Here is a 60,948-nt window from a genome sequence, read left to right as displayed (position 1 = left end):
GCTCTGGCGCATGGCGACATGCCGCGACGACGCCTGCCAGCCGCGTAGCTGCCGCTGCCACCGGCACGTCCGGCGCACCACTCTGAGCCTCACGCACACAACCCATGAAGCGAGGCCCAAGGTCACGCCTGTCAGGTCCAGCGCAACATCATGACCGGAGGGGACGATCCCCCGCAGTTCGCTCAAGCCGGACAGAACATCGCCGCTGCCGTGATGCTTCTACGCAGCCTCCCTGAGCCAGCTGACCCTAAGGAGCAGGCCATCCACCGAAACCTTCGGGCGCTGGTGGAAACCGCTGCTGTACAACAGGCGAAGAGCTCCGCTTGCGCCAATGGCACGCGGTCTCTTGCCCCACGGGAGCGATGGGGGCGTAGCAGCCGAATCATTCGGTTTAGTCTCCCCCACAGCCATGTCGTGTTGTGCATAGCACCGCGGCAGCACCTCAGCCTGCTTCTGCAACAGCACCAACGTCACAATGCCGGCCTGTGTAGGAACGAGTTGGGCCAAACTACAACGCGCGTAGCATCATTCACACACGATGCCTGGCACAGCACGAAGCAGACGTCGACCACATGGCGGTGAAATCGGTTGACGCGGAGAGCGACCCCTCCGATGAGGAGTGCGAAGATGCGCATCCCAGGCACGCCCACTGTCAGAACAACCGAAACAACGCCAGAAGCCCTAGCTCGGACAGACCGGGACCACAGGCCTTTCGACGGAACATCCAGAAGGCGCCTTTCCCACAGTGTTTCCGGCCACCTAACATCGTCAAGTACACCGGGGAGACGAACCCCATCGTGTGGCTTGAAGACTACCGGCTCGCCTGTCGAGCCGGTGGCACCAATGATGACCTCTTCATCATCCAGTACCTCCTCATCTGCCTCCAAACCAGGAGTTGGTATGCCAAGAAATGCGAATGTATTTTTTGTTCCATTACTTTCATGTTGACTAAGGTCTTGGCCATGGAAAGCATTACCTCCAAGCCAGCCAAGTTAGGAGAAGAGAGGTCAATGACAGTCATGAAACCTTGCAAAGGGGTCAGCTGAAATCATGCGCTTGCTCAGACCACATATGTTCATGGTACTTACGCCGACCAGAAGAAGACACAAAATCAAACTGTGCACCCATTGAAGCTCTATTTTCGATCTGGAGCAGTGCATGCTGTCTTTCAATCCAAGCTTCATTGCCATCTATATCATATAATTCAAGCACCATTGATTGGCACTGTTCGCTTTAGAAACTGAAGGAACATAAAAATGGTGACAACCTAGAATTGGAACAAGCACGATGCAATAATAGTGAAAAAAAGAATGGAGCATTCTATTACAGAGTATGTTTAGTCACCTTGCTGTACGGCCCACACGCCATCTTGATGTACAGGCTCTCCAAGCAGGGAAAGCATCTCATGAAGTCAATGACCACATCCAAACTAAGATTGATATGTGTTAAAGCTAAAACCTTCACACTAGGCACTGGCATCATCGAATTAACAACACGTGATCCCTGTGTTAAGCATGAAATGAAACTCTTAAGGGCAAAGTGAAGTGCATCCCCTCATGAATGTTAAAGTGAAAGGATGCGGAGGAACCTGAAAAATTATGGGGCCAAACTCCAGTCTGTGCTTATCTTCCCAAGGGAGTTGCCCCAAAACATACAATTTTGGCGCCCAGATTACTGAGATGACCATATCGGAGTGTACCGGCCCTGGTAGCGATTTGTTTAGACGGCGGGGGGGTTCTTAGGGGGGCGTAGTATACCTGCCCTTGTCCCAACAGAAGTAATCTTTCTAGACAGGGGGCGTCCTGGATGATGAGTTGTTGCACCTTGACCGCTCTTTCCCAACGATATTGCACTCTGATCGCAATGCTTCTGACGGTGCGGGACATGATTCGGATGCGAGAGCAGCCGCTGATGCCAGTTAGCATCAAGCTCTGCAAGACAGGGCAGGCAGCGAGTAGGAAATGCGGAGAGCTCTCCGAGATGGTGACATCCAAAAGGCTCAACTGCTTGAGAACGGGAAGGTGGAGCGCGCTGGCGTCGTCCCCGTCCGGGAAAACGCAGCCGCCGAAGCTGGCGACCCGAAGGGTGGACGCGAAGCGGCGAGGCGGACGCGGTTGCTTAAAGCCGAGGTAGAACTCGAGCTCCTGGAGGCTGTTCAGGCCGGGGGACCGGAGCCAGGCGTCCAGGGTCGCCTCCAGGGTCGCGGAGCAGTCCTTGACGGCCCGCCGAGGGATGGAGAAGCGGCGGCCGGGGCCCGGGTGCGAGGAGAGGATGCGGGAGATCTCGACGGCGCGGATGCCCTGGAGGATCGAGCGGCCGTGGAAGTCGAGGTTGAGAGGAGCGGAGCGCCAGATGGGGCGCCAGCGGGAGGAGAGGATCTGCGTGCGGGCGCCATCCTCGGTGGGGAGGAGGGAGACGATTTCGCCGAGGACGCCGTCGGGGAGGACGCTGATGCGGTCGAGGCGGTCCTCCTCTTCCTCTCCTTCCAGCCTCCTCCTCCTGGCCCTGGTATCCATCGCCATGGCGGCGGCGGCGGCGCGGCGACCGGCGGGGATTGGGGAATCGGAAAGGAGACTCGAGCTGGGCTGGGCTGTGTGGGCTGCGACTCCCAACGAGTGGCCAGCCCAATAGTCAAACACTAGTCGACTGGGAGAGCAATGGTTTTTTCAACTTCACCCCTCCGCCAATACCATTTTCACAAATAAATCCTGCAGATAACAAAACGTTATAATACTTCAAGCCCACACTTTTTTTCCTTTGAACGTAAGACTGGCATGAGATTGCCAGATTTGGGATTAGAATTTATGATCAATTCATTGGTTTTGGGTTATCTTCTGACGGATTTAGTGACTGACAGTCCATCAGGAGATTATCCAAGTGGTAGATTTGTAGATGAGGGATCATGAGACCAAGAACTCGAACGATAACACAGGAGCGTAAGGTTTAGACAGGTTCGGGCCTTCGGAGAGTAATACCCTACGTCACATGTTCTGGTGGATTGTATTGCTGGTATGGTATGCGGAGAGTTGAGATGCCCTCGGGAGGTGTCCCTAGCCACCTTATATAGGCTGACGACCCAGGGTTACAATCGGATAGGATCTATTCCTAGTCGGTTGTTACATGGAAAGCAATTTGAGTCGGTTTACAAACGAGTATCTCATGATATCCGAGCAAAATCCTCCGAACTTGTGCTCCACGTATCTTTATGCCTTGACCTGCACGGTGTGGTTGGGCGGGCCTGCCTGTCAGGACCGTCCAGTATCCTGATTGGTGGGACCCATAGGTACCCTTATCCCTCATCTTCTATAAAATCAATTCATTTCTAAATCTAAGTTAAAAGCTTTTGAGTCTCAGTTATCACGGACAATATCACCTGAAAACTTGAGTCTCAATTGGAAGTTCTGAAAGTCACTTTAAAGATTTTGAATATTGTTTGAAAAATCTGAAAATCCGTTTGAATATGGAGGATATGAATGTTCTTAGACGTTATTGGAAACTTGGAGCAAGCAAAGATGTGGGCATCCAAGCAGTGGCGGCATTGCCTGGAGAGCTTGAAGACTTCAGAGTTTGTAACTACGGATTTCTCTCTTTTTTTCAACCGGTACAAATTATGCGTAGCTGTGTTGGTTCAAAAAGGGATGATCCACTAGCTTAGTTCATAGGTTATTTGATTTCCAACATACCTCCTTAGTTCATAAGGCTGAGTATAAAAAGTGGAAAAAGCAAAACAAATGGATATGTCATTCAAACAGAAATGGTTTCCAATCTTTACGACGCAAACATTGGGATCTCACACACCATTTTCACCTTGTGAAAATGAAAGCTTATACTGTGAAATTAAATGTAATTAATTAAGAAACAAAGCATAAAGGACAACTAGATTAATGTATTACTAAGGAAATTTTTTAGGATGCACTAGCATGCATTTCCATTACATCGCCAATAAAGAGCCCTAAAAGGATCGAGCAGTAATTGAAGTGACAACAGGGTGCATACAGCACCTTAGTGAAGTCCTTGTACATGTAAAATTTAAAGCATATTTCTGACTGAGAGCAGCTTCGGAAAAGCTGATAGCACTCCTTGACGCCCAGTTGAATAGCCACTTCATGACTGGGCGCCTTAGTCTTCGGGTGCGTACAACGCCTTAATTTGTAAAATTTAAAACATGTTTCTGACTGAGAGCAGCTCCGGAAGAGCTGGTAGCACTCCTTGCATTGACCATGCTTTCAATGACACAATCAACAGATGTTATTGTCATCCTTTTAAGCACTTTTGGCTAGTTGAATAGCCGCTTCACGAAAGAAATTTCATGTTCAGATCCCCTCAATTCACAGATTCGTACTTCTTCGAGGTGATTCAGCAAGAGCTCCTCAGTTTTCCAGTTTAGTGGCTGATCACAAATGCAACCTGATGAGCATGCAGTTCCTGCCTGAAACAAGGAACATATCTTAGTAATAAAATTAACTGACATTGCTTGATCACATTAAAAGAGGAAATAAACTTTAAAATTATCATATTGCCTACATGTTTTGACATAATGAATTGCCGAATCATGTTTGTTCTGTGGTACACACACAACGTTAGGGAACTCGCCGGTAGCGCTCCCGCCACCGTCATTGTGCTTGTCCTCCACCAACGAGTTACTGGCGGTTGGGGCCTGTTGGAATTGGAGTGACAGCATTTCACGTTAGGGAAAGCTATAAGTGCATACGAGTGTGTTTGGAGGTGATATCATACCTTGGTGTCTTCTTGAAGATCTATGCTCAGACCGGCTGAGCTTTCTCTTATGATGTTACGATTTGAGATTCATGTCCAGACATACTAAGAATTCTTCTTCAGCCAATATTAGGATTTGGAGGTTGGGAGATCTAGATTTCAAGTTGGTGGGGGCAAGCTTTGAGGAATAGTCATGGGCGCTGGTCGGATTGGTAGGTCTTTCGAGGGGCACTGATGCCTGTCTTGTGATTGAACTGGATTAGTGCCCTCATCATGGAACCATTTTTGGTGTTCTTCACTTGGGCAATGGCAGGAAGTATTCATTTGCCATCTGGTACATACTTTTCTGCAGTATTTTTGCATATGCGCAATGGGGAAATTTAATTTACCATTTCCTGCTATGCACATAAGGATTAACTCGATGATAGGCTTCGAATCAGTGGCGGAGGGAGCGAGGGGCGGAGGGGGCCTGGCACGCCCAACATCTGGTGCCCCCATAATACCTCCTCCATTAGCTAGATAATCTCTATAGTTAGTCAGTGCTATGCTTGTTTATTCTCCCTTTGCATTCAACTCAACGACATTTATTTTATGTAGGATTATTCTTCCTTTTATCTTCTCATTTCATATCCTTTGTCTTTATTATTAGCGTGATTCTTTTTTATCCTAGAATTAGATTGACTGGTGGAGGTTAGACGCCAAGGTATAATTAAATTTTGTTCCCATATTCTGATTTTTGGCCTTCTTTTGTATTTAGAATAAACATTTTTGGTTATTATCTACGCTCGCATATATATTTCATCACCTGTCGGCTTAAATACCCCCCACCTCTTCACCGCGCAACAACCACCACCTCTTCACCCAGCGGCGTTCCATTCTTTGCGTCGGCTACATCAATGCTTTTCCCCTGCCGCCTCTGCCCTCCTTCCCTCTGGTGATTTATCTTCCACGTGCTACTCATCACAACTTTCTTCTCCTCCACTGCTTCGAGCTACTCCTTCGCCGTTACCAATGTCTACGCCCCCTCCGATCATCGGGACACCCCAGCCTTCCTGCACGACGATCTCCACGAACTCGCCACCCATGTACATGGGAACTGGACGCTTCCCGGTGATTTCAATCTCACGAGAGGGCGAGAGGAAAACAGCAACGGCACCGAACACACCTCGCTCTGCACCGCCTTCAACGACACCATAGATCTTCTCGGTCTGATCGACCTTCCCCTTCTAGACCGTCTTTTCGCTAGCTTGCTCGTTTGGACCGTGTCTTCTTCAATGTTCAGATGCGCAGCACCTTCCCCAACTCCACACTCGGCTCCCTACCGAAACCCACATCTGACCATACCCCCATCCAGCTCCCCATATGTCCACCTCCATACCCAAGCGGAACATGTATCGCTTTGAAAACGCCTGGTTGAAAAACCCCGACTTCCTCCCTTCAGGCCTTGCAAATTGGGCTCCTGACTCGCGGCGGCGACCCTTGCGCACTCGCTGAAGGCAGTCAGGTATGCGTCCAAGGTTTGGTCTCGGCGTAAGCGATCCCCACCCTCTCTCTCTTCTAACTGCAAATTTGCCATTTACTTACTGGACATGCTCGAGGAATACCGATGCCTCTCCGATCCGCAGGACAACAGGTTCTACGCCGGGCTTGCCAAGACCGCCTTGCGCTCTTCCTGCGCGAACGGGCGGCTTACTGGAAACAACGGGGGAAACACCGAGCTATGCGCGAAGGGGACGCGAACACCAAATTCTTCCATGCGCAAGCCACACAACGCATGTGCAGAAACAACATCCGATCGCTGTTGGTCGACGGGGAGCTGCTGTGTTCTCATCAGGAGAAGACGGCTGCGCTGACAGGGCACCTGCGCACCCTGCTCGGTGTGCGCACGGCAAACCAGTGCGCTGTGAACTTGGCAGTGCTGTCTTCGGGCATGGATCGCGTCGATGGCTCCGTTCTGACGGCCCCGTTCACTGAGCAGGAAGCCAGAGCCGCCATCCGTTCCATGAACAAGTCCAGCTCACCAGGACCTGACGGATTTGGCCCATCCTTCTACGCGGCGGCGTGGCAAACCGTCGCGCCAGCGATCATGGGCTTGGCTCGGGCGTTCCAGCACGGATCTGAGCGCATTAACAGGGCCTACGTTGTCATGATCCCCAAAGCATGCAGCAGCAGAAACTCCGTGCGACTATCGACCAATTTGCCTGCAGAATTGCTCCTTGAAAATTGTCTCCAAAATGCTCACCACTCGGCTGCAAGAACAAATACCGAAGCTGGTTGATCAAGATAAAACAGGTTTCATCCGGGGGCGCTTGATATCTGAAAACTTCATTTATGCAACCGAGCTGGTTCAATGTTGCCATCAGCGAAAGCTACCGACAATAGTGCTGAAACTAGACTTTGCAAAAGCGTTTGATTCAGTCAATTGGCACAGTCTCAGTGCCGTCATGGAAGCGAGAGGTTTCCCCCCAACCTGGAATTGCTGTATTACTTCGCTGCTTGAGAGCTCCAAACTGGCTATTCTGGTTAATGGCGTAGCCGGCCCCTGGTTCCACTGTGAGCGAGGGCTGCGACAGGGAGATCCTCTATCCCCCTATCTCTTTCTCCTGGTTGCTGATGTGTTACAACAAATGATCAAGCAGGATCGACGGATCAGGCACCCCGCAGCTGCTACTCTACCGTGCCCGGTACTCCAGTACGCAGACGACACCCTTCTCCTTCTACATGCAGATCAAACTGGGGTTTCTACTCTGAAACATGCGCTAGATCAGTTCTCGGAATTCACCGGCCTGCACATCAACTTCCACAAAAGTACCATGGTGCCTATGCATGTGAATCAAGCAACAGCAAATGCCCCTACAACAGATCATGGGGTGTCAGCTTGGCTCCTTCCCTCAGGTGTACTTAGGCTTGCCACTGTCCCATGAGAAGCTCAACCTCTCTGCATTTAGCCCCCTTATTGCAAGGACTGATCGTCTGCTTAGTGGGTGGCGAGCCAGTCTACTGAATCCTATGGGGCGAGCGGTTTTGATCACTAGCGTCATGGATAGTCAGCTCACCTATGCAATGTCAGTACTCCTCTTCCCACCTGGTGTGCGGGATGCATTGGATCGGCGACGAAGAAGTTTTCTCTGGTCGGGTACCGATGAAGTAAATGGCGCTCAGTGCTTAATTGCTTGGGAACGCGCTTGTCAACCCAAGGAGCAGGGAGGGCTGGGCATCAAAGGTTTGAGCACCAAAAACACAGGTGGAGCTAGTGTCGCTGACGGGAGATGTCACTGGAACGCACTGGACAGCGCTATCCAGTCTGCTACCTCTATACCGCACCCTCACCAGTTCAGAGGTACACAACGGAATGGCCACTCACTTCTGGCAAGATCAGTGGCTGTCAGTTGGTCGACTAGCTGATCTATATCCACATCTTTACACCCACGCCACTACACAAGACGTGTCTGTCGCTCGGATTATCAGTGATGGAGTGAGCCGGCACTTAGTCCTGGAAAAGGCCCCTTGATGAAATGAATCAGGTGGGGCACTCCCCCCCGTTGACCCTCAAAAAAAAAATCCTGGCTCCGCCCCTTCTTCAGATATATTCTTACACTTAATTTTATGTTTTCAGGGCAACATGATCTGTCGGCTTTGCCTATGGTATAGGAACCATAGCGGCTTCCTCAAGCGTTATAGTTCCAATGGTTTCTCACTCCATAAACAATATTATCGGATGTTTACTTTGGCGCTTTACCAAGAACTCACAAAATAAGAATATATAACATCCCTGTAAGATCTTTCATTAGGTTTAGGCTTTTTAGTCCTTACTAGTTACTAGTTCTGTTGTAAGTATTAGTGTCCACTATTGCTTCATTAATGTATTTTCAGTAGGTGTACATTATAGTAATTTACTAATTTTTCAACTTCTCGTTTTCGTATGACCATATGGAAAATGAAGTTAAAGACGACTACTTCCTATGGAAAATGAAATGTGGATTCATGGTCCACAGAATATAAGTTGCAATGAGCTTGAAACTATTTTTACCTAATGGTTACAGCCATGGTAGCTCTGAGATTGTCAAATTCAGAGCTGTTGCTTCCAGATAACAAACAGAAATAACTAGCAAAGAAATTTTCTTTTCCAGTGCTATTCCATATACCAGATAATTCTTTACTTCATTGTTAATTAGAAGATGAGAAAGTGCCATGAAATCAAGCGCTGCTTCATCGTTGTGGGGAACAAATAAATGAAAACATGTATATTGTTCATGCCGCGTTCTTCATGGAGTTCAAATTATCCACAGCACCTTTCACAAACTGGTGGCGATCTTTGAATGTTGCAGTAGCAGCAGGCCATACTGCAGTTGTTGTTGCAACCTGACAATGTTACCCAGAGCTGTAAATTATGCTTATACCATAATAACATTTTAAATCAGTCTTAAGGCTGTGACAAAGCAATCTATACAGGGCACTATTGGCTACAAATGCCAAAAGATCATCAATAGCTGAAAAATATTCTGAAAGAAAAATAGTTAAAAAGCTTTATGAGCAGCAGAAGGCATCCTAAAAGCATCAAGAGGATGTGTGCATGTGTAGAGCCTGAGAAAAAGAAAGTGGCAGGAATTTGGAGTTATCATCAGCAGCAGGTTACCGTGTACGATGATGCTGCGTCGAGATTTTCGGACATTATTTGAGCTTGTAATTGGTGAAGGTGGTGCTAGTGAAACAACCACCAGGGTTAGCAGAAGGATAGAGATGATGGCTACCATCATGGTGTTGATAGTCATCTTCAGCTTGGCAGCTGGTGAATATCATCATCCGGTTTGAGATGATGGCTCTATATTGCACCTGACAGAAGCTGAGTTTGTTGGATGTTCTTTTCAGCAGGTCAGGGTTAGGAGGGACAGAGGAAGGGAATGCAGCCACTAATCCATGTCCTTTCTGTGAACCATTATCAACATTTGTTAAAGTTGAATATTCCAGGTCGATTGTGTTGGTAGATCAAGCAAGCCAGAGTAATTTCCAGCGGTATTTTCTTCTTAATATAATGATATGCAGCTCTCTTGCGTATTCTAAAAGAAAGTAATTTCCAGTGGATTGTCTTGCAGTGTTAACTATGACAGCAATTGTGCAGGTTGTAGGCGTGTGCCAACGGATTGGAGGTGCAAATGTTTTAATCTGCTGCTGTAACAAATATTGTGCACAGAGTTATGCAAGATTGCAGTCATGGCTTTTCCTTTGAAACTGCCTATTCGCCGACCTTTTCTGAACTGCAGTTTTGTGTTGTGAACTTGTTTGGAAGCTTTTCACATTTGTTCGGAAAATAAACCGGGATTCAATTCGGCAAGCGAAAAAAGAAATCTCATCTTTCAGAAAAGTCTGCAGGCACAAAACTCACTTAATGAAACCTTGTTACCTTATGACACTGATTCACTGACAATTTAGGATCAGTCCTTGATTCATTTTCAAGCTGGAACAACTTAAGTAGCTGTGATGTATGCAAAATGTAGCCGTGTTTCCAATTCGGTGTGGGATCAATAAAAGCAGAGAATGCCTCTTTTCTAAAAAAAATGTTATCATAAAAACTAAATTCAGTTGAAAAGTGTAAAATCCTAGAATTTACAAATTTAATTGTAGTATCCAAATTTACGAGTTGCAAATTCTGAAACACAAAAGTTAGAAGCACAGCGGGGGGCCGTGTTTGTTCTTTCGGCCCAAAAGCATAAAGCTCGCAAACTACCACCGATGCCCAAAAGGCCCCAATCCCCTACCGGCTTAAAGAGCTTACATTGGGCCCATACCTTGAAGCCAACAGCCCACGGCCCACGTCGCGCCCCCCTCTTCTCCCCTCTCCCTCCCCTCCATCAGCGCCTCAGCCCCTCGCCGCCGCCGCACCTCCGCTGCTCGCCGCGCCTGCTCCAATCCAAGGCCCCGAACGCGAACCCTCTCCGCCGTGTGCCGCTCGCCCGGCCTCGAAGCTCGAACCTTGGAGGGGCCAGGGCGGCAGCAACCCTCTGCGCCAACCTTCGCCGCCGCCGCCGCCATACTCACCGCAGGATGGGGAAGCGCAAGCCCATGCCTTCCGCCGCCTCTCGAGGTACGAAGCACTGCCCCCAAACAATGCGGCGCCACCTTCCTTCACTCCATTCGAGTTGTCTTGACGTGCTTCCCCTCGTGTTGCTGTTGCTGACTTGCTGTATTCGCAGGAGCCAAGAGCCGGCCAAAGAGGCCAAGGTCCGGGAAGCAGGGAGCTGAGTTGCGGGAGGAGAATCCCCAACTGTCAGATCACGACGATGGTCTGGTTCTCTTCTACTCGATTTTGGATTCTTTATTTACGGTGTCTCCTATTAATGCCGGCAAATTGTTTCTCCTATTAATGCTGGCAAATTGTATCTTAATTGTCTCGTTACTTCACATTCAACTCCTCTTTCTATGGCTGTCATTAGTCCAGTAGCTTACATCTAGTAGCAAGAGCATAAGTTGCTAGTTTGCTTCACTGAGAATTTTACCATGGGGTAATCCAACTGATGAGAGAGTTAAACTCAAATTTATTTGCATAATGTTGTGCAATTGCACCTTTGGGCTTTCCCCCCCCAATTTCTCCCACATTTTCTTGCAGCAGAATAGTGCTTGTTTTTGTCCTTCCTACTGAACTTGAGCTTGTGCAGCAGAAACCATAGATACTGAATCTATAGCAGCGGAGGCTATTCAACATGAGAAAAAATCCAATAGGAGCGTTCAAAGCATAGCGCAGAGTGATGAAGATGACACAGAAGATGAGCACGACTCTTCTAGTGGTGATGCACCGGGGGATATGATAAACAAGGGAAATGATTGTTCTGAAGAAACAGAGACTTCATGGTTAGTGCTGCAGATATGAGGCTTTTTTTCATATAATTTGTTAGCTACCTATCACCTTTGTGGAGTATTATGCTTCCATGTTTGCATTCAGAATGTTAACTTAATGTCATCTGTTTACTTTATTTCTTTAGCCATTTTGATCTGAAGAGTTATCTTTTTAGACCAATCTGAGGAGGTTAGTCCTCGTGATTTTTTTCATCGAGTTAGAATTGAACTGGCAATTTTCCTTTGAAATTCCATCTATGATTATAAGTAAGCAGAAGTGACAAATTCGTATCCTTTCTATTTGTTGTCCATTTCCTGTTCTTGCATGCTCTCGTTTTTCAAAGCTGTCTCCCTTTATCTATTTTGCAGTTCATTTGATCGTCATGTAAGCCGCATCATAACAAATGAAGAAGTCAAGGAATTGATAAAGCATAACTCTAAATTTAAATGGGAAATGCCTGCTGTGGACATTCCAAGGTCCAAATGGGTTGGAACAGGTGAAAAAATGCAGGTACAGTTTCGGTTATCCTTGTGTCATGTATTTTGAATTTGACATGTCAGTCATCTGAATTTGGATGGTATGGTTAAGTCTTTCAGTCTGGAGATATGCTTTAGTATGTTTCAAGTATCAATGCTATATTGCCCTTGAGTAATAACTATGCCTAATGCTGTTCGAGAAAAATAACAATGCCTAATTGCAGTGCCCATTATAGTGGCTATAGGGTCGTTAAATATTATACCACTTCCATCAGGTTTTCATGTTTGAAGGCTAAATTGAATCACACATCATACAAAATTACAGGCGAACATGATCTTTTCAGCCCTGAAATCTGCTTACTGAACTTATCTGAATTTGTAGCTGAACTTTCAAGTGTGTTTTTGGTACCTGCTAATGTTTTTTATTCAGAAGTGAGTGAGTTACTAAGATAATATATTTATATTTTGTGTTCTTTATAGACTTTCTCAACTGTCCATCACTCATCTCACAATTTGGAGTTGGGGAACTGGGAATCAATGTTTGGGGGAGGAAACATTGATAGTTGTTTTGGGGAGCAACGCTTGTTTCTGTGACTTTTTAATATTTTTATGGTACATATATTGTGAAGTTACGCAAATTTTGTTAAGCACAAGACCCACTAAATTATTGCTCATGTACTTTTTTGTTTGTGTATGCTTCTTTGACTCACTTACCTAAATGTCCAAATAATCAAATATCTTTGTGATCAGTTATCTTACTGATTATGCATGACAAGTTCTGGGATGATTAATTTTAAGGAGAACCTCGATGCTTTGTTCTTTTAGGAAGCTTGTGATGATCATCTTCATGATGTCAAAGGAAAGTTGAGTAACCATTGGAAACATACGCTTGCAGATCATTTAAATTCTCGAATGGGCTTCTTCTCTCTCTGTAAGTTTTCTTTTTTGCAATAAACATCATCTCTTCCTTCTCTGCCTTGATCACAGCTGCGAAGGTCATGGTTCTTTCTTGTCTTTTATACATAGGGCCTGTTTGGGAGAGCTCCAACTCCTATAATATCCCAGAATACAGAGCTGTAGCTTAAAATGAATTGTTTTTAGCTTCTGTTCTTTGTCTTAAATGGGAACAATATAGCTCACTGAAACACGAACCCTCAGTCTACCCCCAGCTCCAGCTCCACGACTTTGTGGAGCTGGAGTTCTCGTGGACAGGCCATTATGGCTGCTGAGTTGGCTCTAAAGCAAATATATTATTTAATACCACTGGAACAGTTATCTTGGCCTAGAGCGAATAAAGGTTCCAGTTATCAGAATTTGTGATAGAGCATAGCAATATTAGAATAATAAAATGTTTGCCTAAGTTATTCTAAATCCTAAAGAGTGAAGTCTTTTCATGGTGTATGCCTATTCAATCCTTTGTCTAATCATATTCGAGGAAAAGAAGGGTTACTGATACAGTTTTAGCATCTTCAGTCAATTCCCAACCCTACTTTCTCCGATACAGTAATGAAAGGACCAAATTAGGGCTGTACCTTGTTAAATTTTCTCACCTGTATGATGTATGGTATACTTTCTATTATCCTTATGTTAGATATAATTTTATTCTTAATGGATTACTGCAGGTAATAGTTATCGTGACATAATGCATTGTAATAAGAAGCCATTTTATCAGAAAAGTAATGGTGTGGATTCCAGTATTATGGACGCATATCTTATGCATGCTGTAAGTTTTACTATCTTTTTCTGGTCATGTTATTCTAATATTATTCTTGAACCTCTTATGGTCCTGGCTAATCTGCAAAGCGTACTACTTTTGCAGTTGAATCATGTTCATAGAACACGAGATGTTGTCATTAGAAATGACGCAAAGCTTAGAAATGATGCTGACAGAGATATTTCGGATGATAACACATACCTTGATCAGGGTTTTACACGCCCAAAGGTATATCACATCAAGAATGTTGAAATATTAAGCATTAACTGAGATTGCATTACTAGATTTTTTAGTTGTTTTGTGCAATGCTGCATTTATTTATTTTCTTTGTGATGTGTACTGGCGAGAAGAAAAAGTCATCAGTATGCAAGGTGGATAGGTTTATAACAAAACTTTAGTTGTCTTGATAGTTGATTTCTACACTTTTACTCACAATTTATGATGAATTATGTTTTGTATGTGACTCCTATTGTGTTAATGATAAACCATGGCATGTCACACTTCTTAAGATTCAGTTGACCTTTCTGTTCATTCCCTGAATTTTCAAATAGCACTTTTGTTCGCAGAAAAACTTAGTGCCTTTTTGCCCTAAAAAAAAACTTAGTGCCTTTTTCCATTTTAGTGTGCACGTCACAGTTACCCAGTGCAGTCTCAATAACTATACCCTTTGAGAATCTTTCCGCACCAAGGAAGCACTACAGGATGGGGCATCTTTTAATAGAGCATTTCTTAACAAATTGGTTTAAACAAATAATATGGTCTTAAACTCCAAGCAATAGTGGTAAATAAATTATTAATTGATAATGTTTTATTGGATCAGTTGTCAGTTGACTTGACTTGAGGTTATCAGGTCATGTGTCTCATGGTGTGCAGCTGCTGCACAGTGCATGGTCTCGAGGTGAAGCCTCTGTTAGATGTCCTCCAAAAAGTAGTCCACAACATGCTTAGCAATATCTTTGGTTGACTTTGAGCGTATCTAAGTAAATAGTATCTAACTGGACACTACATGTTATAGAAATTTATTATCCATAGATAATTGCGGGAATGTAATCGTACTCCAGTATAAAATAAATATCATTTTGGATGTGAAGATTTTGATTACGAATTACATTTTTTGTATTGATTTGGGGTATTTTAAAATTGATACAGGTATATTTTTCTCAAAAGTTTCATAACAACATACATTTGGTACAATAAATATAATTACAACAAACATTAGTAGTCAAAGTTGTGTTTTGGGGATCATGTCGATGTCCAAAATGGCATTTATTTATGACTGGACCAAGTCCTATTTTCTCATGCAATTGTCAATGTAAGTAAACTTGGCTGGCATGCTATCGCTTTGATGGGGGTCAAAGTTGTGTTTGGGGATCATGTCGATGTCCAAAATGGCATTTATTTATGACTGGACAAAGTCCTATTTTCTCATGCAATTGTCAATAAGTAAACTTGGCTGGCATTATATCACTTTGATGGGGGTCATATAGCATGTCATTTCCTGTACCATAAATCCAGTCTTAAGTTACATTCATATTTATCTTAATTTATTTTGTCTAAATACATATTTAGGTTCTTTTCTTGTTACCACTCAAAAGTTTTGCACGGCGCATTGTGAAGAGATTGATCCAGCTTTCCCCGTTGCAACAAAAGGTAGAATTTCATTTTTCTTGTATTTATATGGAATTATTTGGGTTCTGATTTCTTCAAGATATGAAGCAAATTTATAAAATGAATTCTAACCGGCCCTATACATGCATTTGATCCTGCATGTTGTTATCTGCTGATATGATAGCTGATATGGTTATATATAACTATAACCATATTAATAGCCCGCTCTCATATGCTTTTGTTTCTGGTGCTAAGTGATATCTTTCTCTCTTCTGTAGAATGCCATGGGACAATTTAAAAAGGAGTTTGGTGAATCGGATGATGAAATGCCTGAACATAGCACGAAACCTGCAGACTTTGACCTTCTTTTTGCTGGAGATATTGATGATCACTTTCTTTTTGGCATAAAATTAACGAAGTAAGTATGCTATATAATTAATTAATATTTTTTAAACTTTCTTTGCTTATAATAAAATTTTGGTTTCAGACTTAAGTTTGTCTCACACCACTTTAAACATATAGTTGAGTAGTCTTTTGTCCTTTTACTATCACATGACTGCGAAGTGAAAGTTTGGATATTAATGGATATTGAGCTGTGGATATATAACTCTATACTTCACTATGTTCCCACTAGAGTTTCAATCAGCAGCTTTTATCTAAGTCCTTGTTGAAAATCCCCTCATCTCATATTCTTATTTTCATCATGACAATGTTCAGTAGTCATCCATTTGCCTGGACTTCGCTGAACCTTACCTTCTACAAAACAAGCATATGCCACATGCTTTACTCTAGCTCTTGCAATGTTTTGATAATTGATCTTCTATTTTCAGAACTTGGCATCTAAATTCAACTGTCCTCATTCATGGAACTCACTTCTGCAAAATAATTTGATTGCAAAAATAATGTTCGGCAACAGATAAACTAGTGTTCCTGAGAATAGAAGCTCAAAATAATTTTTGCTAGCACATTGATTACTGAGAACATCTTGATGGTTAATGTTTGAACTAATGTTTCTGCAGGAAATCTATCAAGCTTTACAGTAACTTCTATTCTTCTGATATCATAGTTGCATCTCCTTTAGCGCTTAAACGTGTAAGTATTTTTTTTAAAAACTGTTTTTCATAAGACTTCTTGACCTGTACTTATGTCCGGCAACTCTACATTACTCTTATTCTAGAACTTGATGTACTCCTGAAAAGTATAAGGAAATTGCTAGAATACTTAGGATATGACACTGGTGGTGGATAGCCAGTAATATTGGTGGGGAGATCAGGGTGGGCACGGCAGTAGGCCAGCAAGGAGCTGGTGTGTTCTTTCTGATGGTTCGCAATGCTGGTAGGTACCAACTAATATAAAGGGAGTTGAAAGGGAGGAAGTTTGCAGAACATGTCATGATAATAATGGCAGAACTTGATTAGGCCATTTAAGTTATTTGGATATGGTACAAGTAAATGTAACTAGCTCTACACTTCTAGCGGTGATGGCTTTGGGAAGTTGCAACTGATGTATGGCGGTATCCTGTGGAAAATGTTGGTTTGGGAAGTAATTAAGAGAAATCTGGAGATTGGTTGTTGGATTGATCAACCCAATTGGTGTCACCTGTCCGATTGGATGAAGGAAACAGTATATTATTGAAAGCTATAAGCAACGTCATCACTCATCAAGCTTTACTGCTTTAGGCATTACGTGCATGATTGGAGAATTGTCTGACATACTGAACTGTGATGGGGTAAAACACTGAGGCCATTTCAACATCATTGCTCAGGCTAGTCTTAGAAAACAAAACGAAACAAAAATGAAAGGCCTATAACTGATAGGTCACAACAATTTTGTTTGGGATCCGAATAGACAAGAAGTCTGCCAATGATTACGGGCGGTTATCCCATCTGAAAATCTTCCGTATACCTCACCATTAGAATTTAGGTTTTTACCAATCAGAAAATTTGATCTATGTTTCCTTTCTTTTTATTGTCAAAATGGCAATTTCTTTCGTCTCAGCACATAACTTTGCTTTCTAATCAAATGCATTAAGTTGTAGTTGTGGAATATGTAGTTATAGAGTTGTTTTATTTATACTTTATGCTTTTCTGTTATCAGAAAATTGATGGAGGAGAACATGGCAAGGAGAAGGATTTTGATTTCCTATCATCAATTGAAGTTAGTTCCTTTGAACCTTATGATCTATTCACCACTCATTAGTAGATACAAGCCCTCTTTTTAAACCATAAATATTATGTCCACAATCTAGATTCACATGGAAAAAAAATATATTATAGGATCTTTCATCAAAAGTACTCCAGAATATTGTACATTGCAGGTTGCTAATGTATTAGAACAAGCACTATTGCAAAAAATTGTATCTCAACATAGACTTGTACTTAGGAATGGAAGAGAGTGCATTTTGTCCTAGTGTTTCTCTTTTCTTGTTTTTTATTTCTAAAATCGTTTATATGCAGATAGTGATTGTCGATCATGCAGATGTGATATCTATGCAGGTAAACGTCAATGCTGATACATTTTTCTACTTATTTGGTGATAACTTTTGGTACAAGTGACAGTTTATGCATGAATTTGTAGAATTGGGCACATCTGGAGGCTGTTTTTGAACAACTTAATCATTTGCCATCAAAAGAACATGGAACCAATGTGATGCGAATTAGGCCATGGTAGTTCTGTTTCCTTGAATATTTTTAGGTTTATGCTCTGGTAACATCAACTCTGTATTATTGACAGTCGATTGTCATAGCAATTTATTATTAATTATCCACGTATATTATCAAACTATATCCGTACTAATTAAGCTTGTACATTGATGTTCAAGGTACTTGGATCAGCATGCACAGTACTATCGGCAGACAATACTGTTAAGCTCATATCTTACACCAGGTATGGTTTCAGCTCCCCCTCTTGTTTTTCAGTAGTGTAGAGAATGAAGATGCTAAAGGCGACTAGTTATAAGCATGGGAACTGCAGGGCCTTGATTAGCTAATAGATTCATAATTTAATGGTGCTATACAGACTTCTCCTTTTACATCTATTGCATAGCTGTCCATTTGTTTATTCATAGACCTATATACATCTCAAATTTCAATTGTTTGCCATGTTATGCAGAGATTAATGCTTTATTTAATGGATCATGCTTCAATTATGAAGGAAAGGTATATGCTATGCTTCAAATCACTGAGTCAGCTGTTCCTTGTTTCCCCTCTTTAAGAGTGTATAGTTGACTTTTATATTATTGAACTCATATTTTTTACAATTTTTCCCAGATTAAAATGGTGACCGAGTATGCAGGTGTTCTTCCCAAAATACAACTTGAAGTGCGGCAGGTGAGTTGAATGCTCTTATCTGTCTTGATTCTGCCATGCTGCATAAATAGTGAATAAACTGTAAATTTTACACACACAAATTTTTATGTAAATAAAGTTTTAATGCCATGGATTCAGAATCCTCCTGAGTTTTAGTAGACTAAAGTTCTTGTTTACTAATCTAATGTTTTTCAATGTGCAATCTATAAACAGGTGTATGAACGGTTTGATGCATCTTCTATTGCTGGAGCTGACGATGCTCGCTTTGATTATTTCTGCAACAAGGTCTGTTATTTTGTGCTTGTATAGGATATCTGCCATTGTACTGAGTTAGCTCAGATAGACAGTGCATTTCTTTTAATGAGGGATTTACTAGTTATAGAATAATCTGAACAACTTTGTCCAATCCTTCAAAGTGTACTGAGGTTAGTTCAAATTCTGAAAACATCTTAACAAATCGATGTATCTTGACAATCAAGCCAGCAAACTTATCTTATAACCAGGTAACTGATCTTATTAACTTGACTAACTTAATCTCTAAGCAAATAGCAAGCAGCTAGATTAGCTCACTAGTCACTCAGCTGGGCTAGCTGAGTTATGCTTCTTGGTGTGCTGGCTTTAGGTGTGGCCCACCATGACAGTCTCTGGGTTACTGTAGAAAATTAGTGCTTTAATTTCTCCACTTTTTTGTAGTCTATTCCATATGAATGTGTTTTAATATATTATTTAATGTCGGTCCTTTATATAATTTTTATGTGTTACAGGTATATCCAAAGATTCAGGACTTGGATGAGGTACGGTATTCTGCTATTACTTCTGTATGTGCAAAGCATTCAGTTGTGTTTGGTACTTTTGATTTTGTAGGAGCATTACTTTTTTTAATGCTCAGCATGCACCATTCTCCTGCAAAATTTGATAATGTTCATGCTCCTATAATGACTATCTCTTGCAATATTCGCCTAATTGTCTAATGCAATGCAGGGTGGATTATTGCTATTTGTTAGTTCGTACTTTGAATATATTCGGATAAGCAATTTCTTAAAATCTAAGGAAGCATCTTTTTGTCGGATTGGAGAGTGAGTAGACTTCCTTCTTGTTACTGATTATTTTATAGGTTCAATTTAAATTATTTGATTTTAGTCTTAAGGCAAGTGGTAACTGTCTCAATCTATTCCAAAATCAGGGCTACGTCACAACAAGACATATCTCGTTCAAGACTCTGGTTTTTTGAGGGCAAGAAAAAGATCTTGCTTTATAGTGAACGATCTCACTTCTACCACCGATATAAGGTAAAAAAATTACCTGGAGCATAACTTGTTATACTGAGTGGTTCATGTTGTTTCTGCGTTACGTGTATTATCTAAGATATTCATCATTATTTTTTACTGTGCAGATCAGGGGAACAAAGCATTTGCTTATTTATTCATTGCCAGGAAGAAAAGAATTTTACCCAGAGGTATTGACTAAATTGCCATTGCATGTCTTTCGTCTCAAGTTTTATGGTGAAGAGATTTGAAAATTTAATGTCCTTCGGGTTTGTATCTTCCTTTCAGCTTGTAAATATGCTAGGTGAATCAGAAAACCCGAAGTGCAATGTCCTTTTCTCCCGTCTAGACCTTCTTAAGGTGAGGTCACTTTCACATAGTTTGGTTCCACCATGGAAAACTGTAATCTTGTTCAGCTATTAATTTCATACCGTGCAGTGACATTCATTTCATGTAGTCTGTGATCCATCGGAGATTATGCAGTTCAGCTATTGAATAGCAGTATGAATAAATTTATTTTGATGTTCTACTCACACTATCGAATAGCAGCTAGTCTGGATTCATGAGGAAAATCAGAAGCTTTGGGTTCTGATCTCATGTTTGAAAGTTTCTCACCTAATTTTAGTTATTAGTCGTTTGGTAGCTCTTGTATATATCCAATTTATTATGTTGTATCTTTAGAAGTTCATATGAATTCTATGACTCCAACGAGTCCAATCTCCACCAGCATGTCTGTTAAAATATGAGTGAATTGACTTGTTGCTAACTTGCAGTTAGAGCGGATTGTTGGGACATCTTCTGCACGAAGGTTGATTTCCTCGGACAAGAGCATGTTTGTCTTCTGCTGATGCAGCCATGGTAGTAGCCTTAGTAGGTGAGTGACCATTTGAGTGATCAAGTTTTGTTAGTGCTGCTGTGGCAATTTTTCCTAGCTCACCGCTGTGGTAATTCATCTGTGAATCTGCTGCAAACTCAACATTGCAGAAATATTCTTTAAGATATAAGCACCAACTCATCATTCCATGGAATTGATTATTGATTTGATGTCTGTACTCTGTACATATTGATGCAAGGGGAACTGTCGCTCAAGGAAGGGCAAGAGCAGATGGTTGCCATGGGTTGGCTCTGCATGAGATTGCCAGGTGCAGTTCCTTTGATCGAATTCAGGGTTCAGATCAAAAGATTGCATCAATTCTTCAGAAACCCATTCAGCTTGTACTCTATTATGCCCCCTTTTAAGTGCAAAATCGTCAAAACCGAGCCGGTTCGGTCGTGCCTTAAAATCATGATCATTATTGCTACCATAAATTGGCCACTCAATGTAATTTATCTCCAAAACAATCAGCAAAGACACCTAGTTTCATTGTTCAACTTGGAAGGCAAACACTACAAGCTTGGGCTTATACAGCCTTGAGGTCCCAATGATAAAAGACAAACACAACTACAATAATTTTGTGATCAAGATGACTTCTTCTGAATGCTTCTCATCCTTTGGATTAGGTGAATAGATTCTTGTACGTGGTAGTCCTGCCGTGCCTCCCGGTCATCTCCATGGCACTTTTGGCATCGACGGGGACCCCTTCTATGGCGTGCTGCCGCCGCTGTTATTCATTCCTGGGCTCCTGGCACTGAGCTTGGTAGTGAAAGTTGTCAGGGGCCTAACTTCAGAGCCATTTTTCTGTCTCTTACCACTCTTATGGCATTCTCTTGCCACTTTTATGGCATCCACCTTACGCTTCCCAATCTGACAAGAGTCGGCTCTAATCGCAATGTTTCTCGCAGCATTCCTAGAGAGAGCTGTTCCCTCAATCACGATCCCTGCCTTCTGAGGAAACCTCTTATGTCTCTTACAGTTTTTATCTTCCCCATCACCGGTGTGATGATTAAATTCTTTTGTCTTTCCATGCTCATCAGCACGTTGCGACCTCTTTTCATGCTTAGTACCACCAAAATTAGGGTTTTCAGAATTTGAAGAGGCCTCGCCTTGAGACTTCATCTCCCGCGTGATGGCGCAGTCGGTCTCATGTGCGGGTCCCCTGGCAGTAACATATTTCACCATGGAACCTGTTCCCTGCGGATCAACCCTTTTGAGGTACAAAACCCTTGGCCTCTTTGGGTGCTTCTTAGCTGCATCTTCCCAAACCGTTTTAGCTTCCTGGTTGATCTCAGAATCAAGAGCAACTTCCTGGAGGTGCTCATGCCTCCTGATTTTGATGCCAGATACGTCACCTAGATCTTCGCTGAGAAGCTGCAGTGAAATGATATTCCGCAAAGCTCCTTCTTCAATTGTAGGGAGGGTTGGACTCTGCACAAGGCATAGGCGTAGCAGTCTTGGGAAATCCTGTCTTCTGATGGTAAAGCCTCCAAGGCTGATTTTCACCAGTTTTAGGTACTCCAAATGGATCAACTTACACAGGTTTAGTATCTCATTGCTCATCAGATTATTAGTCGATGAGAGGCACAACTCGGTGAGACCACATAGCGATATAGCAAACTGGGTCAGTCCACTCAGTGCCCCATGTAGTTTCAGGGAGCTGAGATAGCCAAATGAATTCTGTAGAGAATCCAGGATGATGTTCCCCGAGGAATTCATGAAATGTAGTGATAGACAGCGAGCACCGATGCTTGTGTCCAATTCAGCCTCAACAAACTTCTTGATACCTGTTGACAGTTCATCTAATAAGCCCACACAATCATCTTCATTGCACCATATCTTAACCTTTCTCAACTTCTTCATACGAACCAATAGCAAGGGAAAACCAAGGTTGTTATCTGTGACAAATCCTGCTAGAGTCTGCAAGTTGCTTTCTCTCGGCAAGAACTTGTACAATTCACCCATCTTCCAGTCCCTCTTCCCAAGTTTGAACTTTCCTAACATGTGAGCTAGGTGGGGCAGCTTTAACACTTCAACAGGCAATATTTCTACCATGGCCTTCCTCATATCAAGTGTCTCTAAGCAATGCAATTTCTCAATTTTTCTTGGAAGGCGGCTAACAGTGGCCCCGAGACTTAGATACTTCAGATGCCACAGCTTGTGTATGCCATCCATATGATGATCCTTCAAATCCTTGCATTCTTCCAGATCCAAAACTCGAAGCAGCTCACAATTGGCAAATTCCACAACAGCTTCTCCTGCACTCCCGCAGATCGTCAGAGAATGCGCACGCAATTTCTCATCGCCAGGATTGCCTCCGTTATGTGCAGGGCTGGTGTGACGATGGTTCACATTTGATACCCTGGCACTGGAAGTTGCAGGGCGTCCATCCAAAAAGAGGTGACGGTAATTGCTTCTTTGTGGATCATGGAGAGATGTAATGAACTTAGCAGACATGGACATGTGCAGCATGAACTCGTGCATGATGCCAAGAGCACGGCACGTTTTCGCTTTTGCATTCTTGCTTGGGTCGATCTGCCAGATGATGTTCCTGTCTATCAGTTCCTCTAAGCTTTTATCTGCAACCAGAAGAGCTTTGCATGGGTCCGGATCCTTTACGTATCCTTCAGCTAACCATCTTCTCATCAGGCTGCTCCTCTTGATGGGATGCCCATTTGGGAACACACATACATACAGTAAGCAGGTCTTGAGATCGACAGGATGGCCAGGCAAGCTTCTGTAGTTACTCAGGAGAATTTGTTGCAGCTTCCTGAAAGCATACTCCTTTGCCATGTGAGAACCTAGATCACTCCAAAAAATTTTGCAGTCTGTTTCTGTGAACTCCGTTTTCCTCAGTAAATAATTGGCCACACTAAAAAGAGCGAGTGGGTGGCCATCGCATTTGTTCACGATTAGCGCTGAACTCTGCTCAAACCCGGGTAAATGTCTCTTCAATACAGATTGTAGCAGCTCCTTGGAATGCTTGTCATCAAGAGATCTCATATTGTAAGCATAGCCATTGTTACCATGGTTGCAGCAGACTGCAGCTAGTGCTTGAGTTCTTGTTGTCACTATTATTCTGCTACCTGTCTTTTCTGGGAGGGTTGAGTTTATACTGTCCCACTGTTCCTCGTCGATGTCATCTAATACAATGAGGTACCTAGTAGATGGATTGATAAAATGAAATGTTAATACCATTATCATTCACTGGAAGGAAGAATTATATTGGGTACATTTCCCACAAATAAGGAAATGTTAAGTCCAGTGTCTTATAAAAAAATTCAGAGTTTCATAAATCAAGTACAGTTCAACAGAAATAGTTAAAAGCGCATTGCTCTTACATGAATAATGATTAACGATTTACAATTGATTACAGAAACCGTACTGAACTTCAAGGTGTATTTATCTGACTGACCCAGTGGTGATCATTCAAGTGTTAACTCCCTATACTATTTATAAATCTGTTCTTCACAGGCTAAGACCTTTTCCAAGGAAAATACTCTATATGAACAAATACATACTAATCTAGTCCACACAAGCCAAACAATCCCAGCCACGCATATCTCGGTTTCACTATAGTAACAATATGAGATCAAGAAAAGATGATGAAGAAAACACACCCATCTTAGTAATGTTTGGTGGAATGGTGTGTCATCTCATACCGCATAATTTCAATAGTTTGTTATCAGCCAATTATTTTGCAAGACAAGGACATCAGACAGCTTTGTTTCATCTTCCTCTCTTCTATGTATCGTATACAATACTAATTGTCACCTCTTAGTAGTATTCAGGTAGTTTGTGATAGCATCCTGGAGCTGATGGACATGGCCCCTTGATGAATAATGGTCTCCTGGACGAAGCTTCTCCAGTAATGCGGTGAGCAACCCCTTGCTGTTACCCCTGTGGTCAGATGCCACAACCCAGGCCCGGCAAGGGAATCGGCAGACGACATGGGGGCACTCGTACAGCGCCTTTGCGAGCGTGGACTTCCCCGAGCCGCCGAAACCGGCGATGGCGATCACCTTGAGGTTCTCCGGCGGCTCGCCCTCGATATCTCCGCCTAGCAGCTCGAGAAGCTCCCTCTTGGGCCTGTCGATGCCCACTGGTCCGACGACGGCCCTAATAATCGTGTCCGCTGGGGACGTCGTCGCCGACGACGACGCGGCGTCGACGCTGTAGTCGGCTCTCCGCAGTTGCGCGATCCTCAGACGCTCCTTGAGCTTCTTGACCTCGGCCGCAAACGGCGGACCGGCCGGCCAGAGCTGATAGAGGAGCCACGACGACGACCCTCCCCACTCGGCCGCTTCAGCGTAGTAGCGCAGGATCCGGTCGAGGCAGTCCTCGACGTCGCGCACCAGGTCGCGCATCTCCTCCATGGAGATGCGCTTCACGGCGCTCATCGGAGTCTGATCGCCGTTCCCCGACAGACGATCCTCCTCGGCTCCGGCGATCATGAGCACGTCCCTCTTGAGGGAGTCGATGTCGCTATGGAAGCCGCTCCACAGACCGAATCTCTTCTCCACGATCTTGATCGCCCGCTCCGCCACGCTCGCCGTCGCGGCACTCAGCGCCGCGCCCACCGCAGCGCCCACGACGGCAGCCACCATCTCTATCTGTCCCTCCTAGGCACCGGCCGGCACGGTTCATAACCGGCGGCGGCGCATACGCATACACTTGATCGCCTGGAAACTACAAAGCCGGCCGAATGGGATATTGGGGATGGTACGGACATGCGATGCGACATGGCGGCGGCCGTTCCTAGGCTCCTGGCCGGCACCTCGAGACCTTCGCCAGCGCCCTGGACCCTGCTGGTCCTTTGCAACGCGGACGGTGAAACCGGCGCTCCATCTTTGTCCCCTCCTGTACTGCTGACTGCCGGCGCTCCATCGAGTCGGGGTTGTATGTCTTCATTATCTATGCCCAAGAGGAAATTAAATGTACGGCTACTGATCTCCGTGCATGCTCTCTTCTTGTTCCACTACAGACTACAGAGACAAATTACCATGGAAGTTCCGAATAGCGCATCAACGGGCGCCATGGGCTCCCTCCTCTGCAAGCTCGACGAGCTCCTGCGTACTACTGAAGACGACGACGAGACACATGCCATCCGACAGCTCAGGGACGATGTCTCCAGAATAGACCTCATGCTGGCAGAGCTATCAGAGGTACATGACCCTCCACTCACAGTGAATTACTGGATGAGAGACGCGCGAGAATTGTCCTACGACATGGAATACTGCATCGACCTGTTCGTCGTCGTCTTCCATTCCGATTCAGATGCCAGCAAGAAGACGGCGGCATGGACCGACGAGATCTCAGGATTCAGGACCCGTGTGGAGGAGGTGATGGAACGGTACTACAGGTTCAAGCTTGATAAATCACTTGCAAATCCAAACACCAGTGTAGAAAGCATCCGTCTTCAAATTCAAACGGCCTCTCGCTCTCAGGATCTTAATACCCCTGCTGTCGACCCTATCGGCATGGAAGGTCCGAAAACTGAGCTTGTCAGGTGGCTGAAGCCCAAGGGCGGTGATGGAGAAGAGCTGCAGCTCAAGGTTGTATCCATCCTTGGTGTTGAAGGAGTCGGCAAGAGCACGCTTGCCCAAGAACTATGGCGTATTTTGGGGGAAGAGTTTCAATGCCGCGCCTTCGTGCAAGCGTCGAAAAAGCCTAACATGAGGAGGATTCTCAGAAGCATACTCTTACAAGTCCGCCCAAACCTACAACCGCCGGAAGCTTGCCAAGTGCCAAACCTCATCCGCAATATCACCGAGCATCTCCAAGATAAGAGGTTTCACTCCTCTTGGCCCTATCACCTTAATTATTATGCAGCCTTTATTGTTTCACACGTTGGCCATTTGTAAAAGTCCCTTCGTATATAATTAAAACAAGTTTATAATATCAATGAGCTGAAAATATTTTAGACATTTTCTTACTTATATCGTGTGGCTTTCAAAAGATTTTTATGGATGATAAAAACACACACCCCATTGATTTCTTCTAATAAGTCACCCCGGTTCTTGTTGCAAATAATTCAATACAATTCTCTTCAAGAATAATATACTATATCCGCTTCCAAATACATAATACTCTTTTTAATCACTTATTTGTTTTATGGCACTTCACATTTCCCATAATAATAGAAGCCTTGTATTTATTATTATACAAATTACAAAGTCTGTCAGTATCGAATTTTATTCTATTTCTGTTTAGCATGAATCTTGCATAAACATGTTAAAGTGTAAGAAGATATTTGTCAGGTACTTCATTATACTTGATGACTTATGGGCTGTATCAGTATGGGATACAGTTAGCCGTGCTTTTCCAGAGAGTAATTGTTGTAGCAGAATAGTAACAACAACAACAATCAAGGATGTAGCCCTGGCATGTTGCAGCTACAACCCTGAGCATATTTTCAAGATGAAATCGCTCAGTCACGATCACTCTATAGGGTTATTTACCAGAACAGTTTTTGGTTCAGGAAAAGAATGTCCACAAAAATTTCATGATGTTTCAGATGAGATCACAGGAAAATGCGGGGGTTTACCCCTAGCCATTACCTGCATAGCTGCTCTTGTAGCAAGCCAACAAGAAACTGTACATCACTGGGAATGCATACAGAAATTTCTACGTCAAAATCTGAGAACAAAACCAACTTCTGTGGAAATTCTGAAGCAAGTACTGAATCTCTGCTACAGTAGTCTTCCTCGTTGTTTGAAGACATGTCTGCTGTATCTTAGTGTATATCCTGAGAACTACCTTATTCTGAAGGAAGATTTGGTGAAGCAATGGATAGCTGAAGGTTTTGTCTGTGCAATGGAACAGAAGGACATTCCACAAGTTGCCAGCAGATATTTCGATCAGCTCGTCAGTTTAGGCCTGATCCAACGCATCGATATGATCAGCTGTGACAAGAAGGGGTTGCCCTATGTAGTGCACCCTACGGTATTTGAGTTTATAACATGCAAGTCCATAGAAGATAATTTCATCACTATCATTGATTATTCTCAGTCGACAATAGCACTCACTGAAAAGGTCCGTCGACTGTCACTCCACTTCGGCAGTGCATGAAACAGCACAGCTTGGGCTTCAAACTACAAGAGCGACTAAAGCTCCATATGCAAGCACGACATAGAACATAGAGACCACCATACATATGTAAATTCATAGCGCCCACAACATGCACCCATGGGATGGTGGCATTATAACCCTAGCATCCCAACGTTCAGACAGCAGCACGGTTGCAACCAAAATGTAAACCAAATGCTAGAGGCGCAACCTGGTGCCTCGGTCTTACGGTGCAAGCCAGTATCGTTTCCTGTAGAACTTCATGCTGTCACTACTTTCATACATGTAAAACTCCACTCGTGTTTCTGGCCCAGAAAACCTTGATAAAGTTTGATGCAACTCTCTGACCTTGCATTCACTGATTGAAGGATTGAAAGTTATATCCAGCCTTTTCAGCACCACCGCCCAAGTGAATAGTCGTTTCACAAAAGCAACTTGATGATCAGTCCCTTCCATGTCAATGGCTACTTCTTGGAGGCAGCCCAAAGTGAGTTCCACAGTCTTCCAGTCCGTTGAATGATCACAAACACAGTCAGATGGGCACACACATGGTTCCTAGAAAGAGGCGGTTATCAACGTCAGGTATTGCCAAATGACATCATGAAGTAAAGAAAATTAGTAAGCTGAAAAGTACAAACACCAGGATATATACACCAACAGATTTTTCTAACAAATTATCACTATTAATCTGCTGAAAGCCAATTAATTGCCACGACATGGTTGTTGTGTGCAACAAGAACAGTCAGCACCAAGAATTTTTAAATATTGCACAACCCCTAAGGTATTGTGCAACTAGTAGCCCATAAACTAAATTTCTGTAATTGACATAGGTCATCAAAGGAAACTTCTTAGTGCTTAAAGCACGCTCCCATGTCTGTGTTGTCAACTGGCCGGACTCCATGCCTACAAGATTACACCCAATAGACCAACACATGGCCCAAACATTTTACTATCTCCTTATGCAGCAAATCAATCAGCTCCCCACTTATTCCCAACCTACTGAAGGTATTTAAAAGATGACACTTATTATCAAGAAAAGTGTCCAACTCTCAAAAAATAATGTATTGTTGTTAGGAGATACGTAAACATTTATCTCCAACGAAAAAGTTTGGAACAAAGCATCTGTGTCAAACCAACATCAAAGACGACAATATCAATGATCAGGTTAAATAATGCACACCAAAAACATGCAAGCAAAATGTCACTTTCTGTCAGTATTTTGATATGCAAACGTTGATTTACCTCCAGGCCAAGTAGCAACAGCACCAATTTTCTTATATCTCTACACATCCTGAGAACATGAAACAAGCTGCTGGCCCCAAAAGTGTGTCCAGTGTGACGAAGAAAGATAACCAAGGACGTAAGACAGGGGAGCTTTATAAATTCTTCCATCGCGTATTGAAAATCACCAATGTTCTGCTTCTTCATAAGTCACCAGAAAATAAATCATATGTATAGATCAGAATCAAAACGAAGACATTCATTTTCTAATAGATTACCACAAGAAATGATTTGCTACATAACAAGTTCGCTTAACATTCTTATGCACAAAGCCACGAACGTAGATTAAGTATACTCTCTACAAAGTATAACCATGCTGTAGGGTGAATTCTTTACCAAATGCAACGCCATGAGAATCAAGAACATGGCTCAAGTTCTCAACACTAATGTCCCTATTTGCACCACCACAATGAATTCATATCCCCGTAAATAAGTCTAAGATACCACCGCACCAAGTGTGTGTATTTCAGTTTACGTATAAAGAATTCAAGATTTCATTCACCTTCCTGACACGAGCAAAAGCAAAGCAAGCTTAAATTCTACATGGATATTCTCAAATTTCACCATTATCCGGACAATTCTGTCTAACCCCACAGGCTGCATTAGGCTGATTGCCGAATACCATTTTCCTTACTCAAGTTGGACATTCGCATCTTTGTTAAAGGCTTAAAGTGAAGTTATTTTGTCTGAATTAAGACTGTCAGCTGGGCTGCCAATGTAGTCGTCGAATAATTCACGCCCATCATAAATTACGCATAATACTATATTGGTAAACACTTTATCTGTTTGTGATGAATAGAAATAGGCTCTTGAACACCAAGTTAGCTTTGTCACAACTCACAATAGTATATTGCTAGCAAGTTGCCAAGTTATTACTTTGATTGTGGCATGGCACCACATCAGAAAGGATCTGAACTCACCTTGGGATAGAAAAGAGTGATTTGAAGACTCTGGATGACCTGAAACCCTTTTCAAGAGCTGCTGAAAACCACGAATGCGCCAAGAGTCATGTGAATCATATACACAGAAAGCACAGCTCAGCTTCTTTAGTTGTGCCAGGCCGCAAGGCTGGACGGAGGTTGGATCGTACGAATCGAACCACACGAGCAAAACCAGCTGAGTGGTTGAAATATTGACGACAGGTCGACCGCGAGTAAAGCTGGAACCCAATGCCAACTCCTTGAACGCCTTTGCCACTAAGGTGAGCTGTTGCAGTCCTACCAGAGCCAGCAGACTCAATTGAAAGGAGAGGCTCCGAGTGGATGGCGAGATTGGCCAGCCCACGGGCTTCACCGACGCTGAGCTTCTGCAAGCATGGGCACCGCAGCGAGGAGACGGCGTCACCGAGCTCGAGAGGGCCGTGGAACCGGACGCGGTTCAGTGAGAGCTCCGTGAGCTGAGCGAAGACGCCGGCGGGCGGCACGGCGAGGCCGAGGAACCCTAGGTCGAGGGAGACCGTGGTGGCGTTCCCGAGGCAGGGCAGCTCAAAGGCCCCTCCTTCCCCGGCCTCTTCCTCGCCGTCGCCACCGACGGAATTTCCCCCCGACGCCCGATTTTGGAAGAGAAAAACACACTAAGTTCTCTTTTTCCTTCACAATTAACCAATTTTCATATTTTACTCCTACAAACTAAGTTCGGTTTTGAAATTTTACATGCTTGTATGTCCCTCCCTCTATTTTTGCGTGCTTTCCAAATATCATATATATGTTTTTCTTTTTGGCGATGGGGGCAATACAATAACAAAATACAAAAGAGTGAGCTTTGCAATATTTTCCCCTCAGCCAAAAATTCAATAACAAAAGAGTAGGCATAAGAATTAAAGAATGGGTGATATTATGAAGTGCATCAATTGTGCTCAAAACGGTCTCTTTTTAAACACCGAAATTGCTCTCAGATTTCTACATGGAGTACTCAAATAGAACTGCAATTCGGTTTCTTTTTAAACACGGGCGGCCGACGTAGTCGTTTGGATGTCCCAACAAGCTCCCAATTTGATTACCTGAAATCTCCCTACACATTACTGATCTGGCAACATCCTATAAGAATATATCGTGACATTTCAACATCAACAGATCACCATATCCACAGAGATCATCCACTGCTGGATCTACATCGTCTTATAAGGAAAAACATTAACATGCAGCATACTACGGCATACAGAGGAAAAACAAAAGACACAAGTGAGGTGAGGCAACAACAGGGAACGATCAGCGCTCCATGGTTTGTAACTTTAACAGTAACATGCAGCAGACTACGGCATACAGAGGAAAACTAAAAGATATACAAGCAGTGAAGCAATAACAGAGAACGATCAGTGCTCCACAGTCACAAATCTGTGCCTTGGCCTTCTGGTGCAAGCAAGTACACCGACCTCTTGTCCGCATCACGGAACAAGTGAAATTCCACAAACGTTTCTGGCCTTGAGAAGCCCGCTAATGCCTGGCAGAAGTCCCTGGCCTTGCTTTCAGTGACCTGGTAGTCGAATGTTATTCTAATGTTTTTCAGCACCATCCCCCAACTGAACAGTTGTTTCACAAAAGTAACTTCACGCTCAGCTCCTTGCAGGCCAAAAATGGTTACATGTTCAAGGTGATTCAGCACAAGTCCCTCGGTCTTCCAGCTTGTTGGTTGATCACAAATGCAGCCTGATGGACATGTAGACTGCGCCTATGAACGAGGAGCACCATTGTCAGATGACATCAAGAAGACAGAAATACCTTGGCCATGCCTGAACATACGTCGTCAACAGAGTTTTCTTGAAAGAATGTTATTGCTAATTTGTTAGAAATCAAGTGACTGAACTACTGAAGCAATATGGTTGTTATGTGCAGGGAATTGTACAGCAGAAACAATATTTGTTAAACTGCACAAGTCCTAAGATGTCGTACGATAAATAGCCCATAAACAAAATGAATATAATTGATCTTAGGCTATCGATGGAAACTTGAAGACCTTTTTGGATCCTATGGATTGGGATGGAAGTCCCCAGTATTTAGCACAAAATTCCTGCTATACTTCTCCCCATCCAGAAAGAGGGTTAATGTTCATAGCTCAAACATTCTAAGCTAAACTACATCATATTCAGATGAAAGCCCCCAAATGTGTTATCTAGATTTGTCTGCTATCAGTCAACTTCAGTGACTGCCACATGTGTCAACAGACTGAAAGCATTTTAAAGGATAACACTTACTACCAAGGAAAGGGTGCTACTTTGGGACTTGCAGAACAAAGTATTGTCATTTGAAGATACATAAATATATGCATTTGCAAAACAACAACTTGGCACAAACCACAAAGTATTAGTGTTAAAACAGCTAGAATGGGGAAACTCAACTCAACTATCAAGCCAAATTGTGCCAAGAAATGCAAATGCAATATAGCCTTCTGTCACTTCATGGTTACTTGAATAAACAGACAGAGTTTTACCTCCAGGTTCCTATTGTCATGTAACACAAATACCAATCTTCTTAGACCAGTACACATCCTGAGCAGATGGAATGAGCTGGCTCCAAAAGCATGACCTTCGTTGGATACAGCCAGTTGCAAGAACGTAATTTGAGGAAGCATTTTCATGTCTCCCATTAAGTATTGAAAGTCATCTATGTCCTGTCAATCCATAAGCGGTCATTGTAAAGGTCAGGCAGGAAATAAAGAGACATCTAGACTTCAAATAACTGATTGCCACACGCAAAAAGGTCGTTAGAACCTGACAAGTTCACTTTATATTTCCTATCCAAAACTTGTCATTGCACATCAAGATTAAGTATGCTAAACATCTATAAACATGCTTTAGCTGTGAAGTCAATTCCCAACAGCAAAACATGCATGAGAACAAAAATACAAACTGTCCAAGTACAAATAATAACTTTTCCATGTTTTAACCACTCAAGAGATCATGTTCGCTTTCTCAGAACCAATGAGAGTTCATGGACCATTGAAAACTAGGATACTAGCGCATCAGGCTAGAAGTATCTACATTCCCCTCAAGCATCAATGCATCACAGTTTCAAATATTGAAATGACACCATTATTGGGACAATTATTTCTAGCCCCACATGTTGCAATGGACTAACTCCCAAATGCTATGCTCATACTTAGTAAGAACAGTTCTTTCAGTGATGTAAAGTGAACCCCAACCTAAGCCATATTATTTAACTAGGGCACTTGTTGTAATGTTGAACTCTTGAATAATGCCTACACTAAGTTGGGCATAATACCTAATCAAATACATGTTAAACTCTAAGTTAGCTTTGTCACAATAATATCACGCTAGCAAGTTACCCAACATCTTGACTCCAGTACTTTGCAGCAGAAGGATGTGCACTCACCTTCCGATACACGAGCATGAGCTTAAGACTGTGAATGACCTGAAATTGCTGCAAGAGCCTCAGACAATACTGATTCTTATCTCTACTGGCATGTTGCCCAAATACAATAAAAAAGCTGTTCAGCTTTTGGAGTCGTCCCAAATTGCCAAGATGGACATATCGCGGATCATACAAATCTCTCCACGTCAAAGACACCAGCTGCGGCGCTGAGATGTTGGCAATCGGTTTACTCGGATCATCATCAATGAAGCTAAAAGTCACGGCTAACCCCAGGAGAGCCGGTGCCACAATTGTGAGCTGCTGCAAGGAATAAAGGCTCTCCAGCTTAATTTGCAGGAGAGACTCAGAGTGGATGGAGAGATTGTGCAGCCCCCTGGAGTCATGGACCTTGAGCTTCTGCAAGCACGGGCACCGCGGCGAGGAGACTAAATTGCCCAGCTCGCATGGGCCACGGAACCGGACCCGACTCAGGGAGAGCTTGGTGAGCCGGGGGAAGATACCCATGGACGGCAAGGCGAGGCTGAGAAACCCTAGGTTGAGCACAATCTTGATGGCCTTCCCGAAGCAGGGCAGCTGAACGTCGCCTCTAACCCCGGCCTCCTCCGCCCCCTCCTCATCACCATCATCATCATCATCATCCTCGTCGACGTGGTTCCCCGGAACCACGTTGTGGTAGACAAGATCCCCGGAGAGGCGGCGCGCGGCGACGGGAAGCCAGGCCGCCGCGGAGTGGGGGGCGGCGTCTTCGGTGGTGACGGAAACGCAGCGGAGCTCCGGAGCTTCAGGGGCGTCGAGAAGCTCGCGGATGCGGGGGCCGTCCGGGGCGAGGTGGAAGCGGAGCTCCGGGAGGAGGGCCCAGACGCGGCGCCAGCGGCGCGAGAGGGAGCTGGTCTGGACGGCGGCGGCGGTGCCGAGGCGGAGGAGGATGAGGACGAGGACATCGTCGGGGAGCGCGCTAAGGAGGTCCCCGCCGGCGGCGGCGGCGCCGTCGGAGGGCTTCACGCGCTTGGCCGCGATCTCGCCGCCGCTTTGCTCCATAGAAATGGAGATGGAGAGGGATTCTGTTGGGCCTCAGGGCCCGAAGGATTGGTGGGCTTATTTTATTTTTCGTTTTTATACAACGATGAAAGAATAAGCAACAGCCTGCCAAAACAACGTGCATAATGTTTTTAAAACCAAATTTAACTTAGTTCATAAGAAATAAATAAAAAATTGATAAAACATGGAGAGAGAGAAAAAAACATCCCTTACACCGTTTTTTCCCAAGATTTTTCTTCACAATTTGTCAAAATCATATTTTTAAAACTAAGTTGAATTCATTTTTGAAATTTTATATGCATGTATATCCCATATATGTATACGAGGTAGCATTTTCTTGAACTTCAGAGTTTTGAAATCACACATGTCCCAAAAAAACCCTTTGTTTTTTCATGTATTCAATAAAAAAAAATATGTTCATTATTTTGAAGCTAGCCTAATCAACACCGGGAAAATTAGTTTTGTAGCACTAAAAGAACGCCGTTTCCGGAAAATACGATCTTCATCACGTGAAATACCATCGAAAAAATGAACCGTTATCGCATTCCGTCATGTTTGCTGTTAACGTCGCAGACTCCGTGGAAGAACATGTCCGATCCATGGCTATGTAAGTGATTAAATTTAGTATAGAACAGAACAGTTAACTCTTTTGCTTCAGAATTTCATCACGGATTCACGGAATTTTACCTCCATGGCCTGTCGATCGGCGAGGTTCTCCGTTCTCGTTCGTTGGCACCGCGGTTTGTCCTCCTGGGCATCGCGTCTGTTGCAGCGGCCAGCTGCACGGGCTTGGGCGGCCGGGCTTGCACGGCGAGCTCCTTACGGGATGCCAAGCCCAAGCAGCAGCAGGAGACTGCACAAGCTATACGCTGCGGCCCGCGCCGAGCTCTGCGGTGCCGGAGTTCGCGTCAAGCTTTCGAGCTCCAGGACATTGGCAAGGTGCGCCACCGCGCAGCTCAGTCAGACCAGCCGCCTCCTCGGGCCCGCCCCACCGGCCGGGATCCGCCCTTGACTGGGGCTCCGCCGATCTACGCCGCCGGATCGGACTCCATCCTACACAGATCCGCCTCCTTTGGAGCTCGGGGAAGAAATAGGTGAGAGTACTGTCTGCCAGAGCTCAGCGTAGGAAGAAACTGAGGACTTCCAAAAGTTCCACACCGTCAGCTCCAAACAGTCTTCCAGTTTGTTGGTTGATCACAATTGCAGCCTGACTGACATGAAGACTGTATATGGGACAAGTAGCATGCTAAGACTTCCTGGTATTGTTAAATGACATCAGGAAGAAGATAACAGTACAAGTACAACGGGTAGCAAACACTAGGATATATGTCATCAATATTTTTTTTTACCAAAGAATAGCATTCCTAATTCTCTTGAAGCTAAATTAACTGCACAAATTTAGTTTCTATAAGCATAGATTTTTTTTATATAAACTGCACAACTCCTTAGGTTTTGTGAAATCAATAGCCCATAAACAATAGTATTCTGTTGACTTGATCTGTTAACGCAATAGTACTGTCCTGTAAAAAATGACTTTCTATGCAAAAACTCAATCAACTCCCATACAGTGCCGTTTATTTCCAAAAGAATGACAGTGTTTGAAGGATGGTACCTATAAAGTTACCAAAGAATGTACCAAACATGTGTTTGCAATAGAAACTTTGGAGCAGACTAGCAGAATACCAGTTTAAAACCAACACCTAGAATGGAAATTCTCAAGTCTCAAAGGTCAGGCCAAATTTGTTGCAAAACAAAAAATGGAAATGCTATGTTGTTTTCAGTCATTTTCTCAGTCACTTAAGTATATAGTGAAACAAACATAACTTTACCTCCAAACCTCTACTGGTATGTAACACCAGCGACAATCTTCTTATATCAGTACACAGCCTGAGCATATGAAATGTGCTGGGTCCAAAACTGTGTCCTTTGTTCATTATCTCCATGGTTAAGAACATAGTGTGAGGGAGCATTGTTATGTCTTCCATTGAGTATGGAACGTTACCAATGTCCTGTCGATTCATAATAAGTTAGCAAAAAAAAGCATATGGGGAGGTTACCATACATCCAATATTTTCAAATAACTGATTGCCACACACGGAATCATTGTTGCATTTAAACATGCAAAACTGGCAAATTTATATTAAACATGCAAACACCCTGTAAATACACTTTAGTTTTTTAAGTTACTTCCCAACTACGAAACATGAGAATAAGAATACATACTGTGTGAGTACAAATTATATTTGTTCAAGTTCTAACCACCCTTTCTCATCAGTCATCACCCCAGGTCAAGTTCATATTCTCGTGACTAATTAACAGACTAGTGCACACTTGTAGTGTGTGAATTTCACGCTAGTTACTCCCTCACATTATACAAACATATAGATTCTATAAACTTCCTGATGTGAGCATAGCACACAAAATGTCAATTTGCACCAGTATCCTCACATATCACTATTTCTAGGATAACTCTGTCAAACCCACATGATGCATGTACTAATTCCCAAATATCACATCCCTTGCTTAGGACACTTGTTTCAGTGTTGTGAACAGAAGCAATTCGTTCCACACTAAGACACAGTATTAACTATGAAACTTGGTTGGCCACGATGTTAAGGTGAAGCTGCTTTTCCTAAACTAAGGCTCTAAACTTTTACATGCCTGAAGTTCTAAACCTGCTAGCTATCTTCCAGGCATCAATTACTGTGGAGCTGGGGGATGGAAAACTTGCCCTATTCTGGACTGACAATTGGTTGGGCCAATCTTCCCCATGCATACTTGCTCTGGATCTCTGCCAATTGGTCACGCCTAAGATCAGGAGAACCAGAACAGTAGCTGATGCACTGCTCCAGAAACAATGGATCAAAGACGTTGCCGGACGGTCTACAGTGAGGACCCTACACCAATATGTTCAGCTGTGGCATGCGGTCTCTGACATCTAGCTGCGACATGGAGTCAAGGACAGAATAGCCTGGCGGTGGGAGAGCTCTGGGCTATACTCTGCGCGATCCGCTTACAAATCCCTCTTCTACGGCTCCACCAATTACCCAGCTTATAGGGTCATCTGGAAAGCATGGGCTCCTCTCAAAATTAAATTCTTCATTTGGCTGGCCCTCCGGGAAAGGATATGGACAGCAGCTCGTCGTAAGCGGCGTGGCCTCCAGAGCGATGATGCTTGCACACTCTACAGCCAACAACCAGAAATGGCTGCGCACCTTCTTGTTCACTGCTGCTATGCACAACAGGTTTGGCTTGCTGTTGGTCAGCTGATAGGCGTTCCTCCGACCCCCTCGGCTGCAAATACTGCTCTGATGGACTGGTGGTTGTTGAAACGTGCGGGGCTTAATAGCGGCAGGAGGAAGGGTATGGACTGCACCCTTATGCTTGTCTCATGGATGATTTGGAAGGAGCGTAACAATAGGGTTTTCAGCAAGGGATCACCCAAGACGCCGCAACAGCTCACAGAGGAAATTTCATTGGAAGCTAGAGTGTGGTGCTCGATAGGGGCAAAGTCCTTAGTAGACATAGGTTGGCCGGGGTGTACGGCGACTGCCCCATCCTAGCCGTCTTAACTCTATTGTCTAGGGTGTTTAGATCGAACATGTAATCGACTTATGTGATCACCCCCCGTGTGCGTGCGCCCGGTTGGCCCGTGTTGTAAAACTCCACTTATCTCCTGCGTATTCTAGAAAAAAAGAAGTTCTTTCATCATATTGACTTAATTTTATCATCTGACTGTACTCCTACTCCTATGTATGCACTGGTAGTGGTAAGCACATCATCCACAAATCAGGATCAAAAGCTACACATTGCCCTTCCTACATCTTTGTTTCTGCTACTTTTGACCTCCACCTACTAAAGAGGCTTAATAATCCATGCCTATTCTAAATTACACATAAAAACTAAGCAAATATTCTTGAACCCCCAAGTCAGATTTGTTGCAATAAAAGGTCGGTACTTGTTATTAAAGATGAGAAACTCACCTGCAGATAGAAGAGTGTGATATTAAGAATAAGGATGAACCGAAACTGCTGCAAGAGCTTCAGAACGCCACGATTGTCTCCAGAGTCATGTTCACAATATACACGAAAGAAGTTTGTCTTCAGACGTTGCAGTTGTCCCAAACTGCCAAGCTGGAAAGAGCTTGGATCATATGAATCCCTCCACTCCAGTAACACCAGCTGAGGGGCCGAAATGTTGGCTACTGGTTGGTTCTTGTTCTCGACAAAAGCATCCGGTCAATTTTAATTTCTCGAGTGCCGGAGCAACGACAGTGAGCTGCCGTAACCCTTCCAGACGCCACAGATCCACTTGCAGGAGAGATTCGGAGTGGATGATGAGCTTGTCCACGCCAAAGGCGTAACGGACACTGAGCTTTTGCAACCTTGGGCAGCGCTGCGAGGGCAGGACATCACCAAGCTCATCCGGGCCATGGAGTCGGACGCGGTGGAGCGTGAGCTTGATGAGGCGGGCGAATGTGCCGGAGAATGGCAGAGCGAGGCCTAGAAACCCCAGGTTGAGGTTAATCCCGGTGGCGTTCTCGAAGCAGGGCAGCTGAACAGCGCCTCTCTCCCCGGCTTCCTCCTCCTCCTCCTCCATCCCCGGAAACATGTTGTAGTAGCCAAGATCGCCAGAGAGGCGGCGCGCGGCCTCGGGTATCCAGGCCCCCAACGAATCGGGCGCGGAATCTGCGACGATGACGGAGATGCAGAGGAGGGGCGGGGGTGCGTCAGGGGTGAGGAGCACCTCGCGGATGCGGTGGCCATTGGTATCGAGGTGGAAGTGGAGCTCCGGAAGGAGGGTCCAGACGCCGCGCCAGCGGTGGGAGAGGACGCTGGTCCGGGTTGCCTCGGCGGTGGTGTCGAGGCGCAGAAGGATGAGGACGTCGTCGGGGAGCGCGCTGAGGCGATCCTCTAAGGCGCCGGCACCGGTGGAGGATATATAGCTTCCCGCGCGTGGCGGCGATTCCGCTGCCGCCGCCGCCGCCGCCGCTCCGCGCCATGCGAGATCGGGGAGGAGTGATTTGGGTTCACACTGGGCCGTTTCATAAATACTCAGAGACCCCAGATGAGATTACGGCCCATCATAGAATTTTTTTTGCTCGTCGTCCTAGCTAGAGCCCACCAAGTAGATAAGTCTGGGCCGGTTGCTGAGCGCAAGGACGTTATTTGAATTCTTTTTGTGAAAACGTAACTCCCTCGTACCACATTTTACAAGGCAAATGCACGTGATTTGAAATTCGAATTTGCAATTCTTTTACCACGATTAATTTAGCGGTGTAGGTTTTACAGTGCAAAAAAGCGATAAATTGGATTCGAATAATACCTTTCTATGATCATGCTTCTGCTATAACGAACACCAAGCCGTTTATAAGATGAAACTAGCGATCCAAGTGCAATAAAAAAATCATAATCATAAGTATGAAAAAAATGATATGGAAGAAATCATAATCATAAGTATGAAAAAATGATTGAGTTACTACAATTCATCTGTCGAAAGAGGAAGCTGCTTGAACTCCTGGTTCATGTCTTCATGAACAAAGAACCTACTCACACACACAACTCGGGGGAACTAGTCGGCAACACACAAGACAAGCTTACAGGAAGTCAGCATTGTACATCACACACAAATCCCGTAATTTAACTCAAACAACATACTCCCAGGCGATGAATCAACGCAATGCTCCAAAACCATAAACCCACAGTTCAGCTGAAACCATAAACCCGCATGACCTGTCAATTAAGAGAATGCTGTTAACAAGAGAAACATCTATAATTCTGTATCAGTAATTAAGAAAAAAGGATCTGATGCAGTATCACTATAATGCGAAATGTCAAATGTGATATATTAAGTTTAGAATCTGTTAACTTGGCATAAACAAATAGCAAGGATTGATACTTACAGAGGAACTAAAGAAGATACACTCAGAATTGACTTATGGATGAACAATCAATGGCCATCACCAAGCAGTATGCTATCATCAGAAAAGATTGTTATCTACACTGGAAGAGAGATGTTAGATCATTGTGGTCAGCCTTTAGACTAGCTCGGACCGCTCAGCAATTAACAGCGCCTCAAGTTCTTCTCTCCGTTTCTCCAGCTCCTGAAATACCATGCAGACATAAAGAAAATGCGGTGACCAACAGGTAGTGAAGACCCAGGACAAAATTATACTTGTACCATTTAGGATGTACGTTTAACTTTGAAACTAAGAGGAGCAATTTTGGCAGTATGCTATTCAATACAAAATTGCCTGGCTATGATCAACCAAAAAACATGGTTTGTATCCTCCTTTTCCTTTTTTGCAGGCTGCGTACTCTCTTTTGGAAGAAGATGCAATTCTCTTGTGAATACACATTTCACTTGTCATACATGTTGAAATAGTTATAACTCGGTATTTTAACTTTAAGAAGCATAAACTTTATGAAACAGGGTGATCGGCTGTTTTGATGGAAAAGGGTTCACCCTTTTTAAATGTCAGGTTTCTATATTTCTAATGTGCTACACTTGGTTTTCAGCTACAGCTACAGAATCTCCTGAACCGTCCCACGGGAAGCAAACCAAGTAGGAAAAGAAAAATCTTATGGAACAGTGATGAACTGCATGGGGAAGATCGATCTAAGCCACAAGCAAATTTAGGCATGGGCTACATAAAGGGTGTCTTACAAACTGGGACATGGGTCAAAAACATGGAAAGTCCAGTCTCAGGATTCCATGCTGTCACAGCTAAAAGTATGAACCAAATACTTACATGCAGATCCTTGACTGCTTGCTCCCGTGATGTTGCTTTCTGCTGCCTAGAACGTTTTAGAACACCAATGCACAATATCCCCTACATATTCAAAGTTTTTTAGGTAAAAGATATCTGTGACAATGCAATAAAAGAATGCAATGTTGACCATCTATCTGTTCCATCGCACATTACAAGCTCATACTAGTATTTTGCTATGATAGACACAGCTGGTAGGGAGGACAATTTAATGAATAATCATGATGATATTTAGCATGTTTATATGAGAAATTTTCATCCTTTACAACAAGTATTCAACAGGTTCACAATGCTACACAGCTGATCAAATAAGATTGGTTAGTTAGTAGCTGTAATAATTTACCCAAATAAAACATGACTGAAAATTAAGAGGCACCAATGGCTCAATGTTCTTAAAGATTAGTCATCCATTTTACAGTGTTATGTCAAAAATTTCATTATTATTAAGGCAGCTACACAGACCGTTAACACACATGAATATCAAAATTCTCTCTTACCGAGATAACATAGACAGCTCCACATGCAAGAAGCATATAGCTGGCAATCTCCTGGAGCAAAATCAGATCATTCCTTTCAATACTTGGGTATGCCTTCGTCATGACAGCAACACTGCCAGGAACCAAAAGTAAAAGGACATCAAGAGAGGAACAGGCATGTAATTCAAATCAGCATGTGCAAGAATAATTAATAGGATTCTTCCCACGTGTCCCTGGGCACTGCTTGAAGGAAAGAAATTTAAAAATTTAAATGCTCGTGATATCAGCACTTAGTGCTTGCATGTAATTGACACAAGCTTTTACTTTTCAGAGCCTGTAATGTGAACCTGAAGAGATCAATCTGCTCAATACCAGCTGGATAACAAAAGTATTACTCTGAATTAATGGTACAAACTCTTAATGGCAAAATTTCCATCCAGTATTCTCAAACATCGAACCAAATATGTACATGTAACATTATTCTTTCATTCATAATCACCCTCGTTGAAACTATGTTATATTTTGGAAAACCTAGATGAACCGGAGAGACGTTTCAGGCAAAGCCAAGATTACATTCCACATTTGGTTAACCAGAAAAGTATTCTTGCAACATTACATGATTACATGCTAACATAGACAAGAGAGGCCTGGACATGTGGGGATCACAATGCACTGACAGAGTAATAGAACTGCATGTAACTAACATTGATACATCACCTATGTATGTGGCATAAGAGAATATCAAAGTAATGTATGAAGATTAGAGTTGCTCATAGCTGATCTTAATACAACACTATTATGACCTTATCATCTCAAAGTAATGAATTATGATTATAGTTGATCATCAAACCTCATCCAGAGAAAGCATGTTTTGGCTTGATTTTATAAGTAGATAAATTTTTGTTACATGAAACCACCAACTGAACAATACAAATCAATGTATCACCATCACATCTACAATTTTCTCTAATCTCTGTTTTCGTTTTATCACTTGCAAAAAAAGAATAACAAATGTGTCCTGCCATATCTAAGGTAATACTATCTGGATGGGCACCAAGCATAAGCGATTCACTCAACTGTACATCCAAATAAATATGCACAGATTGAGTACTGAGTTCTGGAAACAAAGTTAAAGGACAAGTGAAATATATGCTCATCCAGAATACTTACAAGATCTGTAGCATTCCCCGTGCAGGCCAGTATTCAAATATCTGATTACATAAAAAAGAAAAACGTGACTAAACCATCAAGCCAGTTAAATTATCAAAATATACTAAGCTAACCTCAACAAACTCAATTTGGCACAGTATTCCAAAACAAATGGGCAGTGTAATAAATTTTATTTACTGAAACAGTTAAAGGACATTACGAAAAAAATAACATCAGAACAGAACAAATGAAAACCTAAACTTTCAAAACTATCTTTACTGCTAAACATGATAATTGCCTAAAATGAAGTGAAACATTGGGCATCCATATGCCACAAGTCCACGGATGCTCCACGATACCAAGAAAATAGTGTGTAGGTTGAACACCATAGCACGGCTTACAAACCGAACCAGAGCCAGTCAGATGGTGTGCTAGATATACAAATCAGGCATCTCCATAAACAGATCAAATCATATATTGCAAATGTTAAATTACTGACAGATTTGTAAATTAACGAGTAAGGTAACTGAAAAGGACAGAAATGCTCATATCAAACACAGTAAGGAGACAATCAGACTGCAAGAAAGCTCGCTACAGTGGCGCAGACTACTGAGTGCCCCTCATTTGACTAAATCGGATGATATTATAAATCACATAACATTCCATAATCACTAAGATAGTGACCAATTAGGCTCTACTTTAATCACTCAGATAGTTTCGAAAACGACTGCACAACCAATTAGCTCTCTCTCACATTCCAAATCGAGAAACGGGGAGGAAGAGCGCAAACCTTCCAGAACTTCATGATGAATCCCCACTCGGTCTCGAGGACGCCGACGAAGAGCGAGAACACCACCGCGTAGCACCGGAAGATGCCCCCGAATATCTGGAACCCAACAACACACGCATTCCCCCGGATTCAGCTCGCCACCTCGCCAATCTCACGAATGCGGGAGTTGGTTGCACAGATAGGCTTACATCGGAGCCGGCGCGGAAGGCCTGGACCGCGGAGAGGACGTTGACGGCGACGCAGAGGAGCGCGGTGGCGGCCGTGGCGACGCTGAAGCAGCCGCAGACGATGAGGAGCGGGTCGGCGCCGGCGCGCGGGGGGCGGCACTGCCGGGGCGCGTCCCCGCCGCCGGCCTGCGGCGGGGACGAGGAGGAGGGCCCGGCGACGGCCGACGACGACGCGGAGGCCCCATTCGACATGGCTAGGGTTCGGGCTCGCGGAGTGCTTTCCGATCCCCCCTTGGGCGGCGAGGTGGGGTGGTGGGAGCGAGCGGGAGGGAGGAATCGAGAAGCGGGAGGAGCGAGGCGTGAGGTGGAAGCCGAAGCGTATCAAGCGGAGGGGAGCACCAAGCGCCCGTGGACTGTGCCCACGGACTCGTGTTGGTCCGGATCGTGGAGGTCTGCGGTGTTGGTAAACCTGGTGCAGGAAGCTAGGGTGCAGTGAGGATGGGCTTGTCAGAGCGTGCGTGGGGGCCAGACGCGATTCGACACGTGGCGTGGGGGCACGTGACGTGAGCGAGCGAGCTCGTGTACGGTTGGTTCATCAGGAGTTGACCATTTTCTGCTCTGATTCGCACAAGTTTTCACGGTGCTTGGCTGACTTTGACATTTCAAAAGAAAAAAAGTGCTCACTCATGCTCCGTTTCAAAAGTAACATAACCGGAAAAACATGTGGTACGGTAAGCCCGACATATTTCGAGCAAGGAGTTTTTACGACGTGTTTGGGTGCTTGGCTAGAGTGTAGCTCTTGCATTGTTCCATCCAATATTTCAGATGCTAATTAAGAGAACTAAGGAGGTGTTTGGGATGTTTTAGATGCTAATTAGAAGAACTAAGGAGGTGTTTGGGAGGGGGCTAAACTTTAGCCCCCCATTTTAGCCCTTCTCATCCAAACACCTAGGTTAAAAGGGAGGGGCTAAATTTTAGCCCCCCATAATCCATTAGCCCCTCAAGGAGTGCTAAAATGGACTGGAGAGGCTAAAAGTGGTCCCCCTCATCCAAATTTCCACCCGATACCCTCTCGCACCCCTTCTCTCTCCTCCCACTCCCGCACGCACGCTGCCATCAGATTCCACCACTCCCGTTCCTCATCCACTCCCGTCTGGATCTCGCACCACCGCCGCTCCCTTCCCTCACCGCGCCCCCTCCGCCGACGCGTACCCAAGGAGGAGATGAAGATAGCAACATGAATGCATTTCGAAATGAAATAGCTCATGCCTTGTACAATAGGTCATAAAAAATTAATTTCAATGTTGTAATGATAATGTATTTTTAGTTTCATTTTGTGGTTATTGGACATTGTAATAGACATAATATTTGCTTCTCCGTTTAATCAAGATTGAAAGAGAAAGAGAAGAAGAGAGAGGAGAAGAATCAAGAAGAAATGCATGCAGTGCGTTTGCGTGCATGCATGCGAGAACAGAGGGCCACGGGTGCATGCAAGGAGGGACAGCGCAGCGCATGCATGCATGCATGCAGAGGGATAGCGCAGCGCGCGCAGGCGGGAAGGGCAACACGGGCGGGAGGGACAGCGCAGCGCGCGCAGGCAAGAGGGGCAGCGAGGGCGAGAATTCGGGAGCGGGAGGTGCAACGCGGGAGTTGGAAAGGAGGGGTATAGGAGTCATTTTACTTATTAGGTGTTAAATTTTAGCCTTTCACCTAAACACTTTAGATGCTAAACTTTAGCCCCTCATTTGAGTGGGCTAAACTTTAGCCCAAGGCTAAACTTTAGCCCCTCCTCCAAACAAGGCCTAAGTTTAGGTCCCTAGATGCAGTCCTACCGAGAGTTTTTGCAGAACTAACCCTGTCCTTTAACCTTTGCACGGGCACTATTTATTGTGCCTCGTGAATCTTTCCTGCTAGCCCCTGCGATCTATGGTTAATCGCGTATAGGTCCTCGGATCCTCGTTTAACCCATAGATTCTACGTTTTAACTCCGTTTTTATCTGTTCAACTTGCGTTAGGTTCACAATGACATAAATTACACGTTAGTGGTAATATTTTCCTTCATGCATGTTTTTGAAAAATAAATTTAATATTAATTTGATTAATGCCTAATAAACGTGTCTTCTCTAAATAAAATCTATATAGTGTTATATATCATTTTTCATAATTAAATGTTAACTTGATTAATGACTACTTCATATTCTTTCTAAATAAAAGAAAATTAGGTTATATATCAGATTTTCATAAACTAATGCCAATTTGATTAATGCTTATCTAAACGATCTTTCCAATTAAAAGCTAGTTAGAGTTATACCTCGACTTTTCATAAATTAAATTCAATTTGATTAATATTTTTATCCAATTTGTTTTCTAAATAAAAGTTGCATAGGTTATATCTTGATTTTTCATAATTAAATGTTAATTTGGCTAATATAAATATAAATGTGTTTTTAATTACAATTTGGTTAGTTCAACCCGAAATATAAAGTTATACGCTTAGATGCTCTTACATGATTTTTCTAAACTCAAATGTTAATGTACATAAATTGTACTTAAATATTTATAAATAAAATTAGGTTAAGCTTTACACCGTCTTTTCTTATGATAATATAAATATGACTTGATTAATTCTAACTAAGGATATTTCTCTAAAGTATCTTTACATTGTTTTTCTCAACTAAAAATAAGTGAAACCTATAGCTCTTGTCTTTTCTTTTACAATTCAAATCTCTCGATAGTTTGTCTTGTCAACCATAGTTTCATTTTAAAGCGTTTCTTGCGTTCGCATGATCCTAGAATCAAGCCTTATCCTTTAGTACGCTCTTTTAAAGCTTTGATGTTGTTTTGGTGTATTGTTCATAGTTGTACTTGTTGTTTGCTTGTATGTTTGTACCGGTGTTGCTTCGAGTAGAAGGATCACCGTTCGGAAGATTTGAAGAATAAGAGTTTCAAGAGAGCAAGAGCTGAAGAATAGTAAGAGTAACCTTTCGTTGGAAAAAGGCAAGTGTGTCCTTGTGCTTTTGTCCCAATAACTTTATTTAATCACTATTGCATATGCTTGCATTTAATTTGAAGGGTCCTATTAATGTTTGCCTAGTCTGTGTGATCATTCCTTGTCAACCTGGGTTTACCTTTCTATTGGGTAGCTATGCTTAGCTGCTATACTTGGGTTCTGGTGGTTCTAAAGAACAATATGATGAACTTATCTTCTTATGCTATACATTTCTTTAATTCAAGATCACTGCGTCTAATCAAAACATGGAGCGACCACCTAGGAAAGCAGTGCAACCATAAGAACTATTATAGCTCTGGTCTTGGCTAATTAATTAGAAACTCTAGTCTAGGGTAATCTTACTGAAAGGGCAAGAGGGGAGCGCGTTGATGGGGTATAGCACTCGCTCTCTTAGGATGTGAGCTTTGCTAAGATACTGTACGCACTAGGGGATTGTTATGCTCTGCTTCGGCCTGAAACCTTAGCGGGTTACCATTTACTAGCGAATATTTGTAAAGGTCTCATAGCGTCCCTATGCAGTCACACCTCGGAAGTGTGATGAGTGCCTGATCAGCATAGCATGGTTGGGTCTAAAGTTCTTTTGAACTTTTACGCGACTTGTGGGTAAAGATGTGCAACATCTACAGAGTGTAAAACTGATCGATCAGCCGTGCTTACGGTCAAGAGCGGCCTGGACCCTCACATGATTAATATACCTAGGTATTCATCTAGTTGGGGTTGCAGGTGAGATGGAGTTCATGGTGTTCGGGTGCTAACAGAGAGAGAGAAGGGGTACCTTCACCCCTAGGGGTGGGAGCGGCAGAGCCGCTGGCCATCTCACGTTCTGTTGGTGTAGGTCTACGCTAAGGAGCGACGCACAGTGTCGTGTCGTCGCCGGCGTGATGGGGGCGGTGCTTCCCGTCGCTATTGCACTTGCGTGATTGGTCGAGTTGTCGGTGGGGTGGCTGGCGGCGTCGAACCTGGTGTCACGCGCCAGGGTCCCCACCCTATTTATATAACGCAGCGCGACAGGGGCCCACCACCCAATGCTAGGGTGGGCGCCCCCGATCAGGGCGCAGATCAGGGTCCCAATGGGCCGTTGAGTAGGTCAATCCAACACCTGTATCCCGTAGTGATGCTACTGGATTCTGTCAAGTTTGGAAGCCTAGTAATTCATATGGAGAAGCGAATAGTTGAAGAATCTTGCTTGGCACTTGGTAGTTCTGCTAAGGATACATCATCTAATTTTTCTCGACATGGATGCTCGATAGTTTTGCTGTTGCTAAACCTGAGGTTGACCTGATACTGAAAACTCTCGAGGATAGTAAAACTAGTAGGCATCAAGGGAGGGTTGTGTTTCTTGTGACCGAAAAAGCATGGATGGATAAGCTAACAAGGGTATGCTTTCCCGTTTGTTTGAACTGTATAAAATCGAGTCGAACAGACCCTTACAAGAAGCTTGCTTGGTAGTTCTGCTAAGGATACGTCATCTAATTTTTCTGGACGCTGACGGGAATGGTACACCTCACAGCAGGTGCACATAACAGCTGGAGATGAGATGCTGAAGTTCAGGTATGTAGTAGTCATTCTATTACTGCTGCAAGAGTCCTGAGATATCTATAATGATTAAAAATACCAAGTACCTTTGTTTTGAGAAGTCGCATGTAGTATAATCGGAGTGTGCATGAATGGTAGTTGTCGAGGTCTGACCTTGGATATGGACAGATCACAACACAGTAAAGGGAAAAGCAACACGTAACTTCGAGCTCTTACAACTCACGATTTCATTCCTTCAAGTGTCTTGTCACTGAACAATCAATCTGTTACAGTAAGCGGTTCATCTCCTTTTATAGTGCCGTGCAAGGTCACTTTTACAAGCCAAGAATACCCCTAACCAACCACTAAATCCCAAGCATATGCCGTACCAAAGGGTAATTTCGTCACATTATATGAACACGTCGCGTTATTTCTGTTACATTCTTGCCCTCGCCCAACTGCCACATTCATGGAATATTCTCTACAAAATGGTCATTTTGATTGCCCGACAAGCCCCGCAATTGGTGCTCTCCTAGTGCCCTGCAAATCCCACCTTCTTGTCATCCGCGTCCTGGGATCACGCTGACCCAGACATCGAAGCCAGCTCGGCGATCTTGGCTTCGTCATCGAAGTCAGCATGATGTTCTCGGCTTCGGTGTCGAAGCTAGCACGTCTTAGCAAAGCTGGCCAGGAGGGGAAATTCCGTGGTTGACGTCCATCTCCATCCTGCATGCTTAAGTGGCCTGGTGGATCACAGAGATTCGGTTAGATGATAAATGTAAATCCTAACTTCGGGCTCGGTCTACCCGAGGTCAATCATTTAACTTGGCATGCATTGCTCCGAAGCTAGCGGATTTCGGCAAACGATTGGGAGAGCTTAGACCTAGTTACGGACGAGGGTGCGGCGGATTTTGGGTAGATCCCCAATAGTAGCCCCTCGTGGGCGAGGTTAGTCACCGATGACCGAACCCATGACTTCGACGAGGTCTGCCAAAAAAACGTCACCCTCGGCCGTCGGGGTGAAACAAGCCAACTGTTGAAACTATTTCAAGTGTGGACGTGGCCTATTTTTATTGGCTGCTGGTGGACTCGGGACGACTGTTGTCTTTTTCCAGGGTATGATGTGTCGTGGTTCTATTGGATGTCGGTTCGTATGCCGAAGTGTGGTTAACGGTCGTTTTTACCGTGCCTATAAATAGGAGCCGGGGTTGAAGGGGTCGCTTTCACCGTGCTCTTGCTTTTTGCTCTTTTGCATACCATTGCTGATTGCTGAACGAGGCGAGGTTGCACCGTTCCTGCCTGTTTTTGCAGTGGTTGTGGTGCTTGAGATCGAAGTGGCTTGCATCAGACAGACAGCTCGCTTGATGTCGTCTGAAAGGGCTGCAGAGCAGGCCGAGGTGGCCCGCGAGGTTGGGGTTGACGACATGAGTGGGCCTATTGATATTGAGCAGGTGTCTAAAGAGGGAGAGGTTGCGAACGTAGGTTCCTAATCTCAAGGTGATGTGTCCGGTTTGGACTACTCATCTAGCGAAGATGATATTGAGCCTTTCGGAGGTGAGGGGGACGGTGATGGCAAAGGTGGGGGTGACGAGGAGGGAGAGGGTGACGACGAAGGTGAAGGTGACGAAAAGGGGGAGGATGATGATAAAAGCGACCATAAAAGGTTGCATCTTGTGTTGATGGTGAGTCTATGACCTCATAGAAGGTGTCTGGGGGAATCGACTTATTTTGAGCTATTGCTTTTGCGAGCTTGTCCGCATCGTCGTTTTCGGACCTTGGGATGTGCTGCACGGTGAACCCCCTGAAATGTTTTTCCATTGATCTGACCGCTGCCAAGTACTTGACGAGCTCAGGTTCTTTGGCTCCGCTTTCTTTTTCGATGTGATCTTTGATCACTTTTGAGTCTGTCTTGACAACAAACGCTTGTTGCCCGAGAGCTTTCATTTTTCTTTGGGCTAAAAGTAGTGCTTCGTATTTGGTGGTATTGTTGGTTGTTTTCGTGCCCTAGGGGAAGTCTAGCCTTGTAGCATATTTCACCTTGACACCTGTTGGTGAGGTTACAACTACTGCTACGCCGGCCCCCCTGTGGCACCAAGCCCCATCGCAATACACGATCCAAGGTGTTTCAATTTTACACGGGTCTGGCTTCAGCGATGTCTAGTCAACTATAAAATCTGCTAGGACTTGGGATTTTATGGCACTTCTTCTTTTGAAGTCAACTACAAATTCTGATAGTTCGGATGCCCATTTTGCGATCTGACTTGAAGCCTCTCTATTGGAGAAGAGTTCGTGCAGGGGTTGGTTTGTTACAGCTACTATCCTGTGACCCTCGAAATAATGACGTAGCTTTCGTGCTGCCATTACCACCGCATATGCAATTTTTTCTAATTCAGAATAGTGCAATTTGGAGCCGTTGAGAACCTCGGATGCAAAGTACACCGGGATTTGCCTTAGTTTTCCGTCGATGTACTTCTCTTGGATTAGCGCTGCACTTACTGCCGTGGCCGAAGCTGAAACATAGAGTAGGAGTGGCAATTTTGGTTCTGGAGGGCACGGCTTGGTCATGGATTGTAGGTAGTCTTTGAGTTCTTGGAATGCCTTGCTCTGCTCCATGCCCCATTCAAATGTTCTGGAGCTTCATAGGGCTTTAAAGAATGGTAAGCTTCGCTCCTCTGCGTGAGGGATGAAACGGTTCAGTGCGGCCACCCTTCCAGTCAGTCACTGGACTTGTTTAACCGAAGCTGGTTCTATCATATTGATTAGTGCCTGTATCATATCTGGGTTGGCCTCGATGCCTTTGGTTGTTACTAAGCATCCCAGTACGTTGCCTCTTTGAACTCCGAAGATGCACTTTTCGGGGTTCAGTCTCAGATTTGCTGACCATAGGTTAGCAAAGGTTTCAGTGAGGTCATGAATGTGATCGCTTCATTTGATGCTTTTGACAATGATGTCATCGATGTAGGCAAGGATGTTTCGCGGATCTGGTCCGCTAGGACAGTTGCAGTCATTCTAGAAAATGTTTGGCCCGTGTTTTTCAGCCCTTCCGGCATGCACATGAAGCAGAATGTGCCAAATAGTGTTACAAATCCTGTTTTCCCTTCATCTTCTTTCTTTATTCTGATTTGGTGGTATCCTGAGAAGAGGTCCAATAACGAGAGCATCTTGCTATTGGCGGCATCGTCCACGACCTTGTCAATTCTTTCCAGTGGATAATCGTCCTTTGGACAGCCTTTATTCAGATATGTGAAGTCAATGCACATTCTCCATTTGTCATTATTTTTTTGTACCGGTACCGTGTTGGCCGGTCAATCTGGGTAAAGGATGGGTCTGATTCCGTTAGCTTCGAGTAGTCTGTCTACTTCCACTTTTACTGCTTGGACCTTCTCGTCCGACATTTTTCTCAACTTTTGTTTCTTTGGCTTTGCGCCTAGTCTGATGTCGAGGCCATGCTCAATGATTTCCATGTCCACACCTCTGAGGTCGCTTGTGGACCAGGCGAAGACATCTTTGTTCTTGTTAAGACATTCAATTAGTTCGCGCTCTTCCTCGGGTTCGAGGTTGGCGCCTATTGTGATGAATCTGTCCGCTACATACCCATCTAGGTGCACCCGCTTTGTTTTGTTTTCGGCACTGATTTTGATCTTTTCTTTGTCTCTCTTTGGCTCGACGTACGGCCTTTTCTTTTCCTGCTGTTCCTCTTCACTCACAGCCATGAGGTGATGAACATTTTTCTATCCTGGCGTTGCACCCTTTTCTATGTTTCTTGCAGTCTGTTGGTCTCCATACACGGTGATAACACCCTTGAGAGCCAACAATTTCATGTAGAGGAAAAGTTGTCTGATTGTTGCATCCATTTTGTTGATGAAGCCTCTCCCGAGTATGGCGACGTACGGGTAGTGCATTTCTACCACGTCGAAGGTGATGTGCTCAGTTCTCGCATTGTTGCGGTTCCCAAACGGCACTGGAAGAGAGATTATTCTGAGGGCTTTGACTGGTTTGCCACCAAAGCCAAGTAGTGGGACTTCAGCCGGTTCAAGGAGGTGAGGGTAGATTTTCATTTCCCTGAAGGTATTGGCGAATAGGATATCCGCGGAGTTGCCGGTGTCGACTAGGACCTTTCCTATTGTCCAATTTGCTATAATTGCTTAAATGAACATCGCATCATTGTGCAAAGCTGTCTTTAGTTTGAAATCTTCTTCTATGAATGTAATTGGCATGTGTGCCCATTCTGACTTCGCTGGGGGTCTGTCGGGGTGATGATGTTTACTTCTCTATAGTAATTTTGCTTTTTTCTTTTGTTCTTGAACTCTAAAGCAGAGCCGCCAGCGATTGGCATTATCATGCCGAAGGTAGGCAAAGCATTAGAATTGTTGTCACGGTGCTGCGCTCCTGAGGACCCTCCAGAGATAGGCATGATCATGCCGAACGTAGGTAAGGCATTGGGGTTGCTGTTTGGTGGGTTAGGCTCGGCTTTCAGTATTTCCATCGGTACATGTGGCGGTGGGGGTGGTATTTCATGCCTTTGCTGGGTGGGTCGTGGATTCGGTGGCTGGGCGGTTTGCTGATGTTGAGGGTGAAACTGTGGTGAAGGTTGCCAATTTATAGGCGGTTGAAAGTTTGCGAAGCTGGTAGTGTTTGGGTAGAAAGTTGGGTGTGGATAGAAAGTTGTATGGTGAATTGTTTTGGGGGTTTGGGCTGTTGCTTTTGCCGCTTCTTCTGCGGCTCTTCTCTCATCCTCCTTCTTTTTAGGGCACCACTCAGTTGCGTGGTGGTTTTGGTTTCCGTGGATGGCACAATAGAACGATCGTTGTTGTCTCGCTTGGTTGTTTGGTCTTGCATTTCCATTGCCTCGGCCTCTCCCTCTGTTGGAGTACCCGCCCCTTTGGCTATTGGTTGTGTTGTTGTAGTTGTGGTGGTTTTGATCCTGGTTGTGGTTGTGTGGCTGGTTTGTGGGCTGAGTATCTTTGATGGCCATTACGCGGTTGTTTTGGTGCTGGTTGTTGTTTTGTGGATGGCTGTACGACGAAGCTTGCCAATTTCGGTTTCTGGCTGTTTCTTTCTGCCACTCTTTTTCGGTGGTCTTCGTCTGATCTAATGTACTTATCCAACTCCAGGAACAGAGCTTCCATCATTTTCGGTGGTTTCCTTATTAACTTTGATGTGGTGGGGCCGGGGCTTAACCCCACAATACATGCCGAGATGGCCACAGAATCAGTTGCTTGCGGTATCTGTGACCGAAGTTGCACGAATCTCTTTACATAGCTAGCCAGGGGTTCCTTGTCCTTCTGCTTGCAGTGAAACAGGTCGGCCTGGTTGGTGATGGTGTGGTGGAAACCTTGGAAATTTTGCGTTAGTTTTCCCTTTAGGTCTATCCAGCTACATATGGAGAGTGGAGGGAGCAGTGAGTACCAGTTCAAGGCTGTCCCTTCGCAGGCTATTATGAATGATTTAGCAAGGATCTGGCCGAGGCGACGGCAGCTTCGTAGCTCATCAGAAACTGTCTAGGGTCCGTCTGACCATTGAACTTGGGTAAAGTTACTGATTTGTATGTGGCGGGCCAAGGTGCTGTTTGGAGCCCAATCGACAGTGGGGAGCTCTTGTCGATGACCAGGCATGCGCTTACCGCTGGTATTTGGTCGTGTTGGCCGAGGTTGGGATTGGTGTAAATGACTCGTGCAGAGTCGAAGCTAGGATGTTGGTTGCTCTGGGGCAGTGGTTGCTGTGGAGTTTCCTGCATGTGTTCTAGCTCTGCAATTTCTTGTTGCAACTGCTCCAATCATGTTTTTGGCTTCGTGTAAGATGGCTAGTCTATTGGCTGCCGCTCTTTGAGCCTGCATTTGCTCTGTGAGCTGTACTTTCTGCCTCTTGACCTCCTCCAATTGCCTTAAGACCGAGAGCAGCTCGTCCTCTGTGTCAGCGGTGTTTCTATCCTCAGCATCGGTAGGTTGCTGGTCTTCCTGTCCGGCCTTTGGTATGGCCCTTGCCTTCATTGCTTTCGCTCTTTAGAACTTGTTCAATGCGTGCATAATGCTCTTCTTTGTCTGACATGACCTGTTGTGATGGTTCAGATGGGATGAGTTGTCTATCTTCGTCAGCTTCGGGTGCCGCTGTGGCTTTCTTCTTTCTCTGTGGAGGCATCGTGGGTTCCTTCGTGGCCTAAGCACGGTGGGCGCCAAATGTTGAGGTCTGGCCTCGGATATGGACAGATCACAACACAGTAAAGGGAAAAGCAACACGTAACTTCGAGCTCTTACAACTCACGATTTCATTCCTTCAAGTGTCTTGTCACTGAACAATCAATCTGTTACAGTAAGCGGTTCATCTCCTTTTATAGTGCCGTGCAAGGTCACTTTTACAAGCCAAGAATACCCCTAACCAACCACTAAATCCCAAGCATATGCCGTACCAAAGGGTAATTTCGTCACATTACATGAACAGTCGCGTTATTTGTGTTACATTCTTGCCCTCGCTCAACTGCCACATTCATGGAATATTCTCTACAAAATGGTCATTTTGATTGCCCGACAAGCCCCGCGATTGGTGCTCTCCTAGTGCCCCGCAAATCCCAGCTTCTTGTCATCCGCGTTGCGGGATCACGCTGGCCCTGACATCTAAGCCAGCTCGGCGATCTTGGCTTCGTCATCGAAGTCAGCATGATGTTCTCGGCTTCGGTGTCGAAGCTAGCACGTCTTAGCAAAGCCGGCCCGGAGGGTAAATCCGTGGTTGACGTCCATCTCCATCCTGCATGCTTAAGTGGCCTGGTGAATCACAGAGATCCGGTTAGACGATAAATATAAATCCTAACTTCGGGCTCGGTCTACCCGAGGTCAATCATTTAACTTGGCATGCATTGCTCCGAATCTAGCAGATTTCGGCTTACGATTGGGAGAGCTTAGACCTAGTTACGGACGAGGGAGCTTAAGGCTAATTAGCTGTCCTGCGTCAATGAATATTTGTATTTTCTGTTGTCAACTTGTGTTTACTTGATGCATTCAGCATTCAAGAAGAGTTGTCTGCCCAACATACAAAAATATTACAAAATAGAGCAGGGGAGGAAAGTTCAGAAGAAGACAAAAGCTATTGTAGAATTTGAACTGAACAGAGTTTGTTTGTACAGTCACAAGTCACTGACAGGAGGAGATGGAGTTCCAATATATGTTGTCCATGCTGAAAGCCTTAATGGCCAATGCAGGAATTAATCATAGTGAATAACAACACAGCTTGTATAAGCTCCACAGTATCTGAGATCTGATAGTGCAGAAATGAATAGGCTGCGGTGTCCATGCTGAAAGCCTTGATGTATCAGGGCTCATTTGTACAGTTTGCTAATGAAGATCCTTTGATTCCACATGATTTGAGCTTGTTGCCCAGAAATGTCTCACAGCCACATGACAGGCAGGGGTCAAAAGAAATTTCAGAAGTAGAATGGGGATGCAAGTATGTTGGGAATTGTTGTTGCACTTATACCGACATAAGAAGTGTACTTTTGCCCAGCTGGTTCTGACCATTTCTGTGGTACTTGGTTAAAGTACCGCGTGATACGTCTGGAAAGTTGAAAAAAGTATGACTGTGATTAGCTATAGCTTATATTCATGGAAATCTAGACATCTAGCAAAAAAATATCTGATCATGTCTACTGTAGACAACAAACAAAATATGGGTTCCTATATATGTTTCTGCATCTATTATGTACGTTATCCTCTTAGTTATTTTCCTTACTTTAATATATTATCTGCAGTCTGTTTGCTTTTGACAAACACGAGTAGTCTGTAAAATAGAGTTCTAACAAAAATATTTGTATCATTAGCAAACTAATGAGATAGAGGTCGTTCATTGAATTTCATGTACATTGTCAGCCATGGTGTGATTTCACCCTATTTATTATTTTCCAGAAATAATAAATAAGATACTTGACTTGCTGAGAACAAATATGAAGTACATCAGTTTTATGAGAAAACTTGATTGCTGGATTGAGAAAAATAAATGCTGTTTTGTCGTGTGAACTTACTATGTTAATGTGTGCGAGCTTGGCCTTGTTCTCTTCTGACTCGCACCATTGCTGCAGTTCCTTGTTGTCCTGATCAATAGCTAGCTCCTGGAGGTTGGTGAGGTGCTGTATACATGCAGGCAAAGACTTGATGCTATCACGGCCCTGGATGACGAGCTTTTTGAGAGAGGAGATGTCGCTCAGCCATTCTGGCAGTGCTGATATGCTGTCACAACAATTCAACTCCTGAAGGGAGGAGAGTTGTTGTATGCCCTCCGGCAAGCTTGTCAGATTTGAACAGCATGATAAATACAACGTCTGGAGGGCCGGGAAGTTGTGAAACAGCCTGAAACTGTCATGCTCACTTTTGCCGATATACAGGCTGGTGGTAGTTGGAGTAGAGTTCCAACGATGGCTGCTGGTTTGTACCTCCTCCAGTGAAGATATAACTTGGTCGCTTCCTAATATTAAGAAATCATGACATTTGGGTGGGCATGGTTTCAATCTCATCTTTGGACAGTTATCAACTCTAAGTTCATCTAGCATAGGGAACATGAACTCCTCCACACCATCTTCGCCCGGGCATGTTGTATTCCACTCCTTCAAATCATCCATATCAACCACTATGAACGTTGCCAGTCGGGGGAACGCTCCTTTGCCACCGCAGATACCCTGATCAATTTTTGTAACCTTGGGTAAATTCCAGAGGCCCAAGCTCTCTAGGTACGGCAACTGTCCAAGTGGTGGTAGGTTGCTACATTTAGGCAGATCCGTCAATTGAATACTTGTAAGATTAGGGAGAAGACGAGAAATGGCCATGAGCCAGCCATGAAAGCTCGGACTGCTATAACCTTCTAGACTCAAGACCTTCAGGCTCATTGGTGGTACTAGTTGTCCCAACAAATCCTCATCCTCCAGATATCGATCAGCATCCAAGGTCCAAACCAGTTTCAAAGTCAAAAGATTATGTTTTGTCGACAGGTTAAGTCTCTGTGCTTCCTCCAGAAGTCTTACGTTTTCAAGGGAAACTATATGTAACTCATCGATGGCATTTTCACCCTCGAGCACATGCAGATTGCTATGAGCATTGACGTCATCAGCACGAACCTTAAAGAGTGGTAATGTTAGTGAATAGTGCAATAGAGAACTGGCCTGATCCATCAATTTGTGTGGGCAGTTGTCCAGCAATACAGACTTCAGCCCAGTTGCACAAGATATACTCTCTGGGAGGGATTCGAGCTCACAGCAATACTCGAGATTCAGTGTATGCAGCCTTTTGAGATTACCAATACTTTCTGGTAGATACTCGAATCTGTTCATCGATAGGTCCAGATGCTCAGGATTGGTAAGTGTACCGATAAAATTAAGATGGGTACAGGTACCAAAGAGATTAGTAAATGTGTCTTCCAATTTCAAAACCTTAAGATTGGTGAGGTTTCTCATAGCTACAGGTAGATCTTCCTTCTCAAAATTATCCTTGTACCTCAAGTTTGACATATCCAGATATTGTAATGCGGTGAGACCATGCAGAGCTCCCGCTAAGCCTTTCTCAATAGACCAGCATCCCAAATCTAGATGCAATAAATTACGGAGTCTCTTAAATGACTCTGGAAATTCCCTGACACCACATAATGACATGTCTAAATACTCTAGATTGACCAGGCTGTCTATAGCTTCTGGTAGCCGTGTGATAATTTTACAACGTGATAAGTTCAAATGTCGGAGATGTGTGAGGCCACACAAAGATTCAGGTATCGCTTTGACATTAGAGCAATTAAATAATTCAAGATGCTGTAAATTTGTCAGATTGCCAAGTGAGGCTGGCAGTTCTCTTATCCCATAACAACCTCCCATGCCAAGATGCTGTAAATTTGTGAGATTGCCAAGTGAGGCTGGCAGTTCTCTTATCCCAAAACAACCTGACATGTCAAGATGCTGTAAATTTGTGAGATTGCCAAGTGAGGCTGGCAGTTCTCTTATCCCAGAACAACCTGACATGTTAAGATGCACCATAAATTTTGAATCACCAAATGATTCTGGCAGTTTAGATATTCCAGAACAATCTGACAAACCTAGATATTTCAGACAGCAGAGCTTGCCCATTGATTCTGGTAGTGTGGAAATGTGAGAAGATCCATTCAGGTTCAGGTACTGCAGTTTTGATAGCTCGGTCATAAACTCTGGGAGAACTTCATTTTGCACTCGTGGAGCAGTAAGGTACTTCAGCTGCTTCAGTTGCCCAACAGAGGCGGGCAACAGTATACCAGAGCATCCACTAAAATCCAAAATACGCAAGCACTTTGCAAATGAAAATGCCCCACAAGAGAGATCCAGCTTGCCGTTATCTGAGAAATGAAGTGCCCTCACCTTTGAGGGTAAAACATTGGATAACCTTGTTGTGTGGTCATATTTGGTCAACGAAGCATAGCGACAATGTTTCTGGCTATGTGCTTTATTATTCTTCGATGCAACATTAGAAACAATTAACTCATCACCCATGACCAATGTCGCTAGATCATGCACCAGGTCGTGCATAGTGTACTGCTCCATACGATGTCCTGAAGTCTGAAATGATAAGTTAACCATGTATACTCCATTAAAATGTCAACTAATAATTTCTTCATTTTGTAAAAAAATTTAAATCCTAAGTTTACATGTGTATAAACTGCGAGGATACCTAGTTTACTTATTAGTAAATATGTACTGTATATCATATATTCACCAAAGAAATATTACTTATTAAAAGAGTAAGCATACTATCGGTCCTCAAAATTGTAATGTTATGTCATCCTGGTCCCGAACTAGCAAAATGAACAATCAGATCCCAAAAAAACTTGCTATTTGTACCTAGAGTCACAAATCGTCTAACTTACGTTAAACCACATGCGTGACATGCTGTTTATACTATCCTATGATAAGGATCCAACAATTGGGGACCATGTATTGGGCCCATCTCTCCTCTCTCTCTCACCTTCTCTATCCTCCCTCCCTTTCATTCCCTTGTTCTCCGGCCCATCTCATGCTCGGCATGTTACCGATGCCGTATGGGTTGCTCTCACGTTCAGTCACCATGCACGCCTTGAGTTCCAAGTCTCGGTGCCATGTGTGGCCGCGATGACCAGTTACTAGTTGGGAGGCGAGCTCCTACATAGCCGTTCACCAGCTTGCCAATGGCTGTAGCCGCTGCTGTTGACACTGCTGAGGTACCCGTCGAGCTTGACCACTACCTCTCCAAGATGGATTGTGGGGGAAGGATGAGGTTTAGGTTCAGGTACTGCAGTTTTGCAGGTCATCAAAATTGTAACGTTATGTCATCCGGTCCAGAACTAGCAAAATGAACAATCAGATCCCTAAAAAAGCTTGCTAATTGTACCATATGAGTCACAAATCGTCTAATTTAAGTTAAACCACCTACGTGACATGCTGTTTATACTATGCTATGACAAGGACCCGACATGTCTCCTCTCTCTCTCACCTACTCTATCCTCCCTCCCTTTCATCCCAACTCCTCTGGCCTATCTCATGCTCGGCATGTTAATTACCAATGCCGTATGGTTGCTCTCATGTTCGGTCACCATGCACACATCCAGTTCCAAGTCTCGGTGCCATGTGCGGCCGCGACGACCAGTTACTACTCGGGAGGCGAGCTCCTACACAGCCGGTCACCAGCTTGCCACTGGCTGCAGCCGCTGGTGTCAACACTGCTGAGGTACCCGTCAAGCTTGACCAGTACCTCTGCAAGATGGGTAGTAGAGGAAGGAAAAGGCGCTCGTCGTATGCACATGCTTGCAACGGCAAACGGTAAGCACCTTTGTGGCGACCACCAGCCCGACTCTACCATTTCTTGCGAGCTTCGACCATCATCGCTCTACCTACTCACCTCCAGCGCCTTTAATGCCACATCAAAGCAAGCAAAACTACCTCTTCTCTCTCATTTTTCTTTCTCCATGAAACTAATAGGCAAGCCAGTAGCTCCCTTCCTCTCCGCTTGAGGCTGAAGCAGAGCACCACAAATCCACAACCCCATGACTCGTGTCATACTGTAGCAAAGTTTAGGGACTTGATTGTACATTTTGTGAGTTATGGGACTGGTGAAGTACTTTATTACTATTAAAACTAATGAGAACTGAAAGGACAGACTAAAATAGTTTTGCTTTTGGCTCTTGCTTAGAGATCGCCTGAATACAAGAAACCTCCTCACAAGATATTAGAACATGCATCTCGATGATTACACATGTGTTCTACGTTCTGCAGATTGTGAAGAAAATCTCATGCACATATTATTTGAATGTTGTCTCATTCAAATGTGCTGGGTATTTTTGGGAATTGTGTGGAATCTTTCGCTGGCCCCTTTAGATATGATCATTCAGGATGAATAATATAATCTGTAACTTTTCATTCCTCCCCCCCCCCCCCCACCCCTTTGCTCTTTGAGAATGTCAGCTTTGTAACTTCTTTGTACATGCTGTTTATCTTTATATATATACCAAAAAACAGGTATAGGGGACTCCCCTGCCAATTTGTTAAAAAAGGAAAGTGTTTTTTAGGAAAAAGGTGTATTTTCATCCCTTGCAAAT

At 44.1% G+C, this 60,948-nt stretch overlaps 8 protein-coding genes and 1 long non-coding RNA gene across 11 annotated transcripts in view; 2 read left to right on the top strand and 7 right to left on the bottom strand.

Annotated features, from left to right (window-relative positions):
* Positions 1 to 1,370: 1,370 nt before the first annotated feature.
* LOC117843380 (F-box/LRR-repeat protein At3g03360) lies at positions 1,371 to 2,595 on the bottom strand. The gene is made up of 2 exons (XM_034723961.2): positions 1,589 to 2,595; positions 1,371 to 1,503 (listed from the first exon to the last, which is right to left on the bottom strand). The coding sequence occupies exon 1, from the start codon at positions 2,520 to 2,522 to the stop codon at positions 1,623 to 1,625; it is 900 nt and encodes a 299-aa protein (XP_034579852.1). The 5' UTR covers positions 2,523 to 2,595; the 3' UTR covers positions 1,371 to 1,503; positions 1,589 to 1,622.
* Positions 2,596 to 8,715: 6,120 nt separating this feature from the next.
* Positions 8,716 to 9,596, bottom strand: LOC117842006 (uncharacterized). The gene is made up of 2 exons (XR_004637438.2): positions 9,353 to 9,596; positions 8,716 to 9,078 (listed from the first exon to the last, which is right to left on the bottom strand). It is a non-coding gene; the product is annotated as an uncharacterized lncRNA (long non-coding RNA).
* Positions 9,597 to 10,567: 971 nt separating this feature from the next.
* On the top strand, positions 10,568 to 21,290 carry LOC117843957 (protein NUCLEOLAR FACTOR 1). Of its 3 annotated transcripts, none has more exons than XM_034724750.2 (24): positions 10,568 to 10,798; positions 10,908 to 10,997; positions 11,370 to 11,562; positions 11,917 to 12,058; positions 12,850 to 12,955; positions 13,647 to 13,747; positions 13,844 to 13,966; positions 15,308 to 15,388; positions 15,625 to 15,764; positions 16,366 to 16,438; positions 17,444 to 17,503; positions 17,803 to 17,841; positions 17,924 to 18,012; positions 18,168 to 18,232; positions 18,458 to 18,504; positions 18,616 to 18,675; positions 18,868 to 18,939; positions 19,419 to 19,448; positions 19,636 to 19,730; positions 19,838 to 19,943; positions 20,048 to 20,110; positions 20,208 to 20,279; positions 20,693 to 20,793; positions 20,993 to 21,290. In XM_034724750.2, the coding sequence occupies exons 1-23, from the start codon at positions 10,759 to 10,761 to the stop codon at positions 20,765 to 20,767; spliced, it is 1,962 nt and encodes a 653-aa protein (XP_034580641.1). In that variant the 5' UTR covers positions 10,568 to 10,758; the 3' UTR covers positions 20,768 to 20,793; positions 20,993 to 21,290. The 3 variants fall into 3 exon arrangements, with proteins under 3 accessions (XP_034580641.1, XP_034580642.1, XP_034580643.1); XM_034724751.2 differs by having other exon boundaries at positions 20,982 to 21,290; XM_034724752.2 differs by having other exon boundaries at positions 10,569 to 10,798; positions 11,373 to 11,562.
* A 211-nt stretch (positions 21,291 to 21,501) lies between these two features.
* Positions 21,502 to 25,347, bottom strand: LOC117842626 (disease resistance protein RGA4). The gene is made up of 2 exons (XM_034723114.2): positions 24,568 to 25,347; positions 21,502 to 23,953 (listed from the first exon to the last, which is right to left on the bottom strand). Exons 1-2 carry the CDS (start codon positions 25,245 to 25,247, stop codon positions 21,502 to 21,504), a joined length of 3,132 nt encoding a protein of 1,043 aa, XP_034579005.2. The 5' UTR covers positions 25,248 to 25,347.
* LOC117843958 (disease resistance protein RGA5) lies at positions 24,585 to 28,010 on the top strand. The gene is made up of 2 exons (XM_072292015.1): positions 24,585 to 26,584; positions 27,054 to 28,010. The coding sequence occupies exons 1-2, from the start codon at positions 25,524 to 25,526 to the stop codon at positions 27,862 to 27,864; spliced, it is 1,872 nt and encodes a 623-aa protein (XP_072148116.1). The 5' UTR covers positions 24,585 to 25,523; the 3' UTR covers positions 27,865 to 28,010.
* A 3,171-nt stretch (positions 28,011 to 31,181) lies between these two features.
* Positions 31,182 to 34,539, bottom strand: LOC117843959 (putative F-box/FBD/LRR-repeat protein At4g03220). Its single transcript, XM_034724754.1, has 3 exons — positions 33,471 to 34,539; positions 32,569 to 32,748; positions 31,182 to 31,809 (listed from the first exon to the last, which is right to left on the bottom strand). The coding sequence occupies exons 1-3, from the start codon at positions 34,506 to 34,508 to the stop codon at positions 31,468 to 31,470; spliced, it is 1,560 nt and encodes a 519-aa protein (XP_034580645.1). The 5' UTR covers positions 34,509 to 34,539; the 3' UTR covers positions 31,182 to 31,467.
* A 3,959-nt stretch (positions 34,540 to 38,498) lies between these two features.
* LOC117842619 (putative F-box/FBD/LRR-repeat protein At4g03220) lies at positions 38,499 to 39,569 on the bottom strand (the record flags this gene model as incomplete). Its single annotated transcript, XM_034723103.2, has 1 exon — positions 38,499 to 39,569. A coding segment is annotated over one exon (912 nt), but the record flags the coding sequence as incomplete, so codon positions are not given.
* Positions 39,570 to 39,943: 374 nt separating this feature from the next.
* On the bottom strand, positions 39,944 to 44,244 carry LOC117842482 (uncharacterized). Its single transcript, XM_034722949.2, has 7 exons — positions 43,881 to 44,244; positions 43,693 to 43,788; positions 42,924 to 42,964; positions 41,775 to 41,886; positions 41,260 to 41,340; positions 40,411 to 40,611; positions 39,944 to 40,240 (listed from the first exon to the last, which is right to left on the bottom strand). The coding sequence occupies exons 1-6, from the start codon at positions 44,109 to 44,111 to the stop codon at positions 40,546 to 40,548; spliced, it is 627 nt and encodes a 208-aa protein (XP_034578840.1). The 5' UTR covers positions 44,112 to 44,244; the 3' UTR covers positions 39,944 to 40,240; positions 40,411 to 40,545.
* Positions 44,245 to 55,317: 11,073 nt separating this feature from the next.
* LOC117844976 (uncharacterized) overlaps positions 55,318 to 60,948 on the bottom strand; it is a 17,159-nt gene continuing 11,528 nt past the window's right edge. Inside the window, exons 3-4 of the mRNA XM_034725844.2 lie at positions 56,393 to 58,936; positions 55,318 to 55,928 (exon numbers count right to left, since the gene is read on the bottom strand). Coding sequence (XP_034581735.1) covers positions 55,908 to 55,928; positions 56,393 to 58,936 — 2,565 coding nt within the window. The 3' untranslated portion in view covers positions 55,318 to 55,907. The remainder of the gene's footprint in view (positions 55,929 to 56,392; positions 58,937 to 60,948) is intronic.

Source organism: Setaria viridis, chromosome 2, assembly GCF_005286985.2.
Source record: "Setaria viridis chromosome 2, Setaria_viridis_v4.0, whole genome shotgun sequence".
NCBI lineage: Eukaryota > Viridiplantae > Streptophyta > Magnoliopsida > Poales > Poaceae > Setaria > Setaria viridis.
This window is presented reverse-complemented; position numbering and strand designations above follow the sequence as displayed.

Excerpts from the sequence above, each read along its gene's own strand:
- LOC117843959 (XM_034724754.1), bottom strand. The coding sequence starts at position 34,508 with ATGGAGCAAAGCGGCGGCGAGATCGCGGCCAAGCGCGTGAAGCCCTCC. Across the intron at positions 32,749-33,470 it reads TCATGCTCGTGTATCGGAAG|GACATAGATGACTTTCAATA; the intron begins GTGAGTGCACAT and ends ATGGATTGACAG. Across the intron at positions 31,810-32,568 it reads ATGACAATAGGAACCTGGAG|GCGCAGTCTACATGTCCATC; the intron begins GTAAAACTCTGT and ends CCTCGTTCATAG.
- LOC117843380 (XM_034723961.2), bottom strand. The coding sequence starts at position 2,522 with ATGGCGATGGATACCAGGGCCAGGAGGAGGAGGCTGGAAGGAGAGGAA.
- LOC117842482 (XM_034722949.2), bottom strand. The coding sequence starts at position 44,111 with ATGTCGAATGGGGCCTCCGCGTCGTCGTCGGCCGTCGCCGGGCCCTCC. Across the intron at positions 43,789-43,880 it reads CCTTCCGCGCCGGCTCCGAT|ATATTCGGGGGCATCTTCCG; the intron begins GTAAGCCTATCT and ends GTTGGGTTCCAG. Across the intron at positions 42,965-43,692 it reads TCATCATGAAGTTCTGGAAG|ATATTTGAATACTGGCCTGC; the intron begins GTTTGCGCTCTT and ends TTATGTAATCAG.
- LOC117842626 (XM_034723114.2), bottom strand. The coding sequence starts at position 25,247 with ATGATCGCCGGAGCCGAGGAGGATCGTCTGTCGGGGAACGGCGATCAG. Across the intron at positions 23,954-24,567 it reads TACCTGAATACTACTAAGAG|GTACCTCATTGTATTAGATG; the intron begins GTGACAATTAGT and ends TCCATCTACTAG.
- LOC117843958 (XM_072292015.1), top strand. The coding sequence starts at position 25,524 with ATGCGATGCGACATGGCGGCGGCCGTTCCTAGGCTCCTGGCCGGCACC. Across the intron at positions 26,585-27,053 it reads GAGCATCTCCAAGATAAGAG|GTACTTCATTATACTTGATG; the intron begins GTTTCACTCCTC and ends GATATTTGTCAG.
- LOC117843957 (XM_034724750.2), top strand. The coding sequence starts at position 10,759 with ATGGGGAAGCGCAAGCCCATGCCTTCCGCCGCCTCTCGAG. Across the intron at positions 15,765-16,365 it reads TTTGGCATAAAATTAACGAA|GAAATCTATCAAGCTTTACA; the intron begins GTAAGTATGCTA and ends ATGTTTCTGCAG. Across the intron at positions 18,940-19,418 it reads TTGATTATTTCTGCAACAAG|GTATATCCAAAGATTCAGGA; the intron begins GTCTGTTATTTT and ends TATGTGTTACAG.